This window comes from Mytilus californianus, unplaced genomic scaffold (genome assembly GCF_021869535.1).
Source record: "Mytilus californianus isolate M0D057914Y unplaced genomic scaffold, xbMytCali1.0.p SCAF_2, whole genome shotgun sequence".
Lineage (NCBI taxonomy): Eukaryota > Metazoa > Mollusca > Bivalvia > Mytilida > Mytilidae > Mytilus > Mytilus californianus.
In genome coordinates, this window is record NW_026262668.1 from 17092900 (window position 1) to 17160387 (window position 67488).

Sequence of the window (67488 nt, forward strand, 5' to 3'; positions counted from 1 at the left end):
CGTCAACGGCAAGTTTTAATTGTGTTTTAAAGTCTGGAGTGATCAGAACTGGACTGTTGATTAAAATTGATTTGTTATTTTCAAAAGCGTTTTGACAATTATCACTCCAGATAAATTAAGAATCTTTACGTACAAGATGAGTCAATGGTTGAACAACAGTAGCAAAATTTGAACAGAATTTCCTGTAAAATACAATCATGCCTAAATATCTCATAAGTTGTTTTTTTATTTGTAGGTGGAGGACATTTGGTAATTGCATCCACTTTAGCCATAATAGGTTTCACTAGACCTTGGCCAACTGTATGCCCTAAATAATCAACAGTGGCCTGACAAAATTCACATTCACCCAGATTAACAGTCAAATTTGATTTTGACAATCTATCAAAAGTATCATATAAATGTGTTAAATGGTCTTCCCAGCTATCACTACACACAATAAGATCATCAATATAAGCATAACAACAGTCTAAATTTTTTATAACAATATTGATTATTCTTTGAAATGTAGCTGGGGCATTTTTCATGCCAAACGGCATTACAGTATACTAAAATAAGCCGTCTGGTGTGGCAAAAGCTGATATTTTAACTTCGTTTTCTAATTGTTTTTCCAATTGTTTTAATTTAAATTCCTATTTTAATTCAAACAGTTTTAATTTGATAGCATCAACATTTTCGACCTTGAGTTCAAGAGCCTCTTCACCAAACATTTCTGCGTCAACTAAATTGTCTATTACCATATTTTTTATAATTTGTTTTCTCATAGATACACTAAAATCAATCTTTAGATGTTTAGCAAGAAACACTAATTCCTTTTTCTTTAAGTTATTAAACCCTTCCAGGTCTGGCGTTTTCAAAACATTTATCGGCATCAAATGCCATTTTGTAGAATTTTGTTGGCTAATTCTAATTCAATAAAAATACTGACAAAAATTTAATCTGATATTAACGTTCTCCCGGACGAGCCACCAATTTCTCTTACTGCCAGAAATCACCTTTAAATTGTAGCCAACAAAAGACACAAATTAATAATAAAATCTAACAAGATTTAATATACACAAGTTTACAAGAAGTATTACACAAATAGAAATGTCAACTTGACTGTCAAAATATAAGTCCGATCCTTTGTCTTTTCTTTATCCGGAATCCTTCTCGTAACTTTATGGAAATCCAAACAGAATATTACGTCCAATAAGTCACAATCTATAATGATGTTGTTCGTAAATAAAAGTGTCAATTCAACAACTCCAGAAAACTTCTGAGAATCCAATGTCTATGTCTGCAAGTTTAACTTTAGTGTCTATATATATATCTCTAGAATCCTGTATAAGGGAAACTCCTAGAAAACAGTAGAACGGAAACTTCTAATATACGATAGAAGTTTGAATTACACATCGTAGATATGATCATTCCAGAATTATTATGTAGGGCAAAATAGATAGTTCTAATCATTCCATCACTATCTATGATTGTTCCAGTGATTTCTAAACTGCACAATTATAAGTTTACCTTGTAAACAACTATAAGGACACACAAAACAAAATAGGCCAAGATAAATAAATAGAATAATTACAATATCATAACACAATCAAATGTTGTCACTAATATATATTTTGTTTTGGTTGTCGGTTATATCAGACGATGAAATACTAAATGTAGTCCCAGTTGCCCCAATTGCATGATTTTAATTCTGGACACATAAAAAAAAAGAATATTGGTGTGCCACAAGAACAGTTTTAAAATGTCTCATATCAAGAAAAATATTTATTTATAAATAATATAATTGCTTCCGTTTAAGATTCAGAATGATTCACATTATTTGATAGTTTGCGTTTGTAATTCTGGCTAAAGTTTTGAATATCACAATTTTTTCCATGTGTATGTGTACGATACATATACTGTAAATTCAGAAATTATTGCGTGCATTTATTATTGCGATTTTGTCATTTTAGACTAACATGCGATTTTAATTTTTGCGATATTGAGAAAATTCCTGTTTAATTCATATAAAAAATTTCAAAATGTGAGTTTAAATTATTGAGATTATAACCCTGTCGTATTTTTCGCAATAATAAAAACATTTCAATAATTTCTGAATTTACAGTAATCACAATTGCTTGTTAGGAAGAAAATGATATACAGACATGAAAAACATCACAGTTGTTTGAATGGTTCAAACTAAATAAGCTTTCTTGTGTATAAGAGGATTTGTTTATTTGTGTTGTATAACTGTTGTATTGCAAGTCTATAAACCTTCAAAGTTGCATGTCAATTCAAAATTTTGATGGTGTACAGACTTACCGAACGTTGCAGTTTGTTCATGATAGTTAAGGTAGCAATAATCAAATTTAACAGTTTCCTGAAGTTACTTAGAATTTAGATATACAATAATTTTCTGACATTTTGATTTTGATTTGCATTGCAAAGTAAAGCACATTATTATAGTTGATGGTCAGAGGTGTTTCAAAAGTCAATTGAAGATAAAAAAAAAATAGTCTTTAAATTACAAGTGCTGAAACATGTTAAATAGTTTAAATTTAACTATTAATTTGAAGTCGGTGAAATCTATCTAAACCAAGACTCTTAAGGACTGCTGATTTTTCCATTAGACAGTAATTCTGTGTATGCAGTACTAGTCACAATACTACCAGGATTGGTTTTTTTCTGGTTTTGGTTAAGGTAGGATTACTCGATGAGGTTTTAGTCTACTATTCTGTTAATGTTTGTTGATTTGAAATGTGCAGGTAAACTTATCGATCCTTTAAATAAAACTATTCTAAACGATTACCAATTCAACACTGTAATTAGATCTTTGAATATTGTTTTTATTGGTATTAATATTGATTTTGTTATCAGTAAATTAAAAGCAAACCAAATATTATTGTTATATACATATGCATATTCATGGCTCTACAATCTGTCAGAACTGTTTTGTTTAATACAAGAAAAGAAGAACATCTTACATTGACAATCTATATACCTAAGGCCTATAAGATTTTGGTTCTATAACTTGACACGTTGTTTGTTTCTGTTCTACCAATATGCATGTTGCATTTTTATATTAAAATATTATTGTTAGAGTTAATTCTTCAATATTTGGAGACCAGATAATTAAATCATATATATTGCTATTTATGTTTATCAATTTTTAAGTCCTGCATAAATGGTGTATTTATATAGTGAATACTGTTGTTCATTGACCTTTTACTTTAGGGTAAATTGGAATAGAACGTAATTGAAATGTATATTGTGTATTCGTGACACAAAATTCCTAGACACATTTGACAAAACAAAAGCAAAGGAACCTGTTGTATTGCTGTTCTTCATATCAAAACGTTTAAGTTTGAACAAAAATGCTCACCTCACGCCAAGAATTCAATCATCTTTTTTTATTGACAGCCCCAGGGTAATATTTCAGCATTTCTGATGCTGAGGCTTACTCGGAATAAAAAAGTATCATAATCAAATAGTAATTTTAACTAATTTTACCCACACCCTAGGTGCTCTATTGTAAATATTTTTTTCCTTTTGTTTATATGTTCTTCCAACAAATGTTTTCGTCAACACTTTTCCCAGATACAACAGAACCGAATGACTTTATATTTAGTCATCAACTGTGATGAATTGTAATGTATGAGCACTTTTTTGTTCAGTTAGACACCTACCTTAATATTTTGAATTTGTTTAACGTGCTGACTGAACTTGATCACATGTTTATCCAGAACTACTGAAGATAATGACTTCATTTCTGATCTGTAGCTTGACAGTGAAAACTTGTAACAGACCTGTAACCCCGCCACATTCTGTGTGTATGTGCCTGTCCCAAGTCAGGAGCCTGTAATTCAGTGGTTGTCCTTTATGGATGCGTTACACATTTGTTTTTCGTTCATTTGTTGTACCAACATTAGGCCGTTAGTTTTCTCGTTTGAATTGTTTTACATTTGTCATTTTGGGGCCTTTTATAGCTGACTATGCGGTATGGGCTTTTCTCATTGTTGAAGGCCGTACGGTGACCTATAGTTGTTAATTTTGGTGTCATTTGGTCTATTGTGAAGAGTTGTCTCATTTGCAATCCTACCATATCTTCTTTTTTATATATAATGTCTCACACCTACTCACTTTTTCCGTTTTAAACCTGGAGGTATTCTGATCATGACAATTAATGCATGTTACTTCTTGTGGCAATCTATGGAAGTAACCTTTATAAATTGCAGAAGAAAAGTTTTGGAAAGGATATACAGGTACATGACACAAAACTCCTTCATGATGTTAGGTAGTTACTAATATATTAATTGTTGTCTTTATTGGTTGTTTTTTTTTTAACTCTCATCACTTTGCGTCCCGTCATCGTCATCATCCATTAACTTTAAAAAAAAATTCTCCTCTGAAACTACTGACCCAAATTCCGATGACACCACTTGCCACTTAACAATGGCTAAAAATAGAACATAGGGGTAAAATACAAGTTTTGTCTATCATCCTGAAAACTGCTATAAATAGAGAAAATTTGACGGGACAGATAGATTCAAAATGTTGAGATCTATATTATGTCACAAAAACTTAACATTGTACAATGAACCATGGAAATGAGGGTAAGGACAATAGACATGTGAAACTTCGTAACATAAGGTAATACAAGCAATACAAGTTGAAGATTAATAAAAAAAGAGGTTTTTGTCATTAATTCTAATAAAGTTGGAGAGTGTCCATAATTAAAGATGCACATTGACCTAGGTGAGCGACACGTGTTCTTTAGAGCCTATAGATTAATGTCAATTCTTGAAGGTATTCCATAATGACCTTAAAAGTTCACACTTTACCTCAATATCATGATTGCCAAGTATCAAGGTATCCAAGAAGATCAGTCTGAATCTATGTATCCACCTTGCCAAGTCAGAATAATGTATCAAGTAGCTTGGAATCAGAAATAATGTAACGTGAGGGTATACAAATTGTACCTATTTTGACAGTTATTTTTTTGTCTACGTTTTTTAACGGTCCAGACAAAAGTTACCATTCAGTGTTTATTTTGAATCCATATTGAATCATAGAAAATGGGTATGAACCGACCTCCAAACGATCCATGATTCTGTAATGAGGAGTACCCAAATTACATCCATGCTTAAATTCACATTATTAAAAATCGAATAACAAATGTTTTGTTTTATTTCTTAAAATATTTAGAACAATTTGACATTAGTCCATGCTTATTATTGATTTTTAAAGAAATAGATGCTTGTAACATATTTTATTTGCTCATTTTTAAAAGATGACTTTTTGTGAACGTCGCATGGCGACGTTTCCGTAGATTATACTTTTTCCAGTGTGCTTCATCTGTTGATATATATACTGTGAACGTTTTGTGTATATTAAATATATTTACATATGTTAAATTACGTGTATAATGTCGAATCATAAAAATACAAATTATTTAGTCTCAAAGAAAACTTGTAAGATTTCGGCAGCTATTTTTGTTGAATAGGTGCAATTTTGGTACTCGGTGCAATTTGGGTACTGTGACGTTATCCAGTTGACTAACAGTAAAGGATATGGTAAATGCTTCTAAGTTGAAAATGGTATCATATGGTTTAATTTATAAAATATCAAAATTATATACCTGCTGAACGTAAAAACATTATGTTGTAAGTCTTAAGATCAAGGTTTCACTACAGGTATTAAATAAACTTACCATTATCCAATGAACCATGAAAATGATGTCAATGTCAGTTGATCATGAACATGTAACAATCATTTTTAATACATAAAATATAGCTGTCCTACTACTTATAGTATCAGATTAATGAACCTGATTACAAAAAACTGAACATTTACCTAGGAACAATGAAAATAAGGTCAAGGTCAGAAGAACTCTATTAGATGGATATGTAAATCTTACAATTGTTCTAAATATTGAATATAGTTGACCTACTTCTCAGAGTTTCTGAGAAATGGACCTCAAATTGACCAATGAACTATGAAATGATGTCAAACCGTCAAGGTGGAATGAACCCTGTCTGATGGACATTTATATCATGCAATGATATTACATGTATGTCCTATCACATGATAAAAAAGCTATCAAGTTTTTATGTGTTCATTGAACCATAATAATGAGGTCAAGGACAACAGATATATGCTAGGTAGAAATTTCTACCATAAGGCATGTATATACCAGATATAGATTATCCAGCTCTTCAAAATTCCGAATTATGAAAAAAATTATGAAGCTAATGCCGCTACTGTCAGATCAGCATTCCTGTGTCTGGCATTGTACAACATTCATTACAGGCAAGACATACACTATTCTGCGGGGATAAACATTGGAGCTTAATGTACAAATGTAGGTTAAACAGTAGTAATTAGATAGCAAATCAACCTTTGTATACAGTTTAGTTTTTTCCTTTTCTCTTTAACTCTAATAAAGTTTTTTCTTGGTCATGGTCATGACGAAAAAGAGCAAGAAAAACACAAAAAAAAAAATTCTCTTAATAAGAATAAGAGAATACAACTATAAATATACATCTTTATTGATGGTTAATTTGTCTAAATTTTATCCACCATATTTACATCAAAATAACTTTGTCCTTTTATTGTTATTTTTTCTCCCAATCAAGAGATTCGATGAATGAGTTTAGATCTGACTTCCTGTCACATTTATTAGCTGACTCCACCTGGTTAATCATGTATTTTGTCCTGATTCTACAAGGTTTCTGATATATGTCTGTACAGATTACATTCATCAACTTTAGATGTTTGTATATGGAATGCAGGGACAACCCATTCTCCACATGGACACTGCTCTCCTGCAAAAAGATAAACATGTCAGACAAACACAATCTACTACAAACACAAAACATGTGTTATCTTGTACATCGGTCTCAACTATTAATGTCATCTACCGTCACCTGATTCAACCATGTGAGCCATTTACATATCAAAATGAGATACATGTCAATTTGAAATTTATCTACAATTTGTATTTTCATTTTACCTGACAATTTGATTTTTTCTTTTTATAATCAACGTGTTGTCCGTTTGATTTCATTTCTTCATTAATCAAAATGCAATAATGACATCAAATTTTCTTGCTTTCTTCTGAATTTCCTGTTGTGATATAAGATAAATGGAGAATGTGTCCATGGGACACAGATGACGACCCCGCTTGCATACAACGTTATAAAGGGGCATAACTCGAAAACGGTAAAAGTGACGCCACCCAAATTCAAACTTGATATGTGTTTTGTGGTAATAAGCATTGTGTATGTAACATAACAATTGGTAGAGGCAAATTAAAGTTAGAGAAGGGGCATAAAAAGGCGACCATGCCTCATAAATTCACATATTAAGAACACATTTTTTGCACATCATTGAGAATGTCTACAAATCGTCTATAAATCATTAGATAAACAGATTTAACCAATGCATCTTGTGAAATACAATATTTAACTACTATTTATTTATGAAGCTCGTCAAGCTTGGGTTTTTCTACAAATTGTATCACACTTGATGTTGTGGTAGAATTTATATATCGCCCTCATCATAAGATCAATATTTCTGGAATTCTCAATTTTACCAATAGCAATTTATTACAAACAAATTAATTTGAACTGGGAAAATTTGTGCTAAAATGTTCAAGCATTTTTAAGTTATTGTTAATCAATTTGTCTATATTATGCATTATTTAGATGCATTAACTCCAGCATGACATTAGTAAATGTGTTTATCCAAAATCTGGCAGCAAAAGTAAGTGTTTGAAATTCATAATCAGCCTGTGTTTAGTGATTCCTTACAGGGTTTTAAATTTTTAAAATTATCTTTGAATGACTCAATCTTGTTCAATTTGCTGAGGCTAAATAAAAATGTTCTACAGCAAAGAACCATAAATTTCTGTTTGTAGAAAATTAAAATTACACCTGTAAGTTCCAATAATAAAACAACAGCATATTAAGAATCAGTATTTACAAGAACAGTAGAAACAATGCCGACAACTGTCTTTTTCTAAGTCAAACTCTGTAATTCTTTTAAAGGAGTGTAATCAAAATGAAATGCAAACTTGTTTTGATTATAACCATTAAACAACTTAACAAAAAAGTCACCATATATGAAAGAAAATAAAGAAGAGTAAATAACTGTCATAATTATAGATAATAAGAACAGATGACTTACCATGCCAGCCAAAGGATCCTACTTTAGCACTGCATTTTGGACAAGATAGCCGAAAAATAAATAACGTGTCCACTAATATGTCTTAGGACTAGGACGTGTCTTGTCAATATAGTTGTGTTACTCGTGGTTCGTCTACAGTGTTTTTGTTTTATGTTGTTCGTTTTCTTGTGTGTTTACTGTTTGATCTTACATGCACTTGCCTTATATTACAGTTATTTTATTTTAATTTTCTATATGTATGTAAAAGTTAAGATAAAAAATCAGCTTTTTCATTTATATGATTGATTTTAAGTTTAAAGCAACTATATGCACATGATTTTTTGTTTATACACAGTTTTGATTTAGAAGAAAATCCGATATGGTTAGGAAATACAAATAATAACACCCTTACAAACACTTTTCAATTTTTATATTCTTGTCATGGTTAGAAAATACATAAAATAACACCACTACAAACTCAATCACAATTTAAAATTATTTTACGTGTCTATAACTAAAACAAATCTATTTTGTTTTTAGAAATTTACCTGTGATAATATAAACGTCACAAAAAATACGTCACTTTTTGTGACGTTGATCCATTCATCACGTTCATGTGACGCGCAGTTTATATTTCGTTTGTGATGTCCTGGTGGGCTGTCGTAAATTCATGGGAAGTGTCCGTTGTTATTCTGCGGTTTACATGTTGTAATGTACTTATTATATTATGTATTTATTAATTTCTCTATGCTGAGTGTTCTTGCGTTTATTTGTACTGTATTCCTGTCACGTAGTGTTGTCATTTTAGCGGTGTTTTTAACATTGCCATATAAGCGGGAGGTTTGGTTAGCCATAAAACTAGGTTCAACCTACCATTTTTTCTTAAAATGTCCTGTACCAAGTCAGGAATATGGAAGTTGTTATCAGACAGTCCGTTTCTATGTATGTTGGCGTTTGCTTTTGTTGTAGTTCAGTGTTTCTGTTGTTCCTTTGTTTTCCTCTTATAGTTGATGTGTTTCCCTCAGTTTTAGTTTGTTACCCGGATTTGTTTCGCTTAATCGAATTATGACTATTGAACAGCGGTAAAGGTATACTACTGTTGCCTTTATTTAGGATGGTCCTAGGACACGTCTTAGTCCTAAGTCAGATTAACGAAAGTCTCCTAAGATATGACCTGTCCTAAATTTGGTCCTAAAGTTTGGATATATACATAGGTATCTTATGATGGTCTTAGGATAGTTCTAAAAGATAAGATGTCCTAAATCGAAATAAAAACAACATATATGGCCTTCAGTAAGCATTTGAAGAATTACATTAAAATATACTTCAATTAATTCTCTGCATATTTTTATTAATTAAATAAATGTGTTAAGATGGTCCTAGGACAATCGTAGTTAGGACTGTCCTAAGATAGCTTGTTGTAAATCCTAATACATGTCTCAGACACGTCATAAGACCAACCTAAATAATGATATAAGACATATCTTAGAACATATCCTAGGATACTTTCATCGACATGGCCCCTGGTTTTGAATAGTGTAATAACCAAATATAGGTGTATGGATATACCATGTTTCCGATCTTTCAATGAAGCAGCCGAAGGCGCGACAGGAACGGGAAGTAGAAATGATGATAAATGATATGACATAACTTGTATTTTTATTTTTGGTGACAAAATATGTCTTTACGAATTCAGAAAAGGCAGACATTTAGTTATAGGAAATTTCTTCATTAGGATAAAAGAAAAAAAAGTTATTGGGTTTGTATTATTGTGTTTGAATTAAGTTATTATTGTCACGAGAAATGATGTTTTTTTCCTCTGCAAATAACAGGAGGTTGTGTGGATTATTCTTAAACGTGGAAAACCATTAATTATATATTTATAAAGTTAAAAAAATATCTGAAGGAAAGTACTCATTACAATTAATCTTTGAAAGGTGCAAACATTCCCATAAATTAGTTTTACAGACAGTAAATTGGAAATGCCGAGAATTATTGAAATGAATAAATAGATTCATAAGTAAATGTGTAAATAAAATTATGAATTAAAAAATACATGAATAATAACTGAAACATATAACTAAATAAAACTTCTGCGTTAATAAACATTATTTTTTTGAATTACAGATAATATTATGAAAACGAAGAGTGAATTGAAATAGTAAGTTACTGAAATGTTTATAGTAATTTTAATTGTTTATGAATTTATAGCGGATGTATTGCATTTCATAATATTCTGTACCTATTTTTAAATGAAAATGAAAATTGTTCATGCAAAAGTATTTGAAATACATACGAAATTCGTGATTTTTAACAATGAGTTTGATTTGAAGAGGTGGATCCAGAATTTTCAAAAGGGGATCGGAGGGCTCAAACAAAAATAAAAAGGTAACTGGCAGTCAAGTAATCAAGAAATTGTACCCCAAATCTACACCTGATTTGAATTTATTACTAGTGGATCCATCGCTTTTAGAATTAAAATTTAAAATAAGATTACCACATATTTTTTTTTTAAATATTATAATTCTCAATTTGAATTTATTACATTTTCAAGAGTGATCTTTTAATCTTGACAGCATAGTGATTTGTGTGTGTTTAATTTCCTTGTTTAACGGCAACTATTCCTACCCGTCATATCAATCGTCCATTCCAAACGGAGATAAAGCCCCTCACCCCTGCCACCAAAACAAACTCTGGAATGGTGTTGGACACGAATTACCTGGAGGTGGAGGAGCTCTGAATCCATTCGGAATCGATCTGTATCAAAACAAAGTAAACACTGGAAAGGTAAGATTGAACAATACATACACATTTTTTTATCATACACCTTCTTGTATGGAGGATAGTTATTTATTAATTTATTTTACATGTAATGTATCGTAAAATTACCGTAATTAGTACTATAAACGGGTCCTTTAATTGAATAAAAGAAAGTATATATTTATATTCGTATTCGTACATTCGTATTCGTATTCGTATATTCGTATTCGTATATTCGTATTGAATCAGCAGTTAAATTAACGTACAGATCAAAATCGAAAAGATGTCTTCAAATGAATCTTTATACTGATATATGACATTGTTTTATATCACGGTCGGGGATTATTATGTTGTAGGGATAGGATACCATATTTTAAATCTTGCAAACTGATACTTTATATTATCTGTTTAAAAAAAAAAGGTCAAACCCCTAAGATCGGGGTTCAAAAAGTGGGGGTTAAAATCAGATTCAAAATGAGGGGGTTATAATCCTATAAGTAGGGGTTATAAAACCTGGGGATTACTAAACCCCCATATAAGATTACTTCTTGGTTTTTATTCACTTACATTAATGTTAAACACGTTTCCACAACAGAACAAGTATTAGATGTAGTCTTCTCATATATCTGAGTGACGTTAGCCACAAAGATATGAGACGACTACTTCTGATTTACAGAGAGGTAACAAATAATTATTTCATTTTTTCTCTTGTCCTATAAAGAGCAATTAGTTTTGATAAAACATGAAAAGTGCCATTATCTTAATTTTCCAGTTGCATTTATACTTTCAGAAGATGTTTTATAGTTATGGATTTGGAATGAAATCTTAATTGTGTCTATTTTTCTGTCATCAAATTGATACCTTATAACGGCTTTTATATGGCAATATGAATCGCTGTACAATCTTGTCTTTTACTGGTTTAATTGACAAAATCTGAGTTTTTTGCTGATAAGTGATACATTTCTACATGTACTATGTAAGTGAATTTAACGCAGTACTGTTATTCTGATAAATCTTTGTGTGGAGCTGATTATATGTTCTATGTAAGTGAATTTAACACAGTCCTGTTATTCTGATAATTTTTAGATCTGGACTAAATCTGTGTGTGGAGCTGATTCAGATGGTGATGGTCGCACCAATGGACAAGAACTTGGAGATCCCGACTGTTTATGGACTGAGAATACCAGTCAGCTGTTCACTAATTCTACAATCACTCATCCAGGTAGGGGAGAACACTGTCCATCAATTGTAATATAAATAATGGTCTTCCATGTCACGGTGAACTGTTCTTAAGGTCTCATATGATCATACAAATAAGAGATATCGCCCATTCACGTGCCTGTTACATTAAAATAATTACATTGCATGTATGTTTCATTCTGATACGTTATTTGATAGGCTAACAGCAATCTCGCGTCATTCTGAAATTAACCTTCATTTCAATAAATCATTCATGATGACACGAGCTTCCACAACAAAGTGCACAGGTAAATAAAAGAAAAACCTGATAGAAATCGTGTTTTCATGATCCTAGCAAAGAAAATGTGTAATTATAAGTATTAAATGCTTCTTTTAGTAATCTCAAAGGGTTGTAAAAGCGTTGACCAATGCATACAAAATGTACTTCGGTTAACGCTTTTTCACCCCAATAAATTTACAAAAAGAAGCACTCAATTCTTACATAATAAACTTGAATTGTATTAATCTATTAACGTGGAATGTTGTGCTCTATTTGATAATTAATAGCTTATGTGCAAGATTATGTATGAATGATTTATTTTTTTATTTTTTTTTAATTTAAGTTCATATTCTAAGTGCTCGCAGATCTCGAACTGGTTGTTTACGATCGTTTACAAGAATCGTGCTTTCTTGTAAAATGATGTGTTAACTGATCAATTTTGTCATTTAAGGCATCTGTGAACCAACAGAAAGCGAAAACTGTAGAAAGAAGAATAAATGGTTGAAATGTGATGACAATAATTTTCAATGTCCTTTAATCCAAGACGATTCTGGTAAGTATGTAAACTTTTGGGTCTTTTTTGCGCCTCCGGGTGCGGGATTTTCTCGCTGTGTTGAAGACCCGTTGGTGGCCTTCTGCTGTTTTTTGCTCTTTGGTCGGGTTGTTGTCTCTTTGACACATTCCCTATTTCTATTCTCAATTTTATCTGGTTTAATAGTTACTTAGAAATGTTATTTCGCATTTATGCGAGTTTTTATGTCCTATCTGATATATTAGACAATAGTACTTTTTTTAAAAACTTTTTTTAGTTAATGATTAAGGTGTGGATGGGGCTTCCCAAAAAAAATAAAGAATACAGAACTGAATGGGCCCAATCAAGACCCTATATAATTTTATATTAGTTATCCCAATTGCTCTTTAGTGTATGAAATGCTATTTACGATATCTACCGATTAGAATAACAGATTGCATATGTCTTGTTTCAGATGTAAAAGAGTTGACATTACGAATCCCAAAAACAAAAGTGCAACACAAAGGCAGTAGATACATATGTACACACCTAACTGTACCATTGGATGGAGATTATCACGTGATTGCAGTCAAACCTTTTATTGACAATAGACGTGTTGTTCATCATATTGTACTTTTTGGATGCGATGCTGTAGGTCTGTACTATTTATTTACACCTTGTACGATGAAAGAACAGATAATAAGCAAAGCAGAATTCACCGAAACCAAATTAATATGTATATTCTATTATTATTAATATAAATGTCAATAAATTTCTTTTAATGACGACCCTTTAATTGAACCCGTATTCCAGGTATAGGTTACATTAAAAACTTCTCAATGCTATAATAAATAATTGACGAGCCGCGTTTCCAGTACAAATGTATTTGCGACAGTCAAATCCCATTTTGACGGTTGCAACTATTCAAATACGGTAGATATAACATTTCATGCAGTCTTAGTTTTTCTGAAATTACCTCCGTCGGAAACGTCAAATGTTTGGCAATTCAGAAAACTAAAATAAAACTCATTTCACATGCATATATCATTCATAAAGTTAATCTTGATCGTTATTACTCATTTTGAGTTCCATTATTCACATATCGATTCTACATACAGAGAATCAGCCCAGAATGAATGAGGTGAACACTTGTGATTCTAATGAAGGACCTTCGTATTGCCATATCGTGACAGTTTGGTCTCTTGGTATCAAAGGGGAATGTTTTCCCGATAAGTTTGGTATCCCGATTGGTAATCATGGTTTTACCAGGTTTATGTTACAGGTAAATCATTTAGTTTAATGTCAATTCTTATTTTAAGAAACCGTTTAGAAACTCATGTAGCGATATCAGATTACATTGTACTGAAACTCAAACGACTAAAACAATACCAAAAAATAGGCAAAATGCATCTACTAGATTTAGATTCACTTACGAACATTAAAATTGTGTTTAGTTTTTTCTTTGTCCACAAAAAAGATTAAATTGTACTCTTATTTCTAGTTAAATTTAGGTTCTTTTCCAACAACTTTAGCATGAAATTTAGCTTGATAAATGGATTTCTATCATATGAAATCTTCGGTGAGCCATTGTGGCGCAACCGTGACCAGACTGCATTTATTTCAAAATAATTCACCTCAGCTTGATGTTTTGTTATATAATTGTTGAAGTAGTAATTATAAGGAATTAAAATTCCAGATTCACTGGCAGAATTCTGAAAATAATGTGGGCTACACTGACAGTTCAGGAATGACTTTGTATTACACTCCAAATCTGCGACCATATAATGCTGCCGTCTTAACTATCGGTCAGACTATGTTTCATTTGGCACCAGGACAGTCCGAGGTCAAGGTTGAAGGGACTTGTTCTGGACAATGTACGAAACGTGAATTCCAAGGACCTATTTACATTCATTCTTCATTTAATCACATGCATTCTTTAGGTAAGTATGAATATACTGTTTTAAATTCGAATACCAAGTATTTCTTTCACAATGAAATTTAATCAGTTAAACTATCATAAACCAAAACCAGTTGAGAGGCAAAACGTACGCCCCCACTGGCCCAGTGTGCAAGACAATGTAAGTGTTTCTGCATATAAGAGAGTCATAAAACTATGGTCGTCATGTAGACTCGAGACCAACAGAATGGACAGAAAAACATGGTTTGATTTTTTTTTTGGTATGAAATATTGAATTACTAACATTTCTTGATGTAACTTTTGGAGATTTATTTAAGGTTTTCTGATTTCAATGCTTTTTACATTAGGATAGTCACTACTTTTTCAAGAAAGACAGATAACAATTAGATCATGGTTGTCAGGTCGTTTGTCTCAATATCGTCAGATTTACCGTTTGAAGAAAATATTGTTTGCAATGGTTGCAAAGTGCAATTTTAATCTATATAACTATCTAACAAGCCATTCAAAATATTCTTCAATAATAAATAGTTCGCTGTCGAATTCATTTGTAGTTTGAGTTCATGGTCAAGCAAACTAAGCGTCCTGTTCCTTATACACACTTAAATAGATTGATTCCTTGTGGGTTTATTGTTGTTTTTTTTGCTGAACCTCCAATGTCAAGTAGTTCATGCATATCCAGAACGACAGCAAATTAACAATACATACAATAGAAACGGCGACTGGGGTGAGTGGATAGTTCGACTGTTACTGAGAAATGTTGGTATGCAGAATTACTGAATAGGGGTCGGCATTTTGCCTTGAAGTAGGCCACCTTCATAACATAATCGTACAAATCAGGCTTTACATTTTACAGGTCGGAAACAAAGAGTAGAACAGTATCGGAATGGTTCTTTAATCAATATAATCTCAGATCTAGATCAGTTTTCATTCGACAGACAATACATAAAAGTGTAAGTGTTATTTTAAATCCACACTTTACTTATTACATTATAGATGGAAGATAAAGCAACCAAAAGCCCCATTAAGTTAAATGCTTGTTAAATATGCAATAAGTTGAATAACAGCTATCAGAAATAAATGTTTGATACCGATTTTAGTTCAAAGGCACGTTTTTCGTTGATATTCTTCACCAGTTATGAAGTTTATATTTAAATTTAACTTCGTTTTACGCTCTACCCATCTAGCAACTTTTAATACTGTCGAAAGTACTAAACTGGATTAATCTTTAAGGAAACATCACAAAAGACAACATAAGGAATAAAGTAAGACATCAATATGTACGTGCAAAATAAGACATCGATATGTACGTGCATGTGTGAACATCGTCGTCATAGAAAAGTGTTTATACCATATGTCTAGCTATACATATCGCCTCGAGAATACCGTGTTAAATTTAATAGAGACAACCAAATACATATCACGAACACCATATTCCTTGAAGGACCAGCAAATAAGATATATACATGTGTATACAACGACAAACATTGACGATGTCTCCATACTTTGTTTTTGTTAAGTATTTATCAAATTAAAGAAAAATAAATCTACTGAAATAATTTTATTTGATTGATGCCAGAGGCGGATTTAGGGGGGAGGGGGAGACATCTGGATGCTCATTTATGCCAGAAACGCCCAGTCTGGTTGGAAAGTAAAAACAGTAGCGTACGTATGAACATATGATATTAGCAATATTACAAACATGTCATAAAAAATAGCTAAGCCCGTGTAAAGTCAAGTTTTCCTTGTCGTATCAATCTCTATTTCTGTTTATATTTAAACATTTATTATTTGAATTTACATAGAATTAATTACTCAATAGTCAATGCAAAAACTTTGACTATGACATTCATAACATTTGGAAAGCTAAAGCTAAAGATATATGAATAAATTCTCGTATGACTCTCAATAACAATGCTTTCAACGGATATATGTTGTTTTATTTCAGACACGATCCTCCAGTAGAGGTACAACCTGGCGATGACTTACGAGTTACTTGTACTTATGACACGACTTCTAGGAACTCGACAACATCGTTTGGACAAGGAACAGAGCTAGAAATGTGTTTTGCCTTTTTAACCTTTTATCCATTTGAGAACGTTCACTCTATTTTAAAGTGTTTCACATGGCTCAAATTTCCCCATTGTTTTATTCTTGACTTAATGACATTTGCGAACAACGTGAAAGCAAACCCATTTTTGAAAATTGGGATTCAGGCTGCAATGAATTCTTTACAGAATCATGGATAAGATGTATCATCATTTAGAGGAGTACCTGTGTTGAGACATAATAAATCGGATGCATAATGACACGTGTTTGTGTTATCATACGTGTGCCGTGCAGAAGAGGCTGACAGCTAAAGAACCCGGATCTCAGTCATATCAGCTATTGACATCACTTGTATTCGTGAATGTATTACAGCAAGAAAGAGTCGTAAAAAAGATTCCAGAGTTTTTTTTATCAACTTTCATACACAATTGTTTTTACTTTCCGGAGCAACTGATATTATCCATGGTTAAGTGGGGTTCGTGTTGCTCAATCTTTAGTTTTCTATGTTTTGTTTTACATATTGTTCTTTGTCTTTTTGACGTTTTTGTTTCTTTCAGGCGTTGTCAGTTTGTTATCGATTTGTGAGTTTGAATGTCTCTTTTTTTCAATATCTACGTCGACAGTTTAAGTCTTAGATATAATATATCAAGCTCTAAATCGCCCAGAATCTATTAAAGTAGTGAATGATGTTTCAGTTATAATCAAAGATCTGTCATTATCACCTAATCAAAGTTACGGGCAAATATAGGTACAGTATCCAAGATTTTCTTGACAACAAATTGTTTTAATGGAATTTGGTAAACAATAAGGTTCATTTAGGATCACTTATATCATGACACATGTTTTATATATTGTTGCAACAAAGTTATCTAGGATGTCGGTACATACTTCTATATACATAGTGATTTTTACATTTTCTGGATTTTTCTATGCAATTAATGGTCACATTACTTATATTGCAATTCGACTCCCACTTCAGGTAAATATATATATAAATTTATTTTTTTATTTGTTAAAACTTAATGCTGATCTTTGAAATTAAAAGTCATATGGCATATATTGCAGTCTACACCCACTTCAGTTACAGCATAATGCATTGCGTGTGTAGGTAAAGGTAAAATCTTTGGTTAGCTTGCTTGTTAGCTGAACCGTGAATTCATTATTAGGTTAGGTATACTACCCTCCTTTCGGAGTAGTATAGTCCTACAGACAGATAGATTGGTTATCGGTCGGACTAGTCTACCCTTAAAGGAGGATAGTTTACCTAACCTAATAATGACTTCACGGTTCAGCTAACAAGCAAGCTAACCAAAGATATTACCTTTACCTACACACTCAATGCATTCTGCTGTAAATATAAATTTATTTTTCTAATTTATTAAAACTTCATGCACATCTTTTATTTCTCCTATCACAACCTATTAGAGATGTTTAGTATTTTAGTAAAATCTGTCAAAGGCCATTGTTAAGTTGATACCCATAAATATAAAAAAAAAAGGGGGATGTGGTATGGTTGCCAATGAGACAACTATCCATCCGAGTTCAAATGAAGTTGAGGTAAGCAATTAGAGGCCACATTACGGCCTTCAACAAAGAGATACACCCATACCGTATATTCGGCTATAAAAGGCCCGACATGAAAAATGTAAAACAATTCAAATGAGAAAACTAACAGCCTAATTTTTAACAAAACAAATTACCAAGAACAAATATTATGAGAGACACGAACCAACTACAACCACTAAACTACAGGCTCCGGACTTTGGACAGGCACATACAGAATGTGGCGGGGTTAAACATGTTTGTGAGCGCTCACCCCTCCCCTAACCTGGGACAGTGGTGTAACAGCACAACATAAGAACAGACTGTAAAAATCAGTTGAAAAAGGCTTAACTCATCAGATCGATGCAAAGACAAACATCTTATACACCCATACTGACAAAATACAATGGTACAAGTAAAAATATATACACCCATACTGCCAAAATGCAATGATACAAGTAAAAATATATACGTACGACCTAAGAATAACACTAATAAACATATCTAACAAGACTGTCGATACCATCTGGATGTAGAACATACAGTTCCTTTAACTACAATCTTTTCCAATCCTCCCATTTGGTATCATTCCAATGATTCTTCTGTTCAAAATAAACCACTATAACTTTCCTGTGGTTGAAATTATCGAGGTTCTGGTCCAACTGTCTGAAGTGTTCACTCACTGAGACATATGGCTTCTTGTGACATCCATCTTATACCCATTGAGATGCTTTGGAGTACTCTTCGTTTTCTGAAAACTGTTCTTGATAGTCTGATGTTACCCACTTTTTTAAAGCGTTGTTTTATATTTGACCCAGTCCGTTCTAGTTGTTTTTGTGTTGGGACATATTCGCTTGATTGCGTGCTTAACTGTACGTTATAACGTCACAGTACCCAAATTGCACCGAGTACCCAAATTGCACCTATTCAACAAAAATAGCTGCGGAAATCTTACAAGTTTTCTTTTAGACAAAACAATTTGTATTTTCATTAATTAACATTATACACGTCTTTCAACATAGGTAAAACTATTTAAATATACACAAAACGTTCACAGTATATATCAACAGATGAAGCATTCCCCCGGAAAAGTAAAATCTATAGAAACGTCGCCATGCGACGTTCACAAAAATTCACCTTTCAAACTTGAGCAAATAAAATATGTTACATGCGTCCATTTCTTGAAAAATGAATAGTAAGCATGGACTAATGTCAAATTGTTCTAAATATTTGAAAAAATAAAACAAAACATCTGTTATTCGATTTTTAAGGATGTGAATTTAAGCATGGATGCAATTTGGGTACTGCTCATTACAGAATCATGGACCGTTTAGAGGTCGGTTCAAACCCATTTTTCTATGATTCAATATAAATTCAAAATTAAATTGGTGTACCTATATAGTAAATATATAAGGATACGTCTACAAAATAAACACGGAATGGAAACTTTTGTCTGGACCATTAAAAAACATAGGTGAAAAAACTGTCAAAATAGGTGCAATTTGGGTACCCTCACGTTAGGCTTTAAATACAATGGGATGGCAGGTATTGGCCGGTGTCAGTAGGCTTAGAGTACAGATCTTGCTAATATCATGCCATCTATTTGAGTTGGAAGTGTAATGGAAGGTTATTTTGAAGTTAGAAGTCTCATATCGAGTAAATTAAATACTTAGATGTATGTTATTGGCATGAGTGATAAATGTATCTCAATCTTCGTCACTACTATTTCATTTCCTATTCACATCATCTATTAACCTAAATCATGACCGCGGTGTTTCGATATACCATTTAATGGGTCACTTTTCTGATTAACTCTTACGAATGTTTGTATAAAATGGAGCCAATTTTGTGCCCTTGCCGTTCTATCAATTTCCGTATAAGACGAAGTTGTTGTTCTTAAGTACCATCGTGAGCCTTTAAACCATGCATGCATTCAGAAGATGGAAGTTTCACTACTTGAGAATAATAAACTTCTTTAAATACATCAATACCGTCTTTACTTGAAATATTCGTGTAGAGAAGGGACATATCCACAGAAGCGAGTGCGAATGCTTCCTAGAATAAAATCCTCTGCCTGCCTACACGTCTATAGAAATGATCTAATAAGGTTCAGTGGTAAAATGTTCCGATTTCTAGATTAGAAATAAATACTCGGAAATCGTTTTCTCATATAATAATAATATAAATACTTTGTTATTCAAAACCAACAGCGTATAGAATATACATTATTTCAATAAATAGATGAATAATATATATATATGTATGCCTAAAAAGTGTAAAAAACAACACCAATATTAAAAAAAGGAAACAATAAATGTAAGTATCTATAAATATTTCGGATAACAGATATCCTTCATCAGTATGATTATAATGTAAAATGAACCATGTCAATCTATTCTGATTTAATTATAAAAAATTGAAAACAACACGTTTAATAATTTCTTGCGTCCGAAGCGCTTTTCTGGATTTACCTTCATCAGGAACGCTCAAAGCCAAACATTTGAAATCCGAGGGATGTATAAGTACCGAAACAGTTGAAGAGCTATATGAAAAAATACATAAAACAAATAGCCAAATTCATCTAAGATCAACTTTGCCTGAGGGAGTTGAAACCTTAGTTTCTTTATAATTTCAAAATTTATAAGCGGACAATTTTAGAAAGGTTTGTTATAAATCATGTCAGTACCGAAGTACTGACTACTGAGCTGATGATACCCTCGGGGACTGATAGTCCACCAGCAGAGGTATCGACCCAGTGATGTAAAAAATTGAAAACAACACGTTTAATAATTTCATGCGTCCGAAGCGCTTTTCGGGATTTACCTTCATCAGGAACGCTCAAAGCCAAACATTTGAAATCCGAGGGATGTATAAGTACCGAAACAGTTGAAGAGCTATATGACAAAAATACATAAAACAAATAGCCAAATTCATCTAAGATCAACTTTGCCTGAGGGAGTTGAAACCTTAGTTTCTTCATAATTTCAAAATTTATAAGCGGACAATTTTAGAAAGGTTTGTTATAAATCATGTCAGTACCAAAGTACTGACTACTGAGCTGATGATATAACAATCTTGAAATTTATACAATTAAAACCGAACACAACAACGCTTGTACAATTCTAAAATTTCAAAAATGACATAGGTTATATAGGTATTTACAACAGAGACTGCATAGATATGCTTGTAATAAAAATAGTAATGTGCGATATGAACTGGTACATTTCTAAAATTTCAAGGACGTACCCTCTATGAATAGTCAAATAAAAGATGAACGTAGCGTTGCCTCGTCACAGCTTAAGGCATCCTCCTAACATTAGAATATCCTAACTAAATATTACTACGAATTGGCTGCCTAAACTATAGACCTCATAACACGTCAAATTTCGTTTAATCTCGGCTTTCAGTAAGCGTTCTACAGTTTATCTAGTTTCCTTGCTTTACTATTTAAATTATTATCAAATGTTGTAATAAAGAATTTGAAAATTATGGAGTTAATTACTTCTGTAGTATGACTTTTTGGATGTTATAGAAAAAAATCGTGTTTTTAATTGTCCGTTTGATTTAAAATTGGCTTTTATATTCTCTATACTACACTTCTATACAATCTAATCAAACAGAACTTTTCCATTAAACACTTTAAATGTTTATCGATGCAAGTAGGGGTTCAATTCCCTACCGTACCAGAAAAAGCCCCCTAGGACCTCTTTGAATTAAAAAAAAAGTTTCGATATAATTTTGAAACGTATCTGAAGACGTAGGTTGCTTACATTCAGTATGTAGTACTTTGGTGTACAGAAAGAAACAGATAATTCGCTAGCAAATGAAAAAGCGAAAAAAAAAATAATGTCATTGAACGAATTACAGCTAAACTACTTGATCGTGCATTTAAATTTGCTCGTTGTTATTTGAACCATGCAAAAGTAATTTGGATTTCATGGTTGACCTAATAAACAAGCAACCTTATTATTGTTTTTACACAACTATGTGTTGGTCTTCTGATTTAAGGGAAATAGGTCTGAACCCGGATCACCATGGCCAAATCCAGAAACCATGAAGAAGTCATCGACAATACTGACTCTGAATCCGGAAACACTGGAACTTACATCTAACCTGGCAGCATGTGACATCATTAAAGATGCTATGTCGCGTTATAAAAACATTATTAAGATGGACACAAAGAATGCAGACGTGGACAGTCATCAAATTAAAATGAAAAGTCTTTCAATCGACATCGAAGATAATGAATGTCCAGGTTATCCTCAACTCCATATGAATGAATCATGTAAGTTTTTCCTCGCTATTTTCTGACTTGAACAATGAAAATAACACTTTATAATTATATGCGTCCGATATGCTTTAATTTCTTTAACTTCACCAGGAACGCTCTAAGCCATATATTTGAAAGCCAAGGATGTATAAGAATCGCCACAGTGGAAGAGCTCTTTGACCAAAAAGGATCTAAAAATAACAGCCAAAATCCATCTTAGTTGAAGTTATATCTATATATTGCTCGACATAAAATCAAATAAACATATTCAGGCACCAAGTGTAAAAGTAAAAGTTTTTGATTTTTTTTATTAGTTTTGAGTATTTTTACACGATGACCAATATTGATATGTTGGTATAAATGAAAATAACATTTAATAAATCGTAGTGTTTGTAGCGTTTTTCTGTAACTCTCATCAAGAACGCTCAAACTCAGATTTCGCTAATAGTGTATAAATACTTCAATGCTTGAGGGGCTACAGGCTCAAAACTTTAATACGACAATGAAACATGAGTATCTACAAGTTTAACGATAAGACAAACTTTCTAATTACATTTTTCCAATATAGATTAAAAAAACATTCACGGCTTTTCAGACAATTTGACGGTGGACGAATCCTCTACCCTTTCAGCAGTATCTGTATGGGGAGTTCTCCGAGGTAAGCATTACAAATGTTTCAAAGTGTCACTTAGGAAGATTCTATAGATGTAGTGCCATACAATTTTGTTCCCCGCTACCTATACTTTTCTTTTCACAATTCAATAACATATTGTTTTAGAAGCCATTGTTGAAAATTTCATCAAATCCTTATTATTTTTTCATAGTTTTAATAGAAAAAAGGTGCCAAAGTGAAATGCTTGAACAGTCTTAAGGAAATACATTTCCCGCCAAATTTTCAATGGTTTATGTCTGAAAAACAAAGACAAGGACTTTATTTTTTTGTGCTATTTAGTTCCAATATTCATATACTATCAATTAATAATTTAGAAAAAAAGTTATTTTAAAACAGAGTAGCGAACTTCCCTAAGTCAAACACAACATCACGAAGTGCTCGGAGGTAACATGTACATGCTTATAAATGCACCGAAATAAACAACCTGACGGTGCCACCGATGATGCAGGAACTTATCAACCTTCTGGATCATCCGAGTTCAAACGCAAATTTTTAAACTTGTCTATTAGTTTTTTAGATAATGTATCATCTTGGAAAAATTTTCATTTTTTTTTTGTTTGAATACCGGAAAGGTAATAAAAAGGTTATTTAAAAGATTTTTGTAAGGAACTGTTTTCATGGTTTAATCATTCACATGCAGTTTTGAAATGAGACTATGTTTCTTATTGAAGTGATTTACATTATATATTTATTTACCTTTAGGTTGATTGATTTGTTTTATCATGTAGGTCTGGAAACATTTAGCCAGTTGATTTATGTCAATGAACAAAAGAAGGTAATACCCACACTCAAATATTTTTATTTACTGTTTAAATATTATTCTTTTTTTCAATATATTACGTTGCTTTTCACAACCAGATAAATCTAATCTAAGTACGTTAGTTTTCTTATCAAGGATAGTTGTCAGAATAAATCTTTTATTAAGTAAAATAAAAGGGGTAACTAATGTACTTAATTTTCAACTTTAAAACTGTTACAGGTCAATCTTCCGTCTTTTTGTTGAGCCTTGGAGGTTTTTTTCTTTTTCTTTTTTGATTATTGACAATTTAAACCGCTGCACCTTCTTTTTGTATACCTTTCGTTGCAAGTTGTAGAACAGTATAAGTATTGAAATTGTTACTCAAAATCTACTTCAATGTTCAAATTATACTTCAGATTCAAGTGAAGAAAACTTCGATAGAAGATAGACCAAGGTTTAAACACCGAGGGATAATGTTGGATACTGCTAGACATTATTTACCGGTCTGGATACTATTGAAAAACTTAGTAAGATACATGTCAATGTTATCAACAACAATCATGATAATAATGATGTAGCCCCCAGTGTGAGCAATGAGGGGTTGTCGTTGGTTGCTGTCTGTCTTATTTACTTTTTTTTTGTTTGCTATAATCATATACCTTTGTTTTCTGGTATGAATTGTTTCACATTTTGTCTTTTATGGCTTACTATATACGGTATGTGTTTAGCTCATATTTAAAGGCTGGCGTACAGTTCTCTTACATCTTCGTCAGTTGGTCTCCGCTGAATAGACGTCGTATTATACTAAGGAAATCATACCACATCCCCCTTTTTTATATTTAAGTCAAAACATCATAAGAACTATCAGGAATTAAAACTAAGGAAATCAGTACAAAACTCAAACTTTAGATAAGCAAACAGACAAACAAGCAATCAATGTCTTGTAACTAAGACTATGATGACGATATAATGCGATTACGTCCTGTCTTGTTTTGTAAACTTGTGTTGTTGGGTTTACTAACCCGTTACGATTTTATGTCACGTAACTTTTCTTCACAATTTGAAGTTCGTTGAGAGATGGAGAAAAAGTTTAACTTTTGTGTGTAATATTTTCATATTTATAATGGTAGCCACTTTTAGCTGCAGTCACGATACAAACAATATTAGACCTATGTCAGCAAATGAAGGCCGTACGGTTGCCTGTAATTGATGACATCCACTCCATTTGAACTCTTTATTTTTATATTGGAAGTTAGAGTGTAAACTAACAAACAAGATTAAACAAAAGCTTGTTGATTTATCATTTTACATTTTCTATTACATGATGCGATGTCATACAACAAATTCAACGTATTTCATTGGCATATCGTTGATGACCAGTCTTTCCCTTATCAAAGCGAAAGGTTTCCAGATCTATCAGCAAAGGTATGTTAGATCATGTTAACCGATGGTAAATTTGTTCTTCAAAACTTTTCCCCACAACAACATTATATGCTATAAATATCATTTAGCAATGAACAAAATCGTTAGATTTAGAAAAAAATATATAAGAAAATGCTTTCAAGAAAATTGATATTCATTGTACTTTTTCCAGGATATACCACAGACACTTGTCCATGAACAAAATATACCTTTGTACTGTAATGTTATATTAAAGAAAAATTTTGTTTATAGAAAATTATTTTAGTGCTTGTGGGGTATACGCATGGGATGACATCTTATTTATTTTATTTGTTTTCTTATAGGGCGCTTACACTGCAAAACATGTTTATACACATGCTGATATCAAAAGAATTATTGACTATGCTCGACTCAGAGGTATTCGTGTGATTCCGGAGTTTGATACACCTGGTCATACGGCTTCATGGGGGAAGGCGAGAAAAGGTACCACTAAACGGAAATAACAAACGATGAAAGGTTATAATCCAAAAGTTTGTGTTGAGGGATATAATATTGTTTCAACACTTGTCTATAAAAAAAACCCAGAAAATTTCTTTTCACGTTAACGTGTTTAAACCATAGATATGATCTGACTTCACTGAATAAGTGAAAGGCATTATTCTGAAAGGTTATTATCTGAATTATAATATGAAATGTGCTGTTAAAATACCAATTCTATCATTGATATACATAAAGATGCGAATATCTACATTAACGTCCGAAGAAAAAATCCTTATATATGCTGGTGAGCCAAATGTTGCTATAATAAACTCTACAATGGTATAGTTTTCATTCAAAATTGTATTTGAGGCTATCATTTGTTTTATTAAGTTAGAATTGTGCTAAGCACCCAAATAAGCGATACAGGCTTCTTGGAACCTTTTATTTATTTTAATATTTTTTTTATTTTGCAGATCTACTGACACCATGTTATGAGAATGGTATTCCTGGTGTAGGCAAGTATAATTCTCATGGAGAGTATGAAATCCTCAATCCTACATTAAACCGCACATACAAGTTTATGAAAGAATTACTAGGCGAGGTTGTAGAAGTATTTCCTGATGATTTTGTTCATCTAGGCATGGATGAAACTTACCATGCTTGCTGGTATGTATGTTTCCTCTATTTAATGGTCTTTAATTTACAATTTATAAAATGAATACAGGAGATGTGGGTATATACCAATGAGATAGCAACACAACGACACAAAGAACTAAAACACACACACAGAGGGCAACATACAGCTAATTGTATAGTAACACACAGAGGGCAGCATACAGCTAATTGTATAGTAATACACAGAGGGCAACATACGGCTAATTGTATAGTAACACACAGAGGGCAGCATACAGCTAATTGTATAGTAATACACAGAGGTCAACAAACGGCTAATTGTATAGTAACACACAGATGGTAACATACAGCTAATTGTATAGTATGTACGCTCTGTGTGTCACGGTAATATTTTTACTACACGTATCCAAAGGTGTTTTTTTCATTACATTTGTTGGTTATTATATAAAACATGCCACGATGTGTTTTCAAAGCGTGGATCTTTGATATATATCGACAACTACTACAGTTGTTCTGATGGAACTTATACGGTAGTAATGAATGAACAATGAGCGACAGAAGCCTAAAAGTTCTTTTATTCGTCGAATGTCAAAACATATGACGATAACAACCAATAACAAAAACTGTTTACAGACAGGGCAACAACATATTTTTATTCAAATCTTTAAAGAATAGTTAGACTGAAATGGGTAATTAAACTAGTTAAACTGTGTCAATTAATTTAAACCAAATTACGGCTAAAGTGAATCTAATATCACCATCACAAACTATATACTAGATGAACATAAACTTGATAACTGGAAAATGTATCAAAATCAGGAACCTCGTCAGAGGTTGTCTTGTGTAATATCTTAATGTATTGGTCATGTGTAGATATTGTGTTGATGGCTGGTCGTTGATATGAAATTATATAAAAAGCGCTCAACCCTCCCCTAACATTGGACAGTAGTTTCACAACACATTATAATAACAAATTTAAAAAATAAGCTGAAAAGAGCCACTTAATTGACTCATTAGATCGATACTTAAACCTTATATACATTAAACTGCGATGAGCAATATGACGGGTGCTACGCGTGGAGCAGGATCTGCTTACCCTTCCGGACCGGCACATCAGCAGATAGCCCCGGTTTTTGTTGAGATTCCTCTTGCTCAGTTGTGTAGAATTTAGTGTTATGTGGTTTTTGTTTTTCTTTTCGATTTGTGTCATGGCGTTGTCAGTTTCTCTTCGACATGAGTTAAAAAAAAATTGGATGTTCCAAATGGTATCTTCTGCCTCTTTTAAAAAATGTGTATTGAAAAATGGAATCTAGGCTAAATGACCAGTAAATTGCACTTCAGGGCTACCAATCCAGAAATCTCGAAATTCATGATCCAGAATGGTATAGCAAAAGGAGATTATACAGCTTTAGAACAATATTATATTGAGAAAGTTCTTAAAATCGTCGACAGTCTTAATAGAAGTAATATTATCTGGCAAGATCCAATCGATCATGGAGCAAAGGTAAACATTATATACACCATTGTGAGAAAGCAATATAGATTTTGTCAAAATACTAACAACAGATGTTGGAACTCCAGATGGCTCCTAGAATATTTTTTAAATGACGAGAAAGGAGAATTCTATGCAGAGATTCAATGATGTTTATTTGAATTTTGAGGAGATATTGAAATATTCTGTTACATGATGCGCATCAAAACATAGAGTGGATATGATTTTCGGGAGGGTAACTTGAGTTCTCGCTCCAAAAATCTTATAATAAGTGCAGTAAAAATTAGCACAGACAATCTCCTGTCAAATACCGTTTAATGGTAGAACATCAAACTTTTTAAATGAAAAGACATTCAATGTTTGTGAAAATTTAAAAGCATAATAAAATATTACACGAGTTAAAATGCATCAGATTTTTTTTAGGTTCAACAGAATGCTATCATACAGATATGGAAAGGCAGTTTAAATACACCAGGAACATGGGAATCATATTTGACAAATATAACTAACCAAGGGCATCAGGTCATCCTATCATCATGTTGGTATCTAAACTACATAAGTTATGGTCAAGATTGGAAGACATATTATCAGTGCGATCCCTTAAATTTCACTGGTACGATACGCTCAATTACATGTATTACTATCATCCCTCAAATGACACAAGAAATCAGTGTGTCAGCTGCAGACTAGACATATTACATGTATTACCATCATCACTCAAATGACACAAGAATTCAATGTGTCAGCTGTAAACTAGACCTATTACATGTATTACCATCATCCCTCAAATGACACAAGAAATCAATGTGTCAGCTGCAGACTAGACATATTACATGTATTACCATCATCACTCAAATGACACAAGAAATCAATGTGTCAGATGCAAACTAGAATTACTTCGAAGTTCTTTCCATAATACAGATTGCTATAAAGTTTGTTTATTAAAAATATTTCCTTTGGACTCTGATGGGTCCCATTGGCAATCAAACAACATCTTATAAAATTGTTTATATCGCTAAACCTTAATCATGGCTCTTAAACAGACATGAGAAACTTCTCTTATTTCATATAACAGACCTCTTTTATTAAATTTCCTCTTTGACAGTGTTTGTTAGTTCTTAATACTGCTTCTTCGAGCTGAAAAAATATGTTTAACGTTATAACAGAGACATATATACATGTGTATATATGTCTCTGGTTATAATCATCAGTTCTTACAAGTTTTTTGCTATGTTTTTTTTTTAAGAAGAAGTCGTACTTACATGTCGTAATTGCATTTTCGCATAAATTATTCTCAATTATTATATCATTATCGTTTTCTTGAATTTCAAAATTCTGTTATAGGAAGCGATGAGAATTTTAAAAATGTGCTCGGAGGAGAAGCATGCGTTTTTGCAGAATATATTGACCACACAAACCTACTTCCAAGACTCTGGTATGTAAAGAGATTCAACAGACTCTACTACGTCTCTAGGATGCAACATAATTTATATATATATATATATATATATATAAAAGAACCACAACAAACAAGACATCAATTCCAAATCGTAAAATTTCCTTTTATTAATAATGATGATGATATATGTACATCACATGAGTTAGAGTAAGAACATGTATCAAACTGATTATTATTGACAGTGAAATAATTTGTTTTGTATGCTTTATGTTATATTCATTTTTATCTCCTTTCCTCTTTTCAGGCAAATTTTATTTTATTTTTTTTTGGGGGGGGGGGGGGGGATTCTAGTTTTAATTGCAGTGATGAATGTTGTACATATCTGTATATGTTTAAGTGATGCGCCAACTTTTTATGTGCTAGTCTCTGTCCTTTTATTTCCAATTTTTTTCTGTCAATTTAACTGATCTATAAAATGTGTATAGTAGTGAGAATACGTAATGAAATACAAACACTTGAACAAACACTTTCTTCCTACACATGATCTTTACATTTATTTTCATTTTTTATGTTTCATAGGCCAAGAGCTTCAGCAGCTGGTGAGAGACTTTGGAGTTCTAATGATGCAATTCAGGATGTAGAATCAGCCGCGTTTAGATTGGATGAACACAGATGTAGGATGTTGAAGTAAGAACATAAGAGTTTGGGCTTATATCCTATTTCTCGAATCATTTCTGCATCATATCCATATAATTATTCACAACATTATGGTTCCCATTTAAACTTCTTTCAAATTGGTTACATCAAAACTAGGAAGGTTATACTCAAGGAACTTTAACCTCACAATTCCATTTACATGTTCAAGGACCCATGCACAGACAACATAGTCGGAAAAAATGAACACCAAGAAGATAAGCACTTAAGCTTGGTTTTCATGACCCATCCACTTGATAGTAAATCAAGAAATGTCACGAGGTTAAACATCTCAGTTTGACATGTAAACAATATATAGATATAAGAAGATGTGGTATGAGTGCCAATGAGACAACTATCCATCCAAGTCACAATTTGTAAAAGTAAACCATTATAGGTCAAAGTACGGCCTTCAACACGGAGCCTTGGCTCACACCGAACAGCAAGCTATAAAGGACCCCAAAAATGACTAGTGTAAAACCATTCAAACAGGAAAACCAACGGTCTAATCTATATAAAAAACGAGATATGAGAAACACTTATGAACCACATCAACAAACGACAACCATTGAACATCAGGTTCCTGACTTAGGACAGGTGCAAACAAATGCAGAGGGTTTAAACGTTTTAATAGGCGCCAACCTTCGCTCAACGCCTATATGATAAGCAAGTCAGGTTGGCATGTATAACCCATCAACATAGATTCAGAAAAGATCTTTCAAGATGATAAGGAGCATCTCAGTAGGTATGTATCACCCGCCAAAACTAAATATAAAAGATATGCCATGGAAATTCTAATCTCAGCTTGTCATTGATCACCATAGCCAGTTAACGTCAAGGAAGAGAAGGTAAGTTAAGAAAATTAGCATCTAAGCTTAGCATGTATCACCATTAACATACAGTAATACCAGATATGTCAAGAATGACATCGTCTCAGCAGGGACTGCACTACGCGTAAACACAGAGTAAGACAAGATATACAAGGATCGATGATAAGCATATCAACTTGGCATGCATCATCCGTCAGCACAAAGTCATGCAGGAAATGTTAGTAAGATAAGCAAGTTGGCTTGAGCTTGGCATAAAATAGCAATAAACACAAGTTAGCCAAGAAATGATAAAGGAGAAGCATCTCAGCTTGGCATTCAACGCATGTCAATTAAGAGGAAGACATGATATACCAAGAGGATAAGCATGTACGCTTGGCATCCATCACCTATCGACATAGAGTAAGGCAAGTTATGACAAGAGAATAGGCACGCTAACTTAGCATGCATTATCCGTTAACAGAGTACTGAAGACAAAAAATTCCACGAGAATAGGCACATCAGTTTGGAACGCATTTTGCATAATCATATAGTCAGACTAGATAGAAAGAGGATCAGCATTGTGCTTGGCATGCATCATCTGTCGACATAGACTAAATGCAAAGATGATAAACATTTCAGCTTAGTATGCATCACCAAATGACATAGAGTAAAAAAAGATATACCAAGAGGATAAATATGTCGGCTTGGAATGCATCACCCTTTAACTTAACTTTTTCTCAGCGGTTGCAAAGCACTTTTTCTAAATCAATTTAGTTTTGAATCAGGATGACACGGTCACTTTAGTATACTATAGTTTAGTAGATAGTCTTTTGATGTTCTAAAACAATGTCATAAAACAATGACAACGTAATTTACACTGTTCAAGCATCACCGCACGTCAAACTTTGTACAACATAAAAGCTGATTGGATATTAAAGACAATGTTGTCGCGCCCTCATGGATTGGCGTCCTATCAACGACCTTCAGTAAGCTTTCATCAAAATTATTCTACACACAAGTAACTGTATTTTGATATTTTCTAAACAAAACAAAAATATAAATTCAATTTGTTTTTGGATTGAACATTTAATGAAGCCACAGATTCATAACCTTAAAAATTGGTTAACTAACGGTTAATAAAATGTAAGTCTGAATAGAAATATAGAAGATGTGTCCAGTAAATGTTTTAAAATGTGTTTTTTTCTGACATTTTGAGATTGTTCAGTGATCTACTTGTTCTGTGTGTAAAGACTTTTAGAGGTCAATTTGACTTTTAATCAGTTGGATTTTCAACTTTCGCAAAGATGTGTTGGATTTTTTTTTCTTCTAAAATGTATATCATTATTCTCTGATATTTCCCGTTATCCAAGTTCTGAAATCTTGTTTTGAAGATTTAACATATGTATACCAAATATTTAAAATTTCACTCTGGGTTTATAAATACCATTGAAAGTACAACATCTAACAAAAGGTAAACATTGCTAGAAGATAATGAGAAACTCGTTCTCAGGTTGAGATGGAATGTGTCCGTTATTTGATTTTCTAAGATAAACAATAGAAACCTCCCAAATATCTTCTCGTGACAAGAACGAAAAGTGGCGACACTGAACTTCCAACAACGAGCGATGTGTCCGTTATTTGATTTCTAAGATAAACAATAGAAACCTCTCAAATATCTTCTCGTGACAAGAACGAAAAGTGGCGACACTGAACTTCCAACAACGAGCGATGATTTCTAATCATATAGTACTCTTGTAATAGATTTTTTAAATGCAACGTAAAACTTATCAATTTAGATATTTCTTATCCCGAATTACTTCTTTGTTGAAACTATAATACATTATTTTATAGTACACCGACCCGAGAAGTTAAATGAAATATGGTAATTGGTTCATGATATATTTTGGCCATCATTTGTGACTTTCAACAAGTGGCATTCCCTGTTGATCACTTGGAATAATTCTATACAGCGTATAACTGAGTTGTCCTAGTTCGCTGAACTAATACACATTTTTGTTAAGGGGCCAGCTGAAGCCCGCCTCCGGGTGCGGGATTTTCTAGCTGTGTTGAAGACCCATTGGTGGCCTTGGGCTTCTGCTCTTTGGTCGGGTTGTTGTCTCTTTGACACATTCCCCGTTTCCGTTCTCAATTTTATCAATACTTGTAATTCGAAAAGCAAAGTAAAATTTCAATTTCAGTATGTCAAAAACTACAGAGTTTTCAAGAACCATAATTTCATTTATAATTTTAGCTATTGAAGAGGCTCATCTTTTTGCGTATACAAGTTGGAAATACAAATTAAGTAGGTCTCACAGTGTGTCTTTCAGATGAAGAACAGCAATCATCGAAATGCACTGTCCCTTTGCCTTGAGTAGTGCCAATTGTATGTAGGGATTTTGTGTCGTGGATCAAATATTAAAACACCATGTTGCTTCTTTTCCAGTCGAGATATATTCAGATTTGATGAATAAGATACATATAAATTGAAGTTTGTTCGCTATATATCGGACAATTCATGTGCCATGGGAGCAGTTTAGGCCATATATCATTGACTAATTTAGCCAGTTAAACAAACATATTTTCTTTCGATTCCAAGAAGAATGGACATGGGGTCTTTATTTTGATTAAGGATGTTTTACTGCTAAATCAAGTAACTCGTTCCAATCGAAATTGTCTTCAGAAAGAAAAACTAAGGTTTCGCTTGCTCGTACTTCTTTCTGTCGTCCATAGAATTTTTTAATCAAAGTGCTGGATAGCACCTCTGGGAAGTTTGCAACTGTAGATGTGTATTATTTCAAATAGGTTATAGATGTGTATTGTTTCAATAGAAAATGAAAGGATATGGAGTAAATGTACATGGGACAAAATCGCACACAATACATAGAAAACATAGAAAATTATCAATGAACAGGGCTTTTATTCCTGTTCTTCATCTTGACAGTTGATGTAGGGTCTTCAACAATGAACAAATCATTCATACCCTACAACAAGGTCAAGACGGCCCCTAGCGTCGACTTAAGCGGTACTATTGATAAAAATAAACCACAGTTCACCTTCTTGCTCCCCACCCGCCTCGGAGTGCCAACTTGTGCGATGCTTGTGTACGAACGGTTCTCCAGTCGAAAGCACCAGTAAATATGTATTTAATCACAGCTTTGATGTTTTTAACTAAACCATTTTCTTTTCAGCATTTATCAAAAATCACACTTTTTTTCATATGTTTGTCATAAAAAAATTTGCTATTTCCTATTGCAACCTTAAACTGTAGATCTAAAATAATCAAATATACAATAAGCTCTGTTAATTTCTTTATGTGCCCATGCCATATCTAGGGCCTGTGATTTTATAGTATTTTTTTCCATTTGTAACTGGGCATAACCCTAACCATAACAGTAAAATGAAGGCACCAAAATTCAAACTTGGTCTTGGTTTTGTGGTTAAAAGTATTGTGTATAAGTTTCGTAACATTTGGTTGAGGCACGCTAAAGTTAGAGCACGGAATTGAAAAAAAATTGTAAGTGTTCCGCAGAACCTGGTGTCTCACCTACTTTTGCTGTTAATCGCAGGCTCGACAAAAATGAGGATAGTTTATGAATCTAATAAATGTTTTTAAAAATTTAACTGCAGACTGTATGTAATGTTACCTGGAAGAAAAGCTAAGTCCATTAATAAGTAAAATACGGAAAAACAAGAGCAAAATGTTAACTAAATTTCCTTCTAGATACTAGTTTTGATCATAAACAAGCTTCTGTCCAAGTTTGGTACAAATCCAGGATAGTTTAAGAAAGTTATCAAAATTTTAAAAACTTTAGCCACAGAGTGAATGTAATGTTTCCTGGCAGAAAAACTAAGTCCATTTATAAGTAAAATACTGAAAAAATGGATTTTTTTTTTACATAATTTACTTCTGAATACTATCGTATGATCATAAAAAAGCTTCTGTCCAAGTTTGGTAGAAATCCAGGATAGTTTAAGAAAGTTATTAAAATTTCAAAAACTTCAACCACAGAGTGAATATTTGTGGACTCCGCCGCCACCGACGACGAATTGAAGAATCGCTATGTCTCGCTTTTTCGACAAAAGTCAACGGCTCGACAAAAATCAGCAATTGTTAAATTTGTAAAGGGGCATAACTCTAGAACAGTAAAACTGACGCCACCAAAACTCAAATTTAATCAGTGTTTTGTGATAATGAGCATTGTGTAAAAGATTCATAACATTTGGTTGAGACTAACTAAAGTTAGAGATCGTAAACAAAAAGTTCCAGCAACTTTTCCATTTGTTAAGGAGCATAACTCTAGAATTGTAAAATCGACGCCACCAAAATTCAACTTGACCTGTGTTTTGTGGAAATAAGTATTGCGTATAAGTTTCATACAATTTGGTTTTGGAAAACTAAAGTTAGAGAACAGAAACCAATTTTGGGATGTACAGACGTATGTACAAGTAAGGGACGTACATACTCATACAGAAGAAAAAGGGTAAAACTTAATACGATGGGGACATAACAATAGCAGTATGACGATAGGAATAAAAAGTTTATATACACTAAATTCATAGAGTTGCTTATAACCCTGTAACACATTTTATAGTTGATGTTGTGAAATTTAGCATTGAGGCAATTACATTTTAGATTTTTGGTTCGTCATAATTATTTGGACTAGCACTAAGAGTAAGAAAGTCATTTTGCTATTAAATGGACAGATTTTATTTAATCATGTAAATAATTGCTACAGCACTTGTCTTGATACACTGAGTTATTCTAAGTAGAAGCTGACTTCTCTGCCTTATCCTTGTAACGATTTGTGTACAAATGTAATTGTTAATCGTAACACTGAGGAGGCTGTGATATGTACGAATTGTCGTTTAGTCAATGTTTTTCAGCTGTCAGTTTGATTCACGTGACTGAGCATGCTGGACGAGTGAAGGTCCTTAAATCCACATTGGAATGTGAAACAGCTAGTATTTGAATACCGGGATTTAAAAGTGTTCAAATGTTTTCGGCATCAAAACCTTCCGATCGATGTTTTGACAAAAACATGCACTTTTCTATCATAGCCGGTACTTACCTTTACTCGTCCTTGGCGTGTGACATAAGCCATATGATTATCGAGTATTGTAGCGTTTGTGGGTCACTTTATTTGGTTCATTTATTTATTTCGTAATTAGTATTTTTAATTATTTTCCCAGAAAGATTTATTATTATTTTATTACTTTCTGATTTATTTTTCATTCATTAAATTTTAGTGACGTAACGAACCTCGCATTAGCCTTCAAAATATTTTTCCTTTCTCAGCCAATCAGAGAGCTCAATTGAATTCCCGGGGAAAATTAGCTCGTGCAGTGATTGTCTTCTGGTAATCATTCCCAGCTCAGATTCACAGGGGTGTAGACGTAAGTTAAAGAGGGAATTTTCCACCATGTGCGCGATTCTTTGGAAGTGGTCTCGGTGAGGAATCTCGCGCTATTTTATATGCTTTAACTAGGGTATTGAAGTATTCAAGCTGTAATCTTTTCAAAAGGACTCAAAATTTCAAAAGCATCTTCCTAGAATCAGTTATCAAACACTAGTACTACATTATCTTGGAGCAGAACATTTGCGATAGTCTGTCACCGGAAGTTTGAGGCCGACGCCTTAGGAAAGTATTGCTATAGCAAACTTCCCAAAAATTAATCAAATTTCAAGATATGACCAATTTCATAACTCCGGGCATAGCATATTTTTTTTAACTTTCGAGTCGAAAGAAAAGAAAAAAAAAGATTTCCAAGAAACTGAAATAAAGAACACTTTGACTGTGTTTTTTCCAGCGTGAGCTATTTTGTATACTTGCGGTCATTTTTCTAATCGGTGTTTTATTTTCAACAATAGAGAATTTAAGATTTGAAACAGACATTATCTTTTTCATTTATCATGTATTGTAAGGAAACTTTGATAACATTTAAAATGAAAATTGTATAATTCAGTAAATAGTCTTTTTTTTTTTTATTAATTTGTATTGATGGTCTGCTGCCTCATTTAAATATTTCCTAAATATCTTGATCATATATAGAGAAAGATAATTGCATCCGAGATCGCATTATGTAATGGACTAGTTTTATCATTTTTTATCGTCCCTCTTTATTTATCGATGGGCATTCCACTCCCTATTGAAAATACTAAATCGAATATGAAGTATTACATGCATCAAGAAGTTTGTCTGTACGTTCCCCAATATCTAACGGCTTCATTTACACACACATTAACCCGAATAATTCAGTCGTTATATTCCGCTGATCTACGAAGGCTACATGTGTGGGAGAAAATCGGACACGGAAAGGGCTTGAATTATTCGAGTTACACACACATTGGACTGATTCTTTATATAGACATTTTTACGAAATCATTTGAAATTTTGTTTTTCGAAGATAGACCAATATTGCAATATATTAAACCTATTTAGAGTACGTCGATTAATGCAGGCATGTCAAACTGTCACTAATGTAATTTATAAAATGACATTGTCATAGTTTTAGTACATTGTTATTATCTGTATCTGACATCAAAGAGTAATGTACTTTATTGTCGGAGTTGTGGACTACTGATTCAAAATAATGTTGATTTCGACAACGAGCTTTGTAACCGCGGAGAAAAAGTTGAGTTTTTAACACAGAGTATGACGAGTCATAGAGCATGCCTCTCAGCTTGGCAAACATATATCCAATAACACTGAGTTAGCCAAGATATGCAAGAAAAAAAAAAGAAATAAAACAGAGATTGGTTGACCAATTCGGACAGAGTCTATCTGCTGATATGACAAACTCATCTAGAGGTGTGTTTTATGCTTCATACAAAACAATGTTTTGTTTAGAGCCATATTTACTCAATCTTAAAGTGGCAGGTCGATACATCTACAGTAAATTTAGATGTTCAAATATCAAAATCCCTATCGAAGTTGGTCGGTGGAAAAACACACCAAGAGAAAATCGTATATGTTGTCACTGCGATTCAAATACAATTGGTGACGAATATCATTATTTTTTTGTATGTTCCAATGAACAAATTATGTCTAAACTCTTTAAGAGAAAGGTATATACCTACATATTACACAGAAAATCCTTCCCAATTGAAATTTACTGGTCTATTATCACACTGTAACGTGCCAGTGCTAACAAAAGTGTGCGTGTTTCTAAGACATATTGAAAAAATATTTTCTTAATTCATAGCATGTTACAATAACTTCATATCCACGTTGCAATTAAGAATTTTGCAAACAAATCAACCAAATATGGTATATTTCAGTTTTATTGTATGATATCACTTATTTATTTGTTGTGTGTCTTGCTTGTAAATGTATGAGTATATATGTAATTGTTATCCTCTTGTAGCACCATACGTTTGCCTAAGTTGTAATAAATTGTCTTGTCTTGTCTTGCAAAGAGAATAAGCATCGCAGCTTGGCGGCAGTTTCTGTCTTCCCATTAGACTTTTCAAGATAATAAGTAAAAAAACAAGAGGCTCATAAGAGCTTGAATCGCTCACCTGGTAAAGATATGTCATCTGATATAAATGTTGGTGAAAATAGGAAGTAGGTGGATGTTCATCATTTTTGCCCTGTCAGATTTTCTCTATCTAATATAGTTTTCAAGATACAGGGAAATTAATGCATTCTACCTATGTTCTATTTTTAGCCATGATGTAGACTGACTGGAAAATAAAACACAAATTTAATTCTAGATACACTAAGGATCATTCACCCCACATTTGGTTGAAATCAATTAACTAGTTTAAGAGAAGAATATCTTTGAAAAATTCAAATTATATGACGGATTGTAAAATTAGTCAAAATCAGTTTATAACTCCCCAAGGGGTCATCCAATAGTTTTGGTTGTTTTTGACATTTTTGTATATCTTATACTTCTAAAAAAAATTGATGTTTACAATTTCTTCTCATCTCATATAGTTTTCGAGAAAAATAGGCAAAAACACTAAAATTAGTCAACAATCGTCAATTTCGGGTAATAACTCCTCAAGGAGTCCTCTGATAATTTTCGTGCAAACAGAAAGTAGGTACATGTAGATGTGAACATTCTGAGCATTTACGTTCTGTCAAGAGTTTCTCTATTTATTATAGCTTTTAATTAAGCCAATTAATGCATTTACCATCATGTTCTATTTTTTTTATGCCACGGTGGCCATGTTTGTTAACTAACCGGGAAAAAAGACACAAACTTTATACTACATATCCTCGGGATCATTTACCTCAAGTTGGGTTGAAATCTGTTCAGTAGTTTCAGAGGAGATATTTGAAAAAAGTTTATGACAAAGATGAAGATGGACACCAAGCGATGGCAATAGCTCCAGGTGATCTTAGAATAGTTGAAATTGAAATTTAGGGGCAACAACTACTGTAAAAGGAATCAATTGATCCTATTTGTAGATTTTGTGTTTCTGATAAATTTTGCTGTTCGAAGTTTCAGTCTATCTGTTATGGTTTTCAATTTATTAGCTAAAACCCTAAAATTGGTCAAATGTCATCATTAAAGGGCAATAACTCCTAAGAGGAATATACTGATAATTTCAGTCATTTTGACTAATTTGTAGATTTGATCTTTCTGCATTATACAGTTTCTGTCTAAAAAAGAGAGGCGAAAAATACCAAAGGGATATTAAAACTCATAATTCGAAAACAAACTTGACATTGCCATGGCAAAAAAAACAAAAAGACAAACAACAGTACACAAAACACTACATACAAAACTAAACTGAGCAACACGAACCCCACCAAAAACCGGGGGTGATCTCAGGTGTTCCGGAAGGGTAAGCAGATCCTACTCCAAATGTGGCTCCTGTCGTGTTGCTCGTGTAAGTAGTAAGTACAAACCAGGTGATAAGTCTAAATCGGTAGGTCACATTCGAGGAAAAGAGGACGGGGCTGTGGTTACAACTATTGGAACATATCCTTCGTCATCTCTGAAACAGATAATTCATAACGGTCAACCTACTCCTATATAATGGTGCCAGTAAAATTTTCGGAGGGATGATTTCAACTTAACCACTTAGAAATATTGGTTCAAAAGAACTAAGGAAAAAACATCTAAAAGGGTATAACATGTATAATGAGTTGACCAATTTGAAGATCTTATTTTGCTAATTACAATTTTTCTCCGTTTACTTTAGTTTGCAAACAAAACCCAAAATAATGATGATGACAGATGGCTGTTTAATGTCCAGTGGCAAATTGCTATGAATAATACCCTGCTTTCTACTAGATGGACACATGCAGCCCGAATTCAAAGTGATTAGTTGTTTTACATCACTTTCTGTTGAGAACTATCATATATTTGGCTTCCATAGTTTTGTTGTCTAATCTAGGGGAATACCAAATAGTATTTTTTCAATGGAAATAAATCTCTGCAAAGTGGGTGCAAAGATTGTCATAAAAATCAGATTAGGTCAATAGTTTGACTCGTATTAATTAAAGTTGAAAATTAATTTTATGGAATAAAAACATAGTAAACATGGTAAATATAAATATTTATTTATTTCTTAAACGAAATTCTATTTCAGGAAATTATCAAAACTATTTTTCTGTACTGTATTATAAAAAAATTAACAAATGAGACAAATTTAAACATAAGCTAAAATCAATTCTATTGTACATACCATTCTATATATTTAATACAATTTAAACATTTTCAGAAATTTGTCAAATACAGTAATATAACATGATATCCTGCAGAGAATTGTTTAAGATAGCACAATACAAAGATTTTTTCACCCCCAATCAGACAACTTTAAACTGATGTAATTTCTTTCATCCAGCTCTGAAATTTATAAATGAGGAACCAAAAGAAAGAAAAAAGATTAATCTTTTAAATGGTGATAATTTCATTATTACATAATTGATTATTATGTAATTTGTTGCTAGATTGTGATGACCACATTTGAATGAAATAAGCTTCTTTGTTATTCATAGCATCCCAAAATTTTTGATAAATTCTTGAGCAACACAGTTTGACTTTCAAAACCGAGTCTCAGATTTTTCCTATTGTATTTCATTCTCTCACAAACCTTCAATTACGTTTGCAACCTTAATTCATAAGAAGTCACTAAATCTAATTGGGTATAATTGCAGTAAATTATCATATCATAAACTATCAAAGTATAATGAATATATAGATATTCAGGAAAAAATATTCAGAAAATTAAATACAATTGTCACCTTACTGTAAACTGAGATTTTCATTTCATACAATGGAAATAATAATATACTATTCATCTGAACACCTATTGTACACAGCATAGTTTCTGGTTCAGAAGGGGATAATTTCCAGGGTACAAACCTCTGGTCTTTGGATTTTTTTAAATAATGTAAAAAATTAGGTTAGTGAGGTGATAACTTAAGGTTTATTAGAACAGTCTCTATCTTTGCAAAAAAAAAAATAAATAAAAAAACTTTAGGAATTTTACTTCAAATTGAGAATTTTAATATTAAATAAAGTACCTATTAAATGTCCTGTTTATTGCAACTCTATATTCGTATTACTAGTAAAAACAAAACAGTGCAATAGAAAGTACATGTATGACGTTTTTACCTGTCAAACCAAATAAGGTAACTAACTGTTGGTCACTTATTGTCATATGGGAAACTGCTCATGCATATATTTAAGATGAGCAACACCAATGGTGTGTTCTAACTCTGAATTACACTTCTGTGGGTCAGCAATGCATTTTTTGTTCTTGAAATTTGATAGGGTCAGGTACTTTTAAACTTGTTCTTTTTAGACTTGGTAATTGTTCTTTTTCACTTTCATTACTGTGGACTCATGTATATTTGTGGGTACTTATTTTTGTGGATTAAGAAAAACATACGTTTTCTTGGATATTGGATTTCCTGGTTCTACAAAAGTCTATAGACAATCTTATAGAAAAATGTGTACTTCATTGATCACTTAAACTAATGGTTCACCTCCACCCACAGATTCCAGGAAATTTGACACCCCCCCCCCCCCCCCCCCCCAACAACAATCATCAATCCACAGTATATGAACTTGTTCAGCTAAATTAAAAGAAAAAAAGTATTTTAATAATACTTTTTTTTGCAAGATGTAGATATATTTGTCTTTGTTGAAAATGCCCCCCCCCCAAAAAAAAAAAAAAATTGACTGGAATGTATCAACTTAAAAAAAATAAAGTTTAATGAAAAAAATCTCATAATAAACAAATCTATCTCATTGCAATATTGATCTTTAAATGATTTAAATTTTCTGTTTTAGACGTGGTATCCCTGCTCAACCTATTCTAGATGGGTACTGTGGTGAATATGAAGTTGATGAACAGAAAGGAAATGATTGGACAGCACAAACAGATAGTAAAACATCATGTACAACATCCTCTTCAATGAATAACAATTATTCTGGATATCTTACATTACTTTGTATTATATTGTCTTATAACATATTCAATCGAAGGGGTGTCAATGGTTTGAATAAGCTGTAAATTAACTCATTTACTTAATAAATATTTTGAAACCAAAAATTACAATTTCACTTTACTGGAAAATGTACAAAAAAACCCAACAATCTTCATTGAAGTGTTACAATGGTCGAATATTAAAGGCAACACAAAAAATATTCTCAAATTTTTGTCCTGTTCATTCTACACAGAAATATTAAAAATTATTTGTGAGCACACTCGCATACCCCCTGCCCCCACATAAAACAAAATCTCACCAGATTCCTAAATTCAAAGACTCAGTCACAACTCCTACACAAGTCAATTGATAAAATTTCTTGTGAATCTGCACATCTACATATTATGTCCTCATTAACTACAAAGTTTCATGAAATTCTGAAGTGTGCATGGTTTCAGAGACGTTGCAATGACAAACTGTTACAGTAGTATATTTAAATTTCAAGTCCAAAGGGGCACAACTCCTGTAAAAAACAAAGAATCATAATTTCCTGTCGATATGCACATCTACATAGTATGTCCTAATTATCAACAAAGTTTCATGAAAATCTGCTGTGTGGTTTAAGAGGAGTTGCGATGACAACTATTGCAGTAGTATGTTCAAAATTTGAAGTTCAAAGGGGCATAACTCATAGGAAAAAAATTGAATCATAATTTCCAGTCAATATGCACAACTACATAGTATGTCCTATAGTATCATGAAATTCTGTTGTGTGGTTCGAGAGGAGTTGCGATGACAAGATCAGGACTGATGGACAGACTGACAGACCAGTCAAAATCATTATACCCTACACAACTTTGGAGTATACATAAAAATAATTAACTCAATTATTTTGATGTAACAGTTAACATCTGCACATTTAAACAGTATCTTTATCTTAGACTGGCATATGTGATACCTCCATCCAAACTGAAACAGCAGTGCTCACGTATGCAACAGTTTAGAGAGAAAATGATTAGTAGAATCTTTTGTTCCTTGTTGAATAGGAGAGTTTAATATTTGTCCTAACTTTTAAAATTTATTATTCCCTTGACCAGATTCTGATCATACGATGGTAATTATAAACTAATCTAGTTATGAGATATTGAATGGACAGTTAACTTTCCTGAATCTTTATCCTCTCCCATTATAATTTTTTATTTGCTATTTCAAAAATCATTGAAATTTGCATGATATATCAAGATTGCAATTGTCTAGTACAATTGTCATGTTTGTACCTATAAGGAAGAAACCATTTAACTTCAAGGGGGGGCAATATGGTTTTTTGTCTGAGTCAGAAATTTTAATTGTGCAAAGCACGAACATTTAATTTTATTTTAGTTTTTCGACCCTATCAATCAAATCATTTTTTTCAAAATTTAACACTATAAGGTATGGGGAAAATCTGGATTTAGAATATTTTTTTTGTCATCTGCTTGACAATGCTTGACCACAATATTTTTTTTCATCAAATTGAGGATCAGAATATTTTTTTTTATGAAAAAACCATAACCCCCTCTTCAGAGTTAATTGGTCATTTCCTTAAGTTGAGATATACGGACAGACAAATAAAATTGCAAAAGAGGAATGATAATGAAAAAACAAACAAGTTCACAAAATCACATAAATAAACTGCTTCGCTGAGCACAGCTGGATACGCCCGCAGAGGTCCAACCCTGAACTGTTGGGTCAAAAATGGACACAATATTCAAGCTTGATACAGGTCTGAATTTGGATTGGATTAAATATTTGACATATTATAGGTTTCTGAATAAATGTAGTCAAAGAACTTGAAATTGGTTATATGAATTGAATTTATATTCAATTAAAGATTTCTTGCTGTTGTGCAATACACTGTGCTGTTGTGCAATACTTAGTAAATCTGTTGTCAAGACTATAAACAATTAAAGTTCAATTATTTTCTCAATGTCATATTAGAAATTTATGAAAATGTAAAGGGAGCTTACACCAATAGGTATAAACAATTCACCAAAGTTTCATGAAAATTGCTGACAGCATTTTTGAGTTATTGTCCGAAAACTGGAAAATGCCACCTTTTTTAATGAATAAAAAACCCCATAACTCAGAAATGTAAAATGTAAAATTTATGAAATTCTAAAAGGAGCTTACATCAATTAATATAAACAATTCACCAAAGTTTCATAAGAACTGCTGAAAGCATTTTTGATTTTTTTGTCCGAAAACTGGAAAATCCCCCTTTTTTAATGAATAAAACCCTGCAACTCGGAAACATAAAATCTAAAATATGTAAAAATCAAAAGGGAGCTCATGTCAATAGATATAAACAATTCACCACAATTTCTTGCAAGTTGGTGAAAGCATTCTTGAGTTATTGTCCAAAAACTGGAAAATCCCCCTTTTTTTAATGAATAAAACCCCATAATTCGGAAACGTAAAATCTAAAATTTATAAAAAACAAAAGGGAGCTCACGTCAATAGATATAAACAATTCACAGTTTTATGCAAATTGGTTAAAGCTTTTTTGAGTTAATGTCCGACATGTTGACGACGGACGGACAGACAGACGGACAACGGTATAACATAATACGTCCCGTAAACGGACGTATAAAAATTAAAGACTGAGCAACACAAACCCCCTCAAGGTAAGTGGAATCAGACTTATATCAGTTTGTGTCAAACAGATTTTATTGTTGTCTTACTAATATTTGGTCATGTCTCAGAAATATTGTCTTCAGTCTCACGAATATCATTTTGTTTATCAATATAATCCCTTTGTGTCTTACATACATGTACATCATTTTGTGTCTTACATATATCCTTCTGTGTCTCACATATATCCTTTTGAGTCTCATATATCCTGTTATGTCTCACATATATCCATTAATTCCATTTGTGTCTCACATATATATCATTTTGTGTCTCCTTCTAATACCCTTTTACGTTTCACATATATATATATATATATATATATATATATCCTTTTGTGTCTCCTTCTAATATACTTTTACGTCTCACATATATATCCTTTTGTGTCTCCTTCTAATATCCTTTTACATTTCACATATCCTTTTGTGTCTCACATATATCCTTTTGTGTCTCACATATATTCTTTTATGTCTCACATATATCCATTTGTGTCTCATCCATATCATTTTGCGTCTCATTTATATCATTTTGTGTCTCACTCATATCATTTTGTGTCTCACTAATATCCTTTGGTTTCTCACTGATATTTTCTGTTGTCTCACTAATATCTTTGTGTCTCATTGGCATTGCTATCTTTTTGAGTCTCATTGATATTTTCTGGTATCTCAGTGAGTTCTTTTTGTGTCTCACTCAAATTATCTGATGTATCAGTAAGAACTGTTGGTGTCTCTCTGATATCTGCTGAAGCTTTTCCATTTATGGTAGATATTTTTCCTTTATTGGTATCAGAATTTTTGTTCTCATTTGATCCTTTTTGATTTAGTTTTTTGCACAGATTTTTATTATGCCTCTTTAAACTAGATTTTTCAGTATATTTTATGCCACAATGTTTACATTCAAATGTTTTTGCTCCTATATGTACCTTCTTATGTGCAATTAACGTTTGTTTCCTTACGAAAGTTTTCTCACATATATCACATTTATGTGGTCTTAGTTTAGTGTGTTCAGAGAGTTTATGATCCTTTAAACTATTGCTGCTTGTATACCGCTTGTCGCAAAGATTACAAGCAAATGGCCTAACTCCTGTGTGTATCATAATATGTGATTTTTTACCATGTAAACTTCTAAATCTTTTGTTGCAAATTGAGCAAGAATACTTATATTCTTTTGGTAATTTTTGTTTCTTATGCATTCTTTTATGTTGATATAAATTCCTACTTGTCTGGAACAGTTTACCACATTCATCACATGTGTGCACTTTGTCATCATGAATTTCCATATGGAATTTCAAATTGTTTAATCTAGAGAATGTTTGTCCACAAATGCTACATTTATGCGGTTTTTCCTTCGTATGAGATTTATAATGGTTGTCCAATTCGCATTTTCTACCAAACTTTTTTTCACAGACATCACAAGTGTATCTTTTTATTCCTCTATGAAAAATCTCCATATGAAGTTTCAATTTATAAGCACGAGCATACTTCTTATCACACAATGGACAATCAAATGCTTTTACTTTGGTATGCGTAACTGAATGCATCTCCAAATCTTTATTATGAGTGAATTTTTTTCCACATGTTTCACATGCAAATTTTTTTCTCTCAGGATGATGCACTCTTGTTATATGAACTTTAAGTTCACCTGTGGAAAAGAACCCTCTTTCACACTGATCACACTTGTACTGATACTCATTATTATGCCACCTGGTGTGTCGAACTAATACAGACCTTTGTCGGAATGCTTTGTCACACATATGACATTTGTGAGGTCGATCTCCTGTATGAATCAACTCATGGTTTCTCCTGTTAATAAATGTAGCAAAAGATTTATCACAAAATGAACATTTAAAAGGCCTGCGTGCAGTGTGTGTCCATAAATGACGAGAAACACTTTCTGGAGTTTTGAACTTTTTACCACACACCCCACATTCAAATGGATATATGTCACTATGAGTTATTTCATGCACTACCAAATCATCATAAAAATGAAAGTATTTTCCACAAGTCTTACAAAAAAAATCTAATTCTCCAGTGTGAATTTTTTCATGTGAATTTAGTTTTGATTTCGATTTAAAGTTTTTTCCACATAGTTCGCAAGTGTGCAAAACTTCTTGTTTTTTATCTTGAACAGGTGTTGTTTGACAGGAAATATCTGGTCCATTAACTTTGGTTGATGCAGTTTCACAGGGAAGATTTGGTCCATAATCTTTGACAGGTTCTGTTAAATTTTTGCTACTGAGGATTTTACCTGAATGGCTAGGTATTTTATCTTCCACCTGATATCCTTGAATGGCTGAATTTTCTTTACTTGTATCAATTGATACTTTTGGTCCATTGTTTTTTACTACAGTTTTTTCTTTATCTACTGATAATGATGTTTTCTTGTTGTTAACAGATAGCTTTGATGAACCATCATTACGTTTTTTCCCAGAATTGTGACATGAAAAACATTTATATTTTAGACCACTATCAGCGGTCTTTTTGGATGTCATCATTACATTTCCACGTTTTTTAAACTGTTTCTCACAAATCTCACATTTAAATATGACCCTTGACTTGTTTGGTTCTTTCTTTGTTTCAGGTAAAAATGATTTCTCAGCAGATGTACATGTTTTAAGGTTCTGTCCAATATGTTTATCTATATGCATTTTCAACTTATCAATATTTTTTATTACTTTGGAACATACGTTGCACTTCATTGGAATAATAGTCCCACTCATTCTGTGACTTACTATTGTGATGGACTTTTCTCTGTCTGTACCATTAATCTTGCCATGGTTTGTGGAAAACCTTTTTTCTTTTTTGATGTTTGCTTTTTCATCCTTAATATTCTGACGAGTAGTATCCTTTTTGTGTTCATGGTTTTTACTTTTACCAGTATGGAGTGAACTATTTTGAGTGTTCAATTTACTTTTCTTGTAATGAGTGTCCAACTTTCTTTCTTTGTGATTGGAAATCTTTGCAGGTACATGTGAATTTGCAAAGGAATGCTGCTTTCTTTTCTTATTTTCAACTTCATGTAATTTTTTATCATTTCTTATTTTTCCATCTCTATCAAAAAGGCTTCTGTAAAAATCAGATAAAGCTGTAACATTCTCTGAACTTGATTTTCTCTGCTTTCCATCATTGCTAGTTGTTTTAGAATCAATTGAACTGGTTTTAGTGTTTGATTGTCCTTTCCTGACACTGCCAGCTGTTTCTAGCTGTTTCTGTGTGTCATCATTACTGGATGTTCCATCCTTATTGGTGTTCATGTTTGGATCAGATAGGTCAAAGCTCGCTGTTCTATCCTTATTGTTGTTTATATTCAGACCAGATGTTGTTTCAACCGTGTCCCACCTCGACTTCCTGATTTTTCCATTTTGAAATGATTGGTGTGAAAATTTGTTTGAGCTGAGTGCCACATTTATTTCAATGCAATTTTTGTGAGGCTCAGGAGGCACTACTGTATCCCATCTTGATATCCTCATTTTCTTTGGCTCATTGATATTGTCATTGGAGTTATTCGGGCTTTCTAGGTCATTGTTTCCAGTATACTGGAGTAAATTATTATCTGGATTTCCCCTTATTCCAGCATCACTGTTGACTACAATTCCTTCTTTGTTTACATTCACTGCATTAAATAGAGGTGTGACCACATCCCATCTAGATTTTCTCATTTTTCTTTTTTTTAACCCATTTATATTATTGCCAAATTTTAGTTCTGTGTTATTTACACAATTGTCTGTTTGATAGTTATCAGAAGTCAAATGATCAATTCTGAGGTCTTTTACAAACTCATGTGTTGTATTTTCATTTGCACTATTCTCTGAAAAAGTTTCATGTGTAGTGTTTTCTTTTGCACTGTCAGCTGAACTAGTTTTATATGAATTGTTTTCTTTGTCGCTGTCAGCTATATTAGTTTCATGTGTAGTGTTTTCTATGCCACTATAAGCTGAATTAGTTTCATGTGTAGTGTTTTCTATGGCACTGTCAGCTGTATTAGTTTCATGTGTAGTGTTTTTTATAGCACTGTAAGCTGGTTTAGTTTTATGTGTAGTGTTTTCTTTGGCACTGTCAGCTGAACAAGTTTCGTATAAAGTGTTTTCTATGGCATTGTCAGCTGAACTAGTTTCATATGAAGTGTTTTCTATGGCATTGTCAGCTATATTAGTTTCATGTGTAGTGTTTTCTATGGTATTGTCAGCTTTATTAGTTTCATGTATAGTGTTTTCTTTGGCATTGTCAGCTATATTAGTTTCATGTGTAGTGTTTTCTATGGCATTGTCAGCTATATTAGTTTCATGTGTAGTATTTTCGATGGCATTGTCAGCTATATTAGTTTCATGAGTAGTGTTTTCAATGGCACTATCAGCTGAATTAGTTTCATGTGTAGTGTTTTCTATGGCACTGTCAGCTGTATTAGTTTCATGTGAAGTGTTTTCTATGGCATTGTCAACTGTATTAGTTTCATGTGTAGTGTTTTCTATGGCACTGTCAACTGTATTAGTTTCATGTGTAGTGTTTTCTATGGCATTGTCAGCTATATTTGTTTCATGTGTAGTGTTTTCTACAGCACTGTTAGCTGAATTAGTTTCATGTGTAATGTTTTCTATGGCACTGTCAGCTGGTTTAGTTTCATGTGTAGTGTTTTCTTTGGCAATGTCAGCAGTATAAGTTTTATGTGTAGTGTTTTCTTTGGCAGAGTCAGTTGAATAAGTTTCATGTTTAGTGTCTTGTGCAATGTCAGCTGTATTAGTTTCATGTGTAGTGTTTTCTTTGGCACTGTCAGTTGAATAAGTTTCATGTGTAGTGTTGTCTTTGGCACTGTCAGCTGTATTAGTTTCATGTACACTGTTTTCTTTGACACTATTAGCTGAATTAGTTTCATGTGTAGTGTTTTCTTCTTTACTGTCAGCTCTATTGGTTTCATGTGTAGTGTTTTCTATGGCATTGTTAGCTGTATCAGTTTCATGTGTTGTGTTTTCTTTAGCATTGTCAGCTGTATCAGTTTCATCTGCAGGTCTTTCTTTGGCAAGAGCCTCATTTGTAATGTTTTCTATGGCTATAGAGTTGGTATTATTAGTATCATCCCCATGAATACTAGTGTCTGACTGTCCTCTGTGACCAGATGGCTCATGTGTTATGTCTCCAATGGCAATAGAGTCGGTATTATTAGTGTCGTGTGTATAAATGCTAGTTTGTGATAGTCCAGAAGTAAGTGTATTTTCAATATCACTACTACATGTACTTTTAACAGTGTATTTATTTTTACCAGTGTTAAAATGTTCTGTTTCATTATTAGGATGACCAGATTGACATTTTGTGTGCTCAACAGTCAAATTTCTTTTTTCATTGACTTCCCTATTAGCATCCTGACAATTTTCTGTTATATTATCAGATGTCACTTTGCTCTGCTTTTCTGTCGCTCTATATCTAAATGTTCTGTTACAGGAATTTAGCTTTCTTGGAATCTTGGAAAAGGTATCTTTAGACTCTTGGCTCACAGTTGTGTTTTGATCATTTTGTTTTCTTTCTGTGACATTGGTGGACGATTTTACATTGAGAGGAAGGTTGTCAAGTTTCAGTTTAACCAGAGAAACCCTGAGAGTTTTGTTACTATTTATCAATTTACTAGAGTCAGAAAACTTAGAATGGGATGAACTTTGACCTGTGTCCGAGTTGTTAGAATTGTCCTTGCCGTTCATCTCCATATTGACATACACAAGATTTGTCTATAAACATATCACTAGAAATAAACTCCTTCACATCTTCCTGTATTTGTTATGTCTGCAAAAAAAAACAGATGTAGGTTTAAATTTACATTTACTGTAATTCTGCAATAACATTTCTTAGAATTCCAAACTTTTTATCACCAATAAAATTAGATTTGATCTGAAAATGTTTAAAATGTTTTTTTGTTTTCTTCATCGTGTTCATGGTATCATTTGGTGTTCCATATTTGTTCTATTCACATACATATATATACATATATTCTCATAGCAGATCTTTAATGGTTTCTGCTAAATTTATTCACAAATTTTATAGACTTGGAGCGACTTAGGGCTTGAAATATTGGGACACCTGTCTGTTGCTGAAAACTGTATATTGCCACTAGATGTCTTTCTGTTATTTTTGTCATTTGGTTGCTGTCTCATAGATATATACCCCAAATCTCCTTTTAATCATTTCTAGAGGTTTGTACCAAGTCAAGAACCTTCAATGTTTTGCAAAAATTGTCTCTATTTTTTTATATGGAAATGTGGTGTTGCTGGATATCTACCAAGTATCAAACAATGAGTGATTGATCAGTGCACGCAGGATCAATCATCAAAAATTTACAATTCATCCAAACTAAAATTTTATCAAACATTTTATAATTCAAATCAGCATAGTTCTTACGTTGATGTTCTAAAGAACAAATTAGAAAGGTCATCTCTGTGTAAAATAAGATTGAGTGCACACAATGTTGCCATAGAAAAAGTGTGACATTTAGGTTTACCCACCAATGAACGAGTTTGCAATGTATGTAAATCGGGAGAGGTAAAAGATGAAAATCATTTTTTACTTAAGTGTGAAAAACATTCTATTTTTTTCAACAGAATAAGTTTTAAAAGTATTTATATTAAATATACTTCCTACAAGTCATAGTGAGAATCAGGTTAATATGAAATGTTGCATCAATAGCAATTCTTTAAAAGTCCTGATAGTGAAGAAAATATTTTTGTAAACGTAATTGCAAGACTAGGGCAGTACAGTGTATAAATGGTCACTGGGTACATTACTCTTGTGAAAAATTATCCCTCACTGAAATTCAAAACCTACCACATATTGACTATTGCTGTAAAACATGTAGCAAGCAACCTATTACTGTACCGTATGCTATCACGGCTGCTGAAGTTTTATTAAGAGAGGAGACGATAGATGATGAAAAATGTCTAGTGTGCAATGATGAAATGAGGGATGACAAACAAGCCTGTCCAACATGCAACCACATTTCTCATAACAAGTGCTTCAACATAAACTCTGATCAATTTCATGCCAAAAACAATTATCTAAATCAAACTTATCTGAGATATTCTGCTTTAAAGTTAAGAGTTTGAAAGAATATGTTAGAATTTTTAAGAACATGTATATATTTTGTTTATGCCATTTGTCTCATAAGCAAAATTATAATGGCTGGGTATTGATGTGTTTTAAAGTTTATGTTTATGTTTTAAATGTGTGTATTGGTTATTTCCAAGTAAAGAAATATTGTATTAAGAGAGTTTATATGAGTTGTCAGAAGTTATTTCTAGTATTTCTAGTATATTGAATGAGTAATTAACGTACGTTTTACTTTATGTTATTAGATGTATCGATAACGTCATATATGGCGCAAATTTGTCATGTATTATTCAGAACGTTACCATTGGGTAAATATTGTAATCGTGAACCCAAAAGTGTTCATTTGTGAGCTCTCAACTGAAAGAAATAATATGTCTTGATTGTTTTAGTAACAAAAGTGTATTATTATAAGCATTTTGAGTCAAGGACTTGTATATTTTATGTCAGCGTTTGACGTTATGTTTTTCTTCCTGCTTAGAATATTTACTTCCGGGAATTTCAAATAAATACCTGTGCAACGTCACGTTCGTCAGTCTTTGCTGTGTTTACATTTGGCTTGCAGCAAGGCTCAGCCCGGGGGTTCCTAGAGGTGAGAAGCAGCGCCTTTAGCTGTATGCCTCGCAGTTTATATTACAAGTAAGGGTCGTAGTTTAGAGGTAAGAAGCAGCGCAGATAGCTGTATGCCTTGCATTTATTTACGTTGTCATTGTAGAATTTATTAAGATAATCCAGTTTGGTCCGTACAAAAATACAAGAGAAAGAATGTTATTTTAGTAGCTCCGCCCCGTATGTAAATTATATAATTGTTGCTTGAATATTGTACATGTATGAAAATATATCGGCTGTTCTAGAAGATTAATAAAAGTATCATTTTCTACTATTGATTATTTATTCACGCTACCAATGATGAGAGAGAACAGACAACAGATTTGACGGCCGTATTTATTTATCCCTTAGTTTAGTCACAAGTTTTGTGAGTTTATTCGTATTTGCTGGCTTTAAAACTATACAAAAACATAGCAAGAAGCAGAAATTACAACAGTTTATAAGCATGTCAATTAATACATGAATATGACACAAATCTTAAATAAATTAATATTATTTCTTAGACTGATATCATTGTTTTCTTTATTAAGCATTTTTCAAATAATGACAATAATAAATATGCCAAAAATACATTGCCAATTTAATATATTTGTGACCGATGCAGTTCAGTTGCATATTCACAATCTATAATAGAATATCATTTTGGGTAATTTATATTTTCCCTTTTATGTGGTGAAGTATGTTAACTTATATATATATCAGATGTGGGGTACATTTCCAGGTAGCACTTTTTTTTTGAGATGTTTGCGAGTCTATCAAAGAATCTGGGAACAGTACATCTAACAATATTCAAAATATATATGTTCCTGGCAGAATGTATAATATTTTTTAAAATTCAGGTGGGCAAGTTTATAGTTTTTATACTGTAATGAACTTGGTTATTTTTTTGCAAGCTGGGAGGAATTTGTTAAAAGTCTTTAAAACCATATTAGATTAATTGATTTTTCTAAAATATGTGGGCTAGGCACTTGGCAGTGAGTTTGCAGAACTTTGTATTCATCATGTTCATGGTACTATTTATTTTCAGTGGGGCAAGTGTGTGCATAATGTATATTCTATATCATATCATTGGTGGTCCACGTTTGTATGTTTTTAATCAGTGTGATTGAACTAATTTTTATCAGGGAGTCAAGTTAACTTAGTTGGTTTTAGAGGGACAGGATTGAAATCCTTTTTTTCTGCACTGACAGCAGTGAGAGTCATTTGCAAAATTGTTGTGTTATAGTTATATGTGGGTGTTTTCAAAGCAAGGCAAGTGTCTGATGTCCCTGTTCTCTATCTATTTGAAGTTAAAAGTTTTTAATTGAAAAGACTTGCCACAACTTGCAAATTTGACCAATGACCACGACAACATGTGTTTGGAATCTGTTCTTGGAAATCTTTTTTCTTTTATTTATGACATAAAATGGCTCACTTAGAGATGCAAAAACAGATTTTTTTCTCAAATAATTATGTTTTGCTTGAATGCTCGTTGTCTTGTCTCTTTATCTACTGCTTATCGGTTGTCTGCAACAGAAAAAAAATCCCCTTCATTTTCCTTCATAGTTACTTCCCATTGCGTCTACAAAACAAGTCAATTCCGGACTCTTTTCCGGTAAATTTATTTTGCAGATCCCATTCAAAATTTAGGAAGAAAATACTAAAAATATTTTTTTTTAAATTTCCCGTGGACGTTGGGTTTCGCTTTAGTTAATTGTTTCAGGGAACAGATCACTCCTGCTGTTCTATGTACTATTTAAGAAATAATTCATGGGGCTAGAATTTATGGGTCCCGGTAAAGTGAGAAACGGAACAGAAACGAAACAGAGCGAAACGAAACGAAACATGGCGAAACGAAACGAAACACAGCGAAACGAAACGAAACACGACGAAACGAAACGAAACATGTAAATTGAGAAACGAAACACAACGAAACGAAACAAAATCTGTATTTAGAGGAACCACCTATTGAAAATCTTCCTGACATAGCCGAAGATCAGTGTGGGTTTAGAGGGCCCTTTTGATTGATATCATCTAATCGTTTGCTTAAAAATCGTAAAAAAAACAACATTGGTGGTAACTATGTTTATCTTTTTGGACAATTATGCCTCCCCCTTTCCTTAAACTCTGGATCTGTCTCTCCTTTTTTATATATGTATACAAAAGATCTCGTTTAACCCAAAGAGAACGTGTGAATAACGGTTTATTCGAACACACATTACACACTGGGATTAACTTCACTGATTGCCGCACTAGAAAGGACGCATTACAGGCCAGTTCTATTGCGCTTTGTATATTTCTATGCTTTATAGTCCCACACATTGTTATCATATATTAGTATGTATAACTTTTCATTCGATCACGTCTGTTAATATCATTGTATATGCAATAATCTGCAATAGGTTTTTATCATTTATTGTTTATGAGTTTGTGCCAAGAAAGGTATTTGATTCATGAATGAAACACTTACATGTACGTATCCCAAGTGAAATAACCATAGCCAAAATATGTAAATGGTATGGACACTTTGCCATACATAACTTTAGGTAGTAGGATCCAAATGTTCAAGTTGGATGCATTCACCCTATATGTGGCTACAACATTGTCAAGTCCGACCTGGGACGTCAAAGGCGGGGATTGACCACGTTGCGACCTGACGTCTCTTTTGAAAGTACATAATAATAATAATAATAATAATAATATCTTTATTTAGAGAGAGTATCTCATTTGGATTACATGTGACCTTTAAAATATTTAAACCGAGAATCAAATCAGTTTAGAACTGAATAGTTTGCTTAAAAGTGACCTAGTGACCCGAGGCAATTTTTAATCGTGACCTTGTGATCTAAAGTGGTATTGGAGCACAGTCACTTTTCTCCTTTTATTCATACAATATTGTATGTTCGACTCGTCATGTTCTACTTTCTTTTTTAAACTTACGGTACCGAATATTGTGTTTTGTTATTCGCCATTTATCTTGACAGACGCGTGTTACTAGGTATAGTATCTACCACATTTTCAAAAGATAAGCTACGAAGTACATACAGCATCTCCATACAGTTGAAGTCGATGGTACCTGTTGTAAGTAGTTTAAAAGGTTAATATGAATTGAACTTGTATTAAACGAGATTATGTCTTGCCTGATTTGCAACAAAATGAAAGAAGAAGAATGTCATCATGGTCATGGACTGCCATAATAAAAAATCTTTGAAACTTAAAAACAAAGAAGAAACGAATACAAACTAGAATATGTTATAGTGACGAATTAGAAATGGACATATTGTGTAGACACCTATCTATTGTTGAAATTATACTATATGTTGCCTTCTAGATGTCCTTAGTTTGTTCTTGTCGTTTGGTTACTGTCTTATTGACGTGTAACCTACATTTCATACAGTTTTAGTTCCGTTGAGTGTACTTTTGAATCGGTGCATGAAAAATTATAACTAAACTGGTTATTGTGTATAGATTAATTGTCTTTCTTTCCCTCAATAATTCTAGGAAGATGAACCAAAGAGAGATGTACACAGACACTTGTTTCTATCAATATATAATACATATGAATAGTCGACCTTCCCATGCGGAGATGTACCTAAATTAAAAATATTAATATGTAAACAGAAAATAATGTTACACTTTTCAATCTTTAACTTCCCCTCCCTCCATTTTTTTTACTGTATTAATTTTAAAGACATGTCGCTTCGAAACAAAATCTGATTGATCTGTAGCTTATCCCCCAAACCTGCTTTGATACAAACTTGAATATGTTCCTCATTAAATTCGATCCCAAAACTTAAAAGGCATACATATCTAAATAGTCGTAATTAATTCCATTGAGCACGAAACTATAATCCAAATCAGATTTTATTTATTTGGATATTCTAAAATACATTTCTTTTTCGGCAGAAATTACAAAAAAAAATATTATTATCTGGTTTAACTGGGAAACACTGATTTCAGATGTACATTGTACACAAAAAATTATAAAATATTTTATGTCCCACCCTTTATGTGGAAAACATATGTTTTAGCATAAAATCGTCTATTTTGGAGTGAAAAAAATTGGATGATTTAAATAAATTAGATGTTTTTGATGGTCTTTTGGATTCTGTTGACAGTTTTGACTTTTCTACTCTAATTAAATGTCGTTTGGTGGATCTGAAAGCGAATTTTCTACTCTTTACACTACACCTCCACACAATCTTACCAAACAAACGTTTTCTTATTTAATTAAATGGTCGTTTGGTAAATCTGAATGCAAATATATTTGCTGCAATTCAGTTAAAGCCTTCTTCTCTAATGTGAAAGGTAAATATGCTAGATATACTTACTGGAGGTGGGATGAGATGATTGAAGCTGTGAATTTCCCCTTGATAATATTTATGTACGTTTTGGCAACAAATTTTATCGACAGGTTGTAGGTATTCCAATGGACACTAATTGCGCCCCTTTAATAGCAGACTTGTTTTTGTACTGTTATGAATCATAGTTTATGACCACACTAAGTACAGACCCGTCAAAATTGCATTTAACTGATAAATTCAACAACACTTACCTTTATCTTGATGATATTTTTTCGTTAAAACATCAAGAATTTTCTAAATATACTGCGATATGGGCTTTGCTTATTGTTGAATGCCGTACGGTGACCTATAGTTGTTAATTACTATGTCATTTGGTCACTTTTGGAGAGTTGCCTCATTGGCAATCATATCACATCTTCTTTTTTATATTCGCTACATGTACACTTGGTGATATTTTTTAAATTTTATATGGAATTACACTCCTTTCAAAATCGAGGGTCCGCCCCTAAAGGTAAGAGTACTTTTGAACTGTGCAGTATATCTGAGGTAGTAAATGCACACCTTTGCTGTGCATTATCCAGATTATAGCACAGTAAGAACAAAGAGATTTTACTCATGTCATGTGTTAAGTATCCATAGGACAGTATGACTCGCTTAAAATATCAAATTTTCATGTTCATTGAATCGCAAATTAAGGTTCAAATTCCTAATTTGGCATACATTTCAAAAAGAACATGTCATAATGAACATGTGTATAGTTTTAAGTTGACATGAACACATTTCGTTGTAAATTAATCTATCTTAACAAACAGAATAAACCTAGTATTGGACGGACGGACTGACGGACGGCAGCACAGACCAGAAAAGATTATGCCCCACTACCGTAGGCGGTACATAAAAATCCTAGTCACAAAGGTAAGAATGGCCAATTTTGTCAGTTGAGGCTGATATTCAGACGATCCACATTAACATCTATTCTAATTTCAATGTTCCCTCATTGTTGCACGTGACAAGAAGCCGCTAGAACTGGTTCTGTAGCATAGCTGACGCACCTAAGCCTCACATTTAACAAAACAAGTTAGCTAATTGCAACTAATGCACGAAGATACCAATGTAAATGACGAGTAATTTTTTCAAAGCTGAATGGAATATTCGGTGTCTTCGGCTATGCACATATCTCGTCAGGAAGATTTTCTATATGTCGTTCCTCAAAATACAGATTTTGTTTCGTTTCGTAGTGTTTCGTTTCTCAATTTAAATGTTTCGTTTCGTTTCGTCGTGTTTCGTTTCGTTTCGCTGTGTTTCGTTTCGTTTCGCCATGTTTCGTTTCGTTTCGCTCTGTTTCGTTTCTGTTCCGTTTCTCACTTTACCGGGACCCAGAATTTATCGTGATTTTACCACGGGTTGGCCCTTTATGACAAATATTTTACCCTGAGCGATATACCCCTCCTTAACATGATATATCTGTTCAATAAACATATATCAAAATTTTAAAACTCCCATCCACATTTACTTAACTTTCTCAACGCAAGTTTTATCTTAATTTGGTTGATATGTCATTTTCATACAATCTATAAAATCACAAATGATGTTATTGTGTTAATTTACCGTTTTCTGAAAATCGATGTGTAACGCTTACTTTAAGATTTAAGGGTGCAAATTCAGTCAAATATGGTGCTAGTAATTAAGCATGTTGAACAGATATATCATGTTAAGGAGGGGTATTTGCGAAAAATACCAGTCGAGAGAATGTTAAATTTCGCAAGCCGTAAGGCGAGGGAAATTCATTCTCAAGACTGGTATTTTTCGCAAATACCCCTCAAGAACATGCTATATCTGTTTAATTACACCGAATGTTAACGTACAAAACGCATTGATGATCGTGACATTAAACGCATTGTCATTGATGATCGTGACATTACAAGCGTCCAGTCGTATAGAGTATTTTTTGGCAAATACCACGACAGAGAGGGTAAAAAAGGCATATCCTTTTTATATATACCCCAGCGCTGTTTAAAAAAGACATTTGATAAAAGTAAATTGGTGAAAAATACACTGGTTATCAACCAATCAAAACCCAGGATTCTTACATAAGGTGTAATTATCAAACATATTTCATTGAAGAAAATCTTTTTATTACGTAATGTTTCAAGACTACAGACATATCTGTGTTATTTAAGGCTGGGGTGTCATGTTTTTCATATGATTTTTTTAACCTTAACATATAGATCAGGAAGCTTGAAATAGTGACTTATTTCAGTCAACGGCTCATCCCTAGGCCTACCACTTGATAGAAGTAAGTCCCCCCTCCCCAAGATGTGAGGAACTTTTAGTGTAAACAATATTTTATTATGAATTATACAATCACAATATATATTCACATTCACAAATAGGATTCAGAAACAAGCAACAAGTGCTTATGTCAATCTGTCTCCTTGTTAAATTAGATACAATATACACAAATAAATCATAAATACATGCTCTATTACATAATAAAAATATTGATAATGTCAGTTGAGTTACGTAATGAACTGAAAAAGAAAAGAAAAATGCAACTGATAAGATGACATGCTTACAGGTATATTGTGTGAATTATTAGTTTGTAAACCTTTTAGATTTAATAATGAACCTTTGTACCATGAGAAATAAACTAATGTTTTCTTCATTTGAACTCATATTTGAGCCGTTTAATAGTAATTCGGTGTCCATTGGTACTGTTAATTGTGGGCTTCCAAATGATATTATCAGTTCTTGTCTTACATGTATGTCCGAAATAATGGGCAAAATAATAAAAAATGTGAATTAGTTTCCAAGTCACCACAGCGACAATGAGTCGACATCCAGCATAAAAGTATAAAGGGACTCGATCGTTCTGATTACAAGTATGTTTCTTAAATACAGAGAGAGATTCACAAGTTCTTACACTTAATGGTAAATGATTCCATAATTTGATGGATGACGGAAGATAATAATCTGAATAAAGTTTTGTACGGGTTTTTACATTTAATAGATTATTACTTTGTCTTATTCTGTGGTCGTGTCGACCACTGACATAGCCAGGCAATAACTCTTGAAAATATTTTGAGGTTTTGTTATTGACAATTTATGAAGCAGTATTAATTTGTGGTTACTTTTTCGATCTGAAAACTTCAAGTCTCCCATTGGGTTTCTTTATATAACATCGAAGTACTTGTGAGTTTAGTCCCACCTGTAACTATATACGAGTGGCGTCCAACTGGATGTTTTCGAGTTTATTCATTAAAGTTTGATTTCCTGAATCCCAGACAACATCAGCATATTCAATGATAGGTCTTATAAACGATATATATATATATATTCCAAGATCATTCTATCTAAAGTTTTATTTTCCTTAATTAAAATATTAAGTCTTTTGTAAAATTTCTGTACAATATAATCAACATGTACATTCCATGAACTATTATTAGAAAATAAGACTCCTAAATGCTTGTGCTTTTCGACTACGTGTAGTTCTTCGTTATTCATTTTTAATGGTTAGTGATAAGGTTTTGCATTTTTACGGGAAAAATCATGGTTTCAGTTTTCATAGGGTTGAATTTTGCAAGCCATTTCTGGGACCATTCGTGAATTTTGTTCAAATCGCTATCGAGAATTTCAGCAGCTCCTACTGGATTATCAACAGTTAAATATAGATTGTATCGTCAGCAAAAAGCTAAATTTGGGCTTTGATATCAGTGACTATGTCATTAATAAATACCAAAAACAAAAGAGGACCTAATATAGAACCTTGTGGAACACCAGCATTAGTGGACAACCAGTCAGAATTTGAACCATTTATAACTGCTCTTTGAGACCTTCCATTCAAATAATTTTCTATCCATTTAAGTAAGTTTCCGGATATACCATATCTCTGTAATTTAACGAGAAGACCTTTATGCCAAACTCTATCAAATGTCTTACTTATGTCACAGAACACGACACGTATTTCTTTGCCACTATCCAAAGCTTTTCCAAAATCATTCGAAATATCTACTAACTGATTTACAGCAGAGTCCCCCTGGTGAAGCCGGACTGGTTTTGCGTTAGAATAATTTCCTGTCTTAAGTAATTATAAAAAATGTTTATAAATACAGCGTTCCATGCATTTTATTTTGATAAGACACTAAGAAGAGAGAAGGAACTTTTGATCCATATAGTCTATTTAATATATTTTAAATATTTTTTCAACAATTTTTACATACTTCCATAAAATCAACATGTTATTCAGCGCTACATTTTGCCGTTGCAAGCATTTGATACAAACTTGCAAGCTTTACATGTTGCTTTTCAAATTTTGTATCGATTGATTGATTGATTGTTGGTTGCTTAACGTCTAGCAGCAAATATTTTATACATGTTCAGAGCGAAATTTTACATCGAAGAACGCCGCTTACCTGTCCAAAAACCAATACATAGCTTTTCTTTCAGCATAATTGTGGTTGCGGTTAACATTTACACGGCCGTCACTCGGCTAACCGAGAGATTGGTCGGTTAATCTATATTGAGTATGCGGCTATATCGGCGGTTGGTCTGTTAATTGGGTTGGCTAAAGTCTGTTAATCAGGTGTTATCGAGAAAATACTTTCTAGTTCAGTATGTTTCATTGTATAACTTTTTAAATATATTTTTATCATAAAAATTATTCATGTCTGACAAAACAATTCAATGTACTGAATCCAGTGGTGTGATTAATTTTTTTTCTAGCTTCGATAAACAATCAATAAAATGAAAAGGCGGGTTACTCATCAATAAATTTATACACATTTTACACACACAAAATGTACACAAAATGACAACTTGGCTGAATTTACTTGCATGCAATATTTTGAACATCGAAAAAAGACAGGCATTATGTTTGTTAACCATATTAATATCATGATGTGAAAAATCTACACGAAAATCTGTATTTTGGTGATATTAATCAATTTCTATTAAAAACCTGGTCTGTTAATGGGTCGGATGTATAAAACCCGGTCTGTTATTTGGTCTGTTGAGAGTTATGAATGGCAATGAAAATATAATTTGATTGCTTTATGGGGAGTTATCGGATCAAATTGGTAGGCTCAAGACGAGTGGCTAAAATATACGGAAACAACACATGAACAATGAAACATAAATTTAGACAATGGAAATTGGAAATTGATAAAAATGGTTTCAAAAAGTGTAGTATTAAAGTAATATTAATTTCATTCAAGAATGGTCGCATATATCATGTGAATTCTGTTTCGTTGTTATGAATGACACCAATTTGTCATCTACATTGGTAACAAGTATATACATCATTTTTATAGTTCGTTCTTATGTTGTACTGTTATACCACTGTCCCAGCTAGGTTAGGGGAGGGTTGGGATCCCGCTAACATGTTTAACCCCGCCACATTATGTATGTATGTGCCTGTCCCAAGTCAGGAGCCTGTAAATCAGTGGTTGTCGTTTGTTTATGTGTTACATATTTGTTTTTCGTTCATTTTTTTTTTATATATAAATAAGTCCGTTAGTTTTCTCGTTTGAATTGTTTTACATTGTCATTTCGGGGCCTTTTATAGCTGACTATGCGGTATGGGCTTTGCTCATTGTTGAAGGCCGCACGGTGACCTATAGTTGTTAATTTCTGTGTCATTTTGGTCTCTTGTGGAGAGTTGTCTCATTGGCAATCATACCACATCTGCTTTTTTATATCAGAGATAAACGTCGTAATGTAACTAAACATCAGGAAGTAAAATATATTGGGATGCTAAAATATAAAGAATAGAGAAAGAATAATGAGAAAAATAAATAAAATGTAGAGAAAAGTGACATAACAATTTAAAGAATACAGAAATAAACAACACCCCCAATCCGGACCCTCATGGTATACACGAGAATCTGGATGGAAACGCAGAATATAGAATAATAGATAAGGACAGTAGAGAGTGATGCATTGCTAAAAAAGAGAGAAAAATAACAATTGTTTAAGAATACAGACATGAAACACCCCTTTTTAATATTTAGACCCTCCAAGATGATATTGTTAAAACAATTTTGGCATTTATTCCACATCTCCTTATTTTTAAATTAATAGTATAGACAACGATATCTATATAGATGCTTTGCAATTTTTTTACTGTATATCACTTTATGTTATTTGAGACTGGAGTCCGATAAACATTGGCCTCCTGTCATCCGCTGAATCTGATAGCTCAGTAAATAGTGTAAAGTGCAAACAAAATAAAATTTCAGGGGAGGGGGTGGTTGAAACAGTAACGGATTGCGATGTACTCAAATTGGTGACAAATGCTAGAATTTTACAAGCGCACAGCTGCATTTCTCCTCTGCACTTATGTAGAAAGGAACTAAACGGAATAAAATGAATTAAAACTTAAGATAATCAAATGTAGCTGCATTCGCTTCTTTCCATTTACTTCTTTAGAATGTTTTGTAAACAACATATGATTAAGTAATAGAACAAAAGAACCAATTGGATGATGCTGACGAATTAGGGTTTAACGTCCAGTGGCAAATATCATGTCCATATGAGAACGACAACACGTTATATGTACCCGGTGTTGTATAAGACAGACACTTTCAGTCGGATTTTTGAACGTGTTTCTTTGAACAGACACAAAAATCAAGGCTGATTGAAAACGTTAATAATAAATTCATGCATATTCCAGCGGCTAATCCATATCACGCAATATTGCAGTGACACACCTTTCAATAAAATGCAAAGAAAGTCAAAATAAAAATGCTCTTACTACAAGGATACTGTTGCACCGTATTGTCATTTACTCAAGTACATCTCATTCTTAACTTTTTAATGAGAAATTATAAAGGTATCAAAACTATTGTCGTGGCTAAATAACTCTTAACTGACACAATTTTAATTGTCCAACCCATTAACAGACTTTATTCCCCTAATAGTCACTAAAACGTGGTATTACTCACGTTATATTACAATTATGAAATATTTACTAATGTCAATTTATTTTTTAGAACCAAAGTACTATTTTGTGTCCTTTAAATGATATCTAAAATTGTTTGTTTCGCCTTTTATTAAAACAATTGCTATGCGTATAAGCATAAATACCACATACTTGCGCGACTCCTTTTAGTTTTACTGAAGTTTGCGCAGACTATGAAATGTTTTTACAGGTGGAAAATGTTCTATGATAGATATCATTTTGTCAGACACTTTTCTTTTTTTTTTATTTGGTTCTTATAATATACCAAAAATCTGTATATTTAACAGAGTTGAACATTTAAATTGTGCGTTTTACTCTTAACAGACGTATAACCGACCCGATTAACAGATCAACCGCCCATATAGCCGCATACTCAATATACTAGTAGATTAACCGACCAATCTCTCGGTTAGCCGAGTGTCGGCCGTGATTTACTATATGTGTTTTTGGTATATTGATTCCCAAAATTTGCCAAAGTCTGTCAACATTTCTGGATTATATCCCGTGGTTTATAATTAGGTAGTCTCTTTATAGCATACGAAAGTACACACATTGGACTGTGATACTGTGATTGAACCATTAGGTTGATTTTTTTCAGAGCTTTGGTCAGCCGTAACAAAATTATTTGATGTAGTAGTTCATTAATATTTTGCGGGTGTTGTCACAGTATTTATATATTTATTTTATGTACTCATTTGTGGATGTAGCCATAGATCTTTCTTTTCCCGTTGGAAATGGGTGCCGAATTGATTTTTAATGTTTACTTTATATTTTATTGGAGTGAAATATCCCGTTGCTGATCAAGCCAGACGCCAATTTGACTTGTTACCTCCGCTGTGTCGTAGGATGTTAATAAATAAATATCAAAACAAAAATGAAATTTTATAGTCTGCATGTGATCCAATGATTAGCAAATCGTTCCATCTGAAAGAAGTCGTTTCCTGAAAGTCGGAAAGCAATCGTTTCCCATAATGACGCTGAAGGTAAACAATCTGAAAGACAGCGTTTCCTGTGATTTTTTTCAAAGAGTATTTATGGTTAGATTAGATGAATTTTGAGAAACGTAAGAGTAATAATGAAAGGAAAGTCAATAGAGGATTTGAAACCTGTGTAAATTTTAAATGATTAAACAGTTTCATACGAAAGAAATGCATTTTTGTGGTCAATCGTTTAAAGTGTTGCATTTGTGGGACCGTTTACGACCTGATTACAATTTTTATGATGACATGCATTACATCTTTATCAAGAAAAATATTTCTAGTGTTCCGTGAGATACAAGAGAGAACACCATTTACCATCCAATTTAAGTATCGTCTATTCTCATTTCGTGTCTCCTGCTTCTTCGTCAACATAAATCTGAAAGCAAGCGTTACGCGTGTCGGAAAGCAAGCGTTACCGTCGATTGAATCTGAAAGCAAGCGTTCCGCATATACAACGTGATGAGTCTATAGTCAACGAAACTTGGGACTGACGTACGAAATTCTAAGCCTATATCTTTGATGATTTGTTTTTTATACTCAACTTGATTATAACTTATAATATTGAATATTGGAAATGTGAAGGTCATACACAAAGTCGATAAACGATGAATTTGAGAACGCGTCACAAGGTATAGTATAAAGCATAAGAAGTTTGATACCAAATTTTAGGAAGCTCTTAAGTTGTAGTTCCTGAGATAAACGCAACGAATATTCCATGGGACAGATCGCAACACGGACGGATCACGAAACCCCTCGTTTGAAAAGGGATATAATGCAATCGACAGGTGAGGATTATAAGACAGACATATACACCTTACAATGGGCCTTAACACCAAATATAATTTACTTAATACTTATAGGGACTGAGAAAATAACTTAATCACTAAAACTAAACGTTACCAAATGAACTATGAAAACGAGTCGTATAAAGTCAGATGGCCTTGTACACCTCGGAATAATTCAGTACTAGAATCTATGACAAACGAGACGATCTTAATTTTGAAATTATAAATTTTCCCCACCTTAGCCTCTTCACCTGCATAAATTATGGGATATACATTTCCCAAATCATTCGCGGTATTCAAGAGCTTGCAACTGCTACTCAGACTTTATAAAACGTCACCAGTGTTTGAGCAGAAAGTAGATGAACCAGGGTTATGTCAAAGAACGTCTCGTCCTTTTTCTAATAATTCCATCGGAAGATACCAAGACCTTGTTGATAAATATTCCGTTTCAATTTAACTTCTCAAATAATACATGATGGTCTTGAAGTATAGATTCTAGGTACTGACGTTCTTTATCATCTTAATTACGTGTTATAGTGTTCATCTTATTTGTCTTTGTATATTTTTAACATTTACTGTTTAGTACATTTTTGTTAAATATCTTTTTGGCTTGTCTCGGTATTTACACATCCCGCCATTGTGTTATTGTGCTATGGACACATTTAGCTCCCCTGGCCCAAAAGGGCCAAGTGAGCTTTTCTCATCACTTTGCGTCCGTCGTCGTCGTCGTCCGTAGTCGTCTGTTAACTTTTACAAAAATCTTCTCCTCTGAAACTACTGAGACAAATTTACTTTTCATTCATTTTAATATTTAATTTCCACAATTAGTTATGAAAATGTTAAAATAAACAAAATTTCAATTAACTTCATTGTTTCTGTCCTGGAGTGATAATATCAGAAACTGGACACAATCATCTCTACATGTAATATTATCCGTCCCTTTATCAGCATGAGATAACAGATTTACAGCTCCACTTAACCATTTTATAATTGAGAGAAGATATGCAACTTTCATTCTGAAGGGTTTAGATTAAGACTGAATACAAAGTCCTCAAAAAACATACTAAACTTACCTTAATTTCTTCTCTAAAATTAGATTGATTTGATGCTATATCTTTTTTTAACTATGACTCTACTACAATTTCTATTAATTGCATGTGCAATACATCTCTGAATTTGGATTCTGATTAAATATTTGAAATAGCATAGTTTCTGACACAGAATGAATGTGGTCTAAGTACTTAAATAGTTTAAAATTGGACATTTACCAATTATGGTCCAATATCCAAAATCTAAATACACTGTTAGATTCAGTAGAGAATCCCATATCAAAGAATCCCATATATTCAATTTTTGTTGAAATCAAATGAAGTTTAATTTTGGACCACAATTTGGACCAACTTGAATACTGTGCCCAAAGTCAAAAATCTAAATAAACACTAAGATTCAGAATATCAAAGAACCCCAAGAATTCGTTTTTTTTTCAAAATCAAACAAAGTTTAATTTTGGACTCTTTGGACCTTAATGTGGACAAATTGAATACAGGCCCCAAAATTAAAAATCTAAATACACGGTTATATTCAGCATATCAAAGAACACCAATAATTCAATTTTTGTTAAAATCAAACTTAGTTTAATTTTGGATACTTTGGATCAGTTTGAAAAAAAAACGGGCCAAAAAACAAAAATCGAAAACACTGTTAGATTGGGCACATAAAAAAACACCAATAAATCAGTTTTTGATGAAATCAAACAAAGTTTAA

The 67488-nt window shown here is 32.6% G+C and overlaps 3 protein-coding genes across 3 annotated transcripts; 2 read left to right on the top strand and 1 right to left on the bottom strand.

Annotated features, from left to right (window-relative positions):
• The first annotated feature begins 10277 nt into the window (after positions 1 to 10277).
• On the top strand, positions 10278 to 17684 carry LOC127729386 (DBH-like monooxygenase protein 2). Its single transcript, XM_052237213.1, has 9 exons — positions 10278 to 10303; positions 10719 to 10929; positions 11989 to 12124; positions 12813 to 12914; positions 13348 to 13527; positions 13991 to 14154; positions 14569 to 14812; positions 15644 to 15740; positions 16736 to 17684. The coding sequence occupies exons 1-9, from the start codon at positions 10278 to 10280 to the stop codon at positions 17034 to 17036; spliced, it is 1461 nt and encodes a 486-aa protein (XP_052093173.1). The 3' UTR covers positions 17037 to 17684.
• Positions 17685 to 17710: 26 nt separating this feature from the next.
• On the top strand, positions 17711 to 43416 carry LOC127728907 (beta-hexosaminidase subunit beta-like). Its single transcript, XM_052236487.1, has 14 exons — positions 17711 to 17815; positions 22387 to 22663; positions 23244 to 23306; positions 24050 to 24096; positions 24477 to 24587; positions 25384 to 25485; positions 25806 to 25944; positions 26415 to 26607; positions 27916 to 28078; positions 28490 to 28679; positions 29411 to 29501; positions 30045 to 30152; positions 42224 to 42318; positions 43265 to 43416. Exons 1-14 carry the CDS (start codon positions 17711 to 17713, stop codon positions 43414 to 43416), a joined length of 1836 nt encoding a protein of 611 aa, XP_052092447.1.
• Positions 43417 to 44371: 955 nt separating this feature from the next.
• On the bottom strand, positions 44372 to 54271 carry LOC127729367 (uncharacterized). The gene is made up of 2 exons (XM_052237145.1): positions 54133 to 54271; positions 44372 to 50795 (listed from the first exon to the last, which is right to left on the bottom strand). The coding sequence occupies exon 2, from the start codon at positions 50717 to 50719 to the stop codon at positions 45629 to 45631; it is 5091 nt and encodes a 1696-aa protein (XP_052093105.1). The 5' UTR covers positions 50720 to 50795; positions 54133 to 54271; the 3' UTR covers positions 44372 to 45628.
• Positions 54272 to 67488: the final 13217 nt, after the last annotated feature.

Coding starts and splice junctions, on each gene's coding strand:
- LOC127729386 (XM_052237213.1), top strand. CDS start 10,278: ATGAAAACGAAGAGTGAATTGAAATA. Junction 12,125..12,812: donor TTCTACAATCACTCATCCAG/GTAGGGGAGAAC, acceptor TTGTCATTTAAG/GCATCTGTGAACCAACAGAA. Junction 14,813..15,643: donor TAATCACATGCATTCTTTAG/GTAAGTATGAAT, acceptor TACATTTTACAG/GTCGGAAACAAAGAGTAGAA.
- LOC127729367 (XM_052237145.1), bottom strand. CDS start 50,719: ATGGAGATGAACGGCAAGGACAATTCTAACAACTCGGACACAGGTCAA.
- LOC127728907 (XM_052236487.1), top strand. CDS start 17,711: ATGTCGGTACATACTTCTATATACATAGTGATTTTTACATTTTCTGGA. Junction 17,816..22,386: donor CAATTCGACTCCCACTTCAG/GTAAATATATAT, acceptor TTCTGATTTAAG/GGAAATAGGTCTGAACCCGG. Junction 28,079..28,489: donor CAATCGATCATGGAGCAAAG/GTAAACATTATA, acceptor GATTTTTTTTAG/GTTCAACAGAATGCTATCAT.